Source organism: Solanum verrucosum, unplaced genomic scaffold, assembly GCF_900185275.1.
Source record: "Solanum verrucosum unplaced genomic scaffold, falcon-dt-bn FXZP01000220.1, whole genome shotgun sequence".
NCBI lineage: Eukaryota > Viridiplantae > Streptophyta > Magnoliopsida > Solanales > Solanaceae > Solanum > Solanum verrucosum.
This window is the reverse complement of record NW_026020308.1, coordinates 119049-188965: the sequence shown is the minus strand read 5'-3', so window position 1 is coordinate 188965 and position 69917 is coordinate 119049. Positions and strand designations below refer to the sequence as shown.

The 69917-nt window shown below is 33.4% G+C and overlaps 10 protein-coding genes across 10 annotated transcripts; 7 read left to right on the top strand and 3 right to left on the bottom strand.

Annotated features, from left to right (window-relative positions):
- Positions 1-12050: 12050 nt before the first annotated feature.
- Positions 12051-14498, top strand: LOC125835064 (LRR receptor-like serine/threonine-protein kinase FLS2). Its single transcript, XM_049514204.1, has 7 exons — positions 12051-12224; positions 12579-12723; positions 12785-12958; positions 13050-13070; positions 13123-13195; positions 13305-14183; positions 14294-14498. Exons 1-7 carry the CDS (start codon positions 12051-12053, stop codon positions 14496-14498), a joined length of 1671 nt encoding a protein of 556 aa, XP_049370161.1.
- An 8953-nt stretch (positions 14499-23451) lies between these two features.
- On the bottom strand, positions 23452-24200 carry LOC125835063 (uncharacterized). The gene is made up of 2 exons (XM_049514203.1): positions 23546-24200; positions 23452-23462 (listed from the first exon to the last, which is right to left on the bottom strand). The coding sequence occupies exons 1-2, from the start codon at positions 24198-24200 to the stop codon at positions 23452-23454; spliced, it is 666 nt and encodes a 221-aa protein (XP_049370160.1).
- A 4994-nt stretch (positions 24201-29194) lies between these two features.
- Positions 29195-31184, top strand: LOC125835062 (LRR receptor-like serine/threonine-protein kinase RGI5). Its single transcript, XM_049514202.1, has 3 exons — positions 29195-30101; positions 30197-30939; positions 31164-31184. The coding sequence occupies exons 1-3, from the start codon at positions 29195-29197 to the stop codon at positions 31182-31184; spliced, it is 1671 nt and encodes a 556-aa protein (XP_049370159.1).
- Positions 31185-31189: 5 nt separating this feature from the next.
- On the top strand, positions 31190-32653 carry LOC125835061 (probable LRR receptor-like serine/threonine-protein kinase At3g47570). The gene is made up of 2 exons (XM_049514201.1): positions 31190-32185; positions 32304-32653. Exons 1-2 carry the CDS (start codon positions 31339-31341, stop codon positions 32651-32653), a joined length of 1197 nt encoding a protein of 398 aa, XP_049370158.1. The 5' UTR covers positions 31190-31338.
- Positions 32654-34477: 1824 nt separating this feature from the next.
- Positions 34478-38516, bottom strand: LOC125835139 (uncharacterized). The gene is made up of 4 exons (XM_049514277.1): positions 38398-38516; positions 35918-36021; positions 35554-35630; positions 34478-34828 (listed from the first exon to the last, which is right to left on the bottom strand). The coding sequence occupies exons 2-4, from the start codon at positions 36016-36018 to the stop codon at positions 34689-34691; spliced, it is 318 nt and encodes a 105-aa protein (XP_049370234.1). The 5' UTR covers positions 36019-36021; positions 38398-38516; the 3' UTR covers positions 34478-34688.
- A 1032-nt stretch (positions 38517-39548) lies between these two features.
- Positions 39549-42838, top strand: LOC125835121 (exosome complex component RRP41-like). The gene is made up of 2 exons (XM_049514257.1): positions 39549-39603; positions 41835-42838. Exon 2 carries the CDS (start codon positions 41841-41843, stop codon positions 42606-42608), a length of 768 nt encoding a protein of 255 aa, XP_049370214.1. The 5' UTR covers positions 39549-39603; positions 41835-41840; the 3' UTR covers positions 42609-42838.
- A 310-nt stretch (positions 42839-43148) lies between these two features.
- LOC125835047 (uncharacterized) lies at positions 43149-45983 on the bottom strand. The gene is made up of 2 exons (XM_049514191.1): positions 45103-45983; positions 43149-43889 (listed from the first exon to the last, which is right to left on the bottom strand). The coding sequence occupies exons 1-2, from the start codon at positions 45600-45602 to the stop codon at positions 43667-43669; spliced, it is 723 nt and encodes a 240-aa protein (XP_049370148.1). The 5' UTR covers positions 45603-45983; the 3' UTR covers positions 43149-43666.
- Positions 45984-49245: 3262 nt separating this feature from the next.
- LOC125835050 (mitochondrial import inner membrane translocase subunit TIM10-like) lies at positions 49246-54583 on the top strand. The gene is made up of 4 exons (XM_049514194.1): positions 49246-49387; positions 49570-49622; positions 49846-49954; positions 54222-54583. Exons 1-4 carry the CDS (start codon positions 49343-49345, stop codon positions 54270-54272), a joined length of 258 nt encoding a protein of 85 aa, XP_049370151.1. The 5' UTR covers positions 49246-49342; the 3' UTR covers positions 54273-54583.
- A 9976-nt stretch (positions 54584-64559) lies between these two features.
- On the top strand, positions 64560-65654 carry LOC125835059 (copper transporter 6-like). Its single transcript, XM_049514200.1, has 2 exons — positions 64560-64951; positions 65534-65654. Exons 1-2 carry the CDS (start codon positions 64560-64562, stop codon positions 65652-65654), a joined length of 513 nt encoding a protein of 170 aa, XP_049370157.1.
- A 2363-nt stretch (positions 65655-68017) lies between these two features.
- LOC125835049 (copper transporter 6-like) lies at positions 68018-69011 on the top strand. Its single transcript, XM_049514193.1, has 2 exons — positions 68018-68154; positions 68459-69011. The coding sequence occupies exons 1-2, from the start codon at positions 68063-68065 to the stop codon at positions 68877-68879; spliced, it is 513 nt and encodes a 170-aa protein (XP_049370150.1). The 5' UTR covers positions 68018-68062; the 3' UTR covers positions 68880-69011.
- The last annotated feature ends 906 nt before the right edge of the window (positions 69012-69917 follow it).

Genomic DNA, 69917 nt, shown 5'->3' with positions numbered 1-69917 from the left:
ATAGTTTGGTGTGAGATATTTTGCTTATTATGTGGTTGTAATTCTCACACTTTATCTATAAATACACCATATGTAATGAAACATCTAGTGAAAAAATTGAACTCAAGAAAACTTAAGCCTTCTGCTTCAATTTCAGATTTTCTGTTGCAATTTACAGCTCCTATTTCCTATTGTTTACACCTTGTAGACCTGAAGTTCTTCTTCATTTTCATTGTAACATGGTATCAGAGCCTATTTCCTAAGGGATCTGAATCAAATTTTGTTTGTTTCGCTCATCTACTTTCTGTTCTTTCTTGAATTTGCTCGCTGAAAAAAATTTCATGGCACCTGAAAATCAACCAACGACAGGTCCTCCGACTTTTACCGGAGAGAATTATCACATATGGGCTATCAAAATGAAGGCTTATCTAAAGGCTCTCAACTTATGGGAAGTTGTTGAGCTTGGAGAACCTGCTGTCCAGCCATTGAGAGTTAATGCAACTCTCAATGAAATTAAGAAGTATGATGAGTTGGTGACTAGATCCCCACGAGCTCTCACCTGCATACATTCAAGTCTTACGGACGTGATGTTTACGAGGATTATGACTTGTGAAACAGCCAAAGAGGCTTGGGATAAGTTAAAGGAGGAGTTTGAAGGCAGCAGTAGAGTAAAGTCTGTTAGACTCTTAGCATTGAAGAGAGAGTTTGAGCTTTTGAAGATGAAAGACTCAGATAGTGTGAAAGAATACTCTTCAAAGCTGATGGAGATTGTGAACCAGATAAGAATACTTGGTGAAACCTTTCCAGATCAGAAAGTTGTAGAGAAGATCTTGGTCAGCCTTCCAGACAAGTTTGAATCAAAAATCTCAGCTATTGAAGAGTCTTGTGACTTGACTACTCTTACAATAGCCGAACTAATCTCCAAATTGCAAGTCCAAGAGCAACGGGTCAGTATGAGAAGTGAAGGGATAGTGGAAGATGCCTTTCAAGCAAGGCATAAATTCAAACATCAAAAGGAAAGCAGAAAAGTCTGGTTGGATAAATCTGGAGAGGTAAAATCTGGTGGAAACCAAGGTGATTTGTCGATAAATGGAAAATTTCCACCTTGTGGCATTTGTAAGAAGACAAACCACTTAGAGAAGAATTGTTGGCAGAATTCAAAGAGGTCTCCAATTCAATGTAGATATTGTAAGAAGTATGGTCACATTGAGAAGTATTGTAGGCAAAAGCAAAATCAAAGTGGCCAGTCTTCCCATCGAGTGAATTTCGCAGATGATCACCAAGTTGGAAAATCAGAGGAGGAGGTTTTCATGGCCTCGCACACATCACATATTGACCAATGTAAATGGTATATTGATAGCGCGTGCACAAGGCACATGGCAATTGATGAAAATCTGTTTGTTTCCTTGGACAGATCTGATAGAACCAAAGTGAAGCTTGGAAATGGCGCATTGGTGGAAGCTCACGGTAGAGGGTCAGTAAAATTTCCTATTGACGAAGGTACGAAAATTATTAATGATGTTCTTTATGTGCCAAATTTGACACAAAACTTGTTAAGTGTTGCTCAATTACTTCATAAAAATTATTCTCTTAATTTTAAGGATAAACAATGTGTCATTCATGATCCTAAAGGATGTGAAGTAGCTAAAATTAGCATGATTGACAATTCCTTTCCAATTTCATGCTATTCTATTGATACTTGCTCTTTTAATATTGAATTGAGTGATACTTGGCTTTGGCACAAAAGGTTCGGGCATTATAATCTTAGCTCACTGGTGTATATGCAATCAAAGGGTATGGTGCTTGAAGTACCCAAAATTGACATGTGTAGAGATGTTTGTGAGTCATGTCAATTTGGTAAAATGCGTAGACGATCCTTTCCTAAAGGAAGTCTTTGGAGAGCTAAGGAAAAGCTAGAGTTGGTTCATACAGATTTATGTGGACCAATGAGGACGGCTTCTTTGAGTGGAAACAAGTATTTTGTTCTCTTTGTAGATGATCTGACTCGAATGACATGGGTCTACTTTCTTAGTAGCAAATATCAAGTGTTTTCTGTTTTCAAAGAATTCAAAGCTATGGTAGAAAGGGAGAGTGGCTGTAAATTGAAGTATATTAGATCCGATAATGGAACTGAATATACTTCGTATCAGTTCAGCAAGTATTGTAAAGATTTGGGTATCCAACAACAATTCACTGTTAGCTACACTCCACAGCAGAACGGGGTTACTGAGAGGAAGAACAGAACTGTAATGGAGATGGCGAGATGCATGTTGGCAGAAAAGAAGATGCCTAAATACTTTTGGGCTGAAGCAGTCAATACCGCTGTCTATTTGCTAAATAGATTACCAACTAGAGCAGTCCAAGACATGACACCATTTGAAGCATGGAAGGGTATCAAGCCGTCTGCAAGACACTTGAAGGTATTTGGTTCGGTATGCTATGCACATGTTCCTGATGCTAAAAGAGGCAAATTAGATAGCAAGGCAGAACTGTGTGTTCTGTTGGGCTATAGTACAGTTGCAAAAGGATACAAAGTGTACAATGTTAGTAGTAAGAAGGTGTTTGTTAGTAGAGATCTTATAGTGGATGAGTCTAGCCACTATGATTGGGATCGAGATATTGTTGTGAAGAACCAAGGTGGGAATACTTCAGCTGCAACTCCACATCAGCAAAAAGGTGATACTCCCTCTAGTCCTATTTCTGGAACAAAAAACAATTCAGATGTTGAATTGACTACAGACTCTCCTGTTTTGAAGACCAAATCACTAGCAGAAGTTTATGAGCAATGCAATTTTGCTCTTGTTGAACCATCCTCATTTGAAGAAGCAGCAAACCACAAAGTGTGGATTTCAGCAATGAAGGAGGAACTTGCCATGATTAATAAAAATGATACTTGGGAGTTGGTTGATAGGCCAGAAAAGAAGAATGTTATCGGTGTCAAATGGGTCTATCGAACAAAGTTCAATCCAGATGGCTCCATCTTCAAGCATAAAGCTAGACTTGTAGTTAAAGGCTATTCTCAGCAGCCTGGAGTGGACTTTGGAGAAACGTTTGCTCCTGTTGCACGGCATGAGACAGTAAGATTTCTAGTCGCTCTCGCAGCACAATACAAGTGGAAAATCTTCCATTTGGATGTAAAATCTGCATTTCTCAACGGAGTGCTTGAGGAAGACATTTATGTTGAACAACCTGAAGGTTTTACAGTTGCAGGTGAAGAAGACAAGGTGTACAAGCTTAAAAGGGCTCTCTATGGTCTTAAACAAGCCCCAAGAGCTTGGTATAGTAGGCTGGATTCTCATTTGCTGTCACAAGGCTTCAACAGAAGCCTAAATGAGCCTACTTTGTACTTCAAAAGACAAGCGGATGGGATGTTGATTATGATATCAGTTTATGTCGATGATTTGATGATTACAGGTGAAAATCCTCTTGCAGTTCAAGAAGTTAAAAATGAAATGCTAAAAGTTTTTGAGATGTCCGATCTAGGAGAAATGAAGTTTTTCCTGGGAATGGAGATATCTCAATCTTGTGAAGGAATTTTCTTGTCCCAAAAGAGGTATGCCTTGAATCTGTTAAAAAGGTTCAAGCTTGACAAGTGCAAAGCTGTTGCAACTCCACTTGTTGTGAATGAAAAATTAATGAAGGATGATGGCGAAGAGAGGGCAGATCCAAAAGTTTATAGAAGTCTAATTGGAAGTCTATTGTATCTAACAGCTTCTAGGCCAGACATAATGTTCGCTGTCAGTTTGTTATCTCGATATATGCAAAGTCCCAGCACTAAGCATTTTGGAGCCGCTAAAAGGGTGTTAAGGTACATTAGAGGGACGATTAATTATGGAATCTGGTATAGAAATGTGGAGAATGGATCTCTTATTGGCTATTCAGATAGTGATTGGGGTGGATGTTTGGATGATTACAAAAGCACTTCTGGTTACTGTTTTTCGTTTGGTTCAGGCATTTTTTCTTGGAGCACAAAGAAGCAAGATATTGTAGCACAATCTTCAGCAGAAGCCGAGTATGTGGCTGCTGCATCTGCTACAAATCAAGCAATTTGGTTAAGAAAGATCTTGTTGGAATTGAATTTGTTGCCAAAAGAACCAACAGTGATCTATGTGGACAATAAATCAGCCATTGCGATGGCTGAAAATCCGGGGCAGCATGGAAGAACAAAGCATATCAACATAAGGTTTCATGCTTTAAGAGATGCGGAGAAGAATGGTGAAGTTAAGTTGGTACATTGCATCAGTGACGATCAACAGGCTGATATTCTGACCAAGGCTCTTTCCACTAAGAAGTTTGAGTTTCAAAGGTTGTTGCAAGGAGTTTCAATGAAAAATCTTAAGGAGGAGTGTTAGAAAATTAAGATTTGTCTAGAAACTTCTAGATTGGAGATATTTTGTATTAGATATGTTAGAAAAGTAAGAATTGTCTAGAAACTCCTAGGTTGGAGATATTTTTGTACTAGATATGTTAGAAAAGTAAGAATTATCTAGAAACTCCTAGGTTGGAGATATTTTGTAGTAGATATGTTGGTCTTGATTTAAAATGTGTGGTGGTTAGTGAGCCACATAGGTACATAGTTTGGTGTGAGATATTTTGCTTATTATGTGGTTGTAATTCTCACACTTTATCTATAAATACACCATATGTAATGAAACATCTAGTGAAAAAATTGAACTCAAGAAAACTTAAGCCTTCTGCTTCAATTTCAGATTTTCTATTGCAATTTACAGCTCCTATTTCCTATTGTTTACACCTTGTAGACCTGAAGTTCTTCTTCATTTTCATTGTAACAATTTTATTCTTTTTCTTGATAGGTTTTCTTAACGTAACATTTATTACGTTTTTTGATGGAGGTTTGATAGAGGAATGATTTTGGCCTCGGTTTAATTGCACTTAATGAAGATATGAATCTAGGTCTAAATTTGAATGGTTCACACCTTAGGCCATTAAGTGTATTTGTTTACGTTTAAGATTTAAGCACTTATTTGGTCCGAGTATGTCTTAATCATTAACATCATCAAAAAAGTCTTAATATCATTAGGAGGTATTTTTGTGTGGAACTTTTCACCATCACTCTCTCCACAACTACAAGCTACCATCATTAACCACCTTTGTTATTACACTACCACTACTGCCAGTAGCTATCATATCTATCACCTCCGTTATTATAATTATGTCTACTTTCAACACCACCACCACTACCGTAATCCTTGTCCCCAATGTCACTTGTGAACACTCAAAATTAGAAGGCATAGATGTCAGTTGAGACCAAGTTAAAAGACGTGTTTATGTATAGTGCCTTTATTTTTCTTGCGTAGAAAACAGATGTGCAAAGCATGTAATATTCAATAGGATGAACAAGTTTTTTCCAAGTTATAAATGCCAAAAGAAAGGACATCCAAATTGACATCTTATAAAGGCAATAGAATTCCAAGTTGTTGGTTTACTTTGACATTTTCTTCCTCTGTCTTCATTTTCTTGGACTCATCTGCAATTATCTTGACAAATTGACTACTAAAAACAGTAAAAGATTGTAATTTTGTGACATATTTAACTAATAATGTGTATATACATGAGTCGTGCCAAAGGCAGCGGTTGACCTGCATCCTATACTTGCATTTGCATTGGACTACTGGTGAGTATTCAATGAGTTGGAAAAAAAAATGATACATAAACCTATTACTAGTAAAATTTGGGGACCAAAACCATTGCTTTGCGGACTTCACCTTTGAGCCAGCTCTGTGTGGAATTTGAAGATTTCCGTAAATTAAGTCAGGGTATTGAGTCTGGCGTTTCCCCATAGGAAGGATCGAAGAAATGTTGAAGACGTTTTGAATTAAAACTTTCATCAAGATTAATGAATATGTGTTGAACATATCTTCTAAATTGATGTGTAACAAAGAATGCTAATTTGTACTATGTAAATATGTCAACATCTCTATCGACCCAAAATAAAAAGATGTCTTGTTGAAACAACCTCATACATTGAACTTAACTATATATGGCAAGACTAAACTGTTTCCAGTTTCTTTACATTAAGTGGTTTCATTTTCCATCCCCAAATAAGTCCCCCACAGAAGAGAAATAGACAAAGACCTGGTCACATTACAACTATTGGTACTCAAAATTGACTCATAACTCCAAAAACTAACAAAAAATGCAAATATATTGTCTCACTACTTATAAACTATGAACTTTCGAGAATCTTAATAGCTTAGTAGGTTAGCTGTCTGAAGTCCCACCTTGTTGGTAAGGGTTCGATTCCCCACATTGTAATATCCTCCCCCCACAAAAAAAAAACTATGGAAACTTTCTTAGTATAGATAATTAGAAATTGTTTGATTTAGTTAATAATTAATCATGAGATTTCTATAAGAAGGAAACTTAATTTCATCACTTCATTACATGTTGACTAAGTACTCTCCCAAGAAAGGAAACACACATTACACATTACACATTCAATATCTTCACCCTCAGTGATGCAAACAGGATTTTTATATATATCTAAATTTTTTATATGTTTTCACTTTTTTTTGTTTTTAATTTTATATTTTTTCTAATTTTAAAAAACTGAAAGTTTCACTTTCAAATTTTATTGAATATTAAAGGTGGCCACATTTAATTTCATTCATCATCAATCATACTAATTTATTTACTTCCTTACCTTTATTTACGCTCATTTATATCATTTCCTTAAGCAATTCTTTTACTCTTTTTTTTATTACTTTTTAAATTTATTTAATATAAGAAATTAGTTATTCTAACTTGGTAAGAATTGCATAAATATTTTTTATGAAATTTGCTTTATATTTTATAAAATTTAGATCATTTTTGTGCTAAAGATTCATATTTATACGTATTAAAAAAATATTAGAAATGGATGACACCCTTCTTAATTCAAATATTTATTTATTGTTTGCCAAATGTTTTTTTTTTACATTTTTGTAACATCCGACAATTTGAAATAACTTTGAAAAAGCTTGAAATTGGAAATAGTCATTTTTGGAAAAATGTGAAAATTTCAAAAATGGAAAATTTGTCTCAAGTATGGAAAATAATGAGTTTTTGGCCAACTTTGAACAGTTTTAACTCCTAGCTCAGGATGATCTAGGTGTTGTTCCAGTTATGTTTGCAAATTTCGTGGAATGATCTTTCCAACGCCATCGAGTTTGCTGGTTTCCGAGTTTGTATGAGCAAGTTATGCCCTTTGGAAGTTGGGCAGTTGGCAGGGAATCCGTCCGGAAATTTGTAAGGGTATTTTGGTCTTTTCCCTAGCCTTGTCTTTGGATATATATTAAGTTGTAAGACTGATTTGTGATCAGTTTTCCTTTTTTAAAAAGAGTAAGAGTTAGGGTTCTTGAGAGAAAAGGAGAGAAAGGAGAAGAAGAAGCAAGATTTCATCAAAAGATCGTCGGGGGTGATCCCTATTAGGTATGTGAGTTCATAGTGTTGGATTGGTTCTTTCCCCCGCACGCCAAGCTCGTTTAATTTCGAGAAAAGATTGAATATGTTTGTTGAAGTTGTTGGTTGTAATCGTTGAAGTTGTAGTTGTGTTGTGTTGAAGTTCTTGTTGGTTTGGTGTATGTTTCGGGTGATGTTTCTGAGTTGAATCTATAGTATGTTGAGAGGTTTATGGTTTTAAGTGTTTGGGGATGTAAACTTTGAGGTGTAGAAGGTTTAGAGTTGGAGAAAAATAAGGAGGAAAGTCAAATTTCGGGGAAAAAGGGTGGGGCGTCGCGCCTGTCAGCGCGCCCCAAGAGGGGATCTGAACTTTCCCCCTTGGGGCGGCACGCCCATCAGAGCGCCAGCAGGTCTTCTCTGAAGTTTCTGGTTTGGCGCTCCGCGCCTCTCAGAGCGCCATGTTTTCCCATTCATTCCCCACTTCCTCATACATGTTCCTAGGTATTGTACTTATGTTCCCAAGTTGTTTCCAACACTCCAAGGTATGTCTAAACATCAAGAACTCATCCATATCATGTGATCAAACACCTTGAATTCAAAATTCCAATTCAAGGAGAGTTAGTTCCAAGTCAAGGGAACTTAAGAGTTGAGTCTAGAAGTTCAAGAAGGGAGTCAAAGCAAGTCTTTAAAGCTTTCTAAGAGTCTTTGTTGAATGTTTTAACTTCATTTTAAGGATCAAGTTTCAAGTTAAGTCAAGTTTCAAGTTAAGTTAAGAGTTTCAAGTTGAGTTAAAAGTTTAAAGTTGAGTTCATTTCTCAAAAGTATTAGGGAACTATGTATTCCCAAAGAAGTTTCCAAGTGTTTTTACATTTGAGTAAGAAAGGAACTATGATTCCAAAAGAGCCTTTGGGCTAGTTTTCAAGAAAAAGGAACATTGTTTCCAAGTGAGCCTTCGGGCAAAGTTTTGAGTAATTATCTCAAATAAAGAAAGATGTGTTTAAAACACTTATGAGCTAAGTATTTTTGGGAGTAGTCTTGAGCACTGAATTGGGGGCACGAGTTCATATAAACTCAACTCTCCATAAGAACCATGCGCCAACATGGGAGTTAATGGGTCATACTTTTTAGATGATCACCTAAGATTAAGCTAGTGGATCCACTTAGTAAAGTTAGCTTCCTATATCACGGCAAGGTATAGGATGGTCCTTGGGCAACGTGAGGTAAAACGTTGTATCACCACTAGGGCTCATGGTGGTGATTGTCAGTTAAAGAATCTCCCACTAAAGTTATATTACTTTTATGCAAGTAAAGTTGAGTTGTTATTGTTTTATCTTTAACAAGCTAAGTTGTTTACATGGTTTTACAAGATTTATATATTGCATGTGTCGTATTGCTTTATATATTGAGTTCACTTATTCATGAGTTGAACAGAGCCAAGGTAAGAGTTCCTTTGTACTCCTTCCAAGCTTAATTTGTGGTTTAGCTCTCCAGCTCGCATACTCGTACATTCAATGTACTGATGCCAGTTGGCCTGCATCTTATTATGATGCAGACACAGGTACCCAGAGCCAACATCCGATTCGCCGTTGATCCAGTTGAGTACTTCAGAGTCAGTGGTGAGCCTCTTTGCATTCCGGAGGACTCGGTTATTTTGTTCTCTCAAGTTTTGTTTTGTTAGGATGTTGTGGGGTCTGTCCCAACATCCATCTCAGTATTTTAAAGGCTTCATAGACGGTCAGTCAGTTAGTTTGGAGTCTCTCATATATGTATATATGTAAATATTCTATTTTGAGACTTGAGTTGCCTTTTTGGCCAAATTTTATTTCAGTCAGGTTGTTTTAAAACCTTGCATTGCATTGAGTTTTCCGCTGAGTTAAGAAAGTCAGGCCAAGGGTTCGCTTGGGGGCCAGCATGGTCTTCGAGTGCCAGCCACGTCCAGGGTGTAGGCTCGGGGCGTGACAATTTTCTCTTATATTTTCTTAAAATAATTGCTAAAAATTAAATCTGGATTTTGTTTATTTATTTTTCTAATTTTTTTTTTTTGTGTTTTTCCTAGTTTTTAAAAGAGAAACCTTAAAATTGTATAGAATATCAAATATGATCATATTTAAATTCTTTAATCATTGATGGTATTAATTTTTTAAATTTTCTTTTCTTAATCTCATCATTAATGTTATTCATATCATTTCCTCAAATCACTTATTTCCTTTCTTTGTTCTTTGTACTTTTTATTTATTTATTTCATAATTTAATTATTATAACTTTATAAGGATTGCATTGTTTTACATAGATAAAATTTGATTTGCCATTTATTTCTAATTCCCTTTTTTCTCCCTTATCTATCTTTAATTAAAGTTTGTTTTATTTTCTTTTATATATCTTTACTTGAAGTTTGTTTTCTTTTCTTTAATATATATTTAATTAAAGTTTATATTCTTAGAATAAAAAGTTAATTGTTATAACTTTATAAGAATTGTAATTTTTTTTTATATAAATAGAATTTGATTTATCATTTATTTCTAATTCCATTTTTTTTGTTTTCTTTTTCTTAAAAATATTTTTTCCTTATCTATCTATAATTAAAATTTGTTTTATTTTCTTTTATATATCTTTAATTCTTTGATTGAAGTTTGTTTTATATAACTTAAATAATATATCTTCAATTAAAGTTTATGTTCTTAGAATAATATTATATATATATATATATATATATATATATATAGTTTTTTTTGTTTTTAAATTTTATATTTATTTTTTAAGACTGAAAATTTCGCAATCAAGTTTTAAAGCAGAAAAAATGACATAAATAGTCTTTTACCTATAGGAGTAGGTCTAAAATGGTCCCTTAATTATACACTTAATGGATTTAGTCGTTAACTATTCAAGAATTTATTAGCTTTGGTCCCTTAACTATACATTTACCGATTTTAGTCCCTTAACTATAGGAGTAGGTCTAAAATGGTCCCCTAACAATACACTTAATGGATTTAGTCCTTAACTATTCAAGAATTTATCAGCTTTGGTCCCTTAACTATACATTTACCGGTTTAAGTCCCTTAACTATAAACTTACTGATTTTAGTCCTTTAAGTATTCAAAAACTTATCAGGTTTAGTCTTTGTCCATTTTTTAAATACAAATAGCTTATATTTATATTAACGGAAATATTCATGAAATTAAACCTTTAACCCATTTTTTAAGTTTTTTCTCTATCCCCGCCCTTTTTTCTTCAAACTACTCTTATGAAAAGAATAATAACGTCAACGGTTCAAAATAAAATTAATGACGAAAGAAGATATAAGTCTTAATTTTATTCAATGGAGGATAAAATTAAGCATGTAATTGTTGTTAATAACTTGAATATGCTAATCAGTGCGGATTTAATTTACTCAAATTTCTTTACGTAAAATAAAATAAATAGAATAATAAATTTGATCTATTTAAATTTTTTTGCAAATCTACCATTTATAAAGGGAAAATGCATAAGTACCCCCCAACCTATGCTCAAAATCCCTGAGATACACCTAACCTTTACTAAGGTCCTATTACCCCTCAAACTTATTTTATATATAATTTTCTACCCCTTTTTTGGCCTACGTGGCACTATCTTGTGGGCCCAGCGCGTGTTGACAATTTTTTCAAGGATAGTGCCACGTAGGCCGAAAAGGGGTAGAAAATTAATTAAAAAATAAGTTCGGGAGGGGGGGGGGGGGTACTTATGCATTTTCCCATTTATAAATTCCAATTTCTGAAAAATTAAACAAATTATGTTCAATGAAGTCGTTGGAGTACAAACTTTGGATTTAACGGGTAGTAATCTTTTTCTTTTTATAATGAAGTTTAGCATATTCAAGTCATTAATACCAATAAATATGCTTCATTTTATCCTCGTGAATTTTATTTTAAATCGTTGAGGTTAAAGTTCTTCGCATAAGGTTAATTTGAAGAAAAAATAGCGGAGAGAGAGAAACAACATAAAAAATTACTAAAGGATTTAATTTCTAGAGACATGAATTCTATTAATATAAACCTAAGTTATTTGTATTAAAACAATGGACAAAGATCAAATTTGATAAGTTTTTGAATACTTAAAAGACTAAAATCGGTAAGTTTGTAGTTAAAGGACTAAAACCAGTAAGTATATAGTTAAGGGACCAAAGCTGATAAGTTTTTGAATAGTTAAAGGACTAAATCCGTTAAGTGTATAGTTAAGGGACCATTTTAGACCTACTCTTATAGTTAAGTGACTATTTATGTCATTTTCTCTTTTAAAGCATATGTCCAGAAAGTAGTTATAGAAAAGGAAGGATGAGTGATAAAATAAAATCATTAAATAATAAGTAAAGAAAAAATGAGAAAAAGAAAAAAAAAATGTGATTATAATCACACCAAATCGACCATTACATAAAATGAGACGTTTCGTCATTTTAATTATTTCTCAAGATGAATAGTAATGACACAGATTTACCGTACATTTCTAAGAATTTGGGAAAACATCAACAACTGCTAACTTATATTTGAGTGTGGTGGGGGGCAAGGTAGAGAAGACGTTGACTGTTGACACTCTTTTACGTCTAAACCCAAAAACACTCTTTTCCAATGAATTTGATGATTAAATAGGTCTTCTAACATCACTGCTTTGCATTATCCATTATTCTTCTTGTCATAGTTATGGACACAAGTTACATTCTCCTCTTTGCTCAGCTTTCACTTTTCATTCTGCTTCATAACCATACTTCACTTGCTAATATTAGCACCGATGAAGCTTCTCTTCTTGCATTTAAATCACATATTTCTTCTCATCCTAACAATATCTTAGCAAGCAACTGGTCTTCTTCCGGCCCGGTTTGCAGCTAGATTGGAGTCACTTGCAGCTCCCGCCACAATCGAGTCACTGCTTTAGACATTTCTAGCATGCAACTTCATGGAACCATTCCTCCACACCTTGGAAATCTCTCATTTCTTGTTTCCCTCAGCATCAGTAACAACGCTTTTCATGGAGATTTGCCACTAGAGTTGGCTCATTTGCAGAGGTTGAAATTGATTAGTGTCACCAGCAATAACTTCACTGGAGCCATTCCATCATTTTTAAGTTTGTTACCAAACCTACAGTTTGTGTACCTCTAAAGGAACCAATTATCGGGGGAAATTCCATCTTCGCTTTCCAATCTGACAAAACTGCAAGTGCTGTCAATACAGAGCAATTTTCTCCAAGGAGAGATCCCTCGGGAACTCGGTCATCTTCATTACCTGAGTATCCTAGACCTGCAATATAATGGACTTACAGGCTCTATACCATCATCAATCTTTAACATTACTACGATGGAAACCATTGCTCTTACTGGCAACAATCTTACTGGAAAGCTTCCAAAAACTATATGTGACCTTCTTCCAAACTTGAAAAGGCTTTACCTCTAAAAAGAACTCCTTAGATGGAGTTATTCCACCAAACCTTGAGAAATGCCGAAAACTTCAAATATTGTCATTGTCTTACAATGAGTTTATTGGAATTGTACCAAGAGAGCTGGCCAACTTAATAGCTCTTACAGAATTATATCTCGGAGATCTGTATTTGGAAGGTAGTATGATATTTCCTTACAAGAAAAATGAAAATATTCTTCCTTTCAGAGCTCTGCATATGGTAACTCATATAATCCTCAAAATTGACAGGAGAGATACCAATGGAGCTAGGTAATCTTAAGAAACTTTCAGCATTGGGATTAAATGAGAATTGACTTTACAGATTCTGTCCCTGAAAGCAATTTTCAACATGTCAGCACTGCAGATGATAGATTTTGCACTAAACAAGTTTTCAGGTACTCTACCTTCAAATTTAGGTTGTAGAATGCCCAACCTAGAAGTATTTATTTGTGTAGGAAATAATCTGAGTGGTTTTATCTCTGATTCAATCTCTAATTCTTCAAGACTACGAATATTTGAACTCTCATACAACAGTTTCACAGGTCCAATTCCTAAATCACTTGGTAACTTAGAATATCTTGAGAACTTAGAGATGAATAATTTTATCAGTGATTCATCATTGAGCTTCCTTACATCATTAACAAACTGTAGGAAACTAAGATCACTCTGGTTTAATGAGAATGCATTGGATGGGGATTTATCAGCGTCTGCTGGTAATTTCTCAAACTCTCTGCGAAATTTTCAAGGAAATGGATGTAAGCTCCAAGAATTTTATCTACATAGCAACGAGATTAAAGGTACCATACCAAATGTTATATGCAGTTTAAAGAATCTTGGTGCATTAGACTTGTCAGGAAATCATTTTTCTAGTTTAGTGTCCTCATGCATAGGGAATGTTACGAGTTTGAGGTATCTTAATCTAGCTTACAACAGGCTGAATTTAAGATTACCTACAAGCTTAGGGGACCTTCATGATCTCATAGAATTCAATGTTTCATCCAATTCATTAAGTGATCATATTCCTCTGGAGTTGGGAAATTTAAAGGCAGTAACACTAATTGATTTGTCAAAAAATGATTTTTCTGGTAAAATTCCTAGCACTTTAGGAGGTCTAGCTGAATTGATTAATCTTCCTCTAGCACATAATAGATTAGAGGGGCCTATTCCAGATTCATTTGGCAAATTGTTGGCATTGGAATTCTTGGATTTGTCCTATAACAATTTTAGTGGTGAAATTCCAAAGTCATTAGAAGCTCTTGTGTATCTCAAATACATTAATTTCTCATTCAATAAACTCAGTGGAGAAATTCCCATTGGCGGTCCTTTTGCAAATGTCACTAGTCAATCCTTCTTGTCCAATGATGCACTCTGTGGTGACTCCCGGTTTAACATAAAACCATGTCAAACCAAATCTACAAAGAAGTGAAGAAGAAAAAGAGCGCTTATAGGTTTATATATGCTGTTAGGGATTGGGTCGCTCTTTGTGTTGGTAGTTGGCTATGTGGTGTTAAGATTGAGAAAGACAAAGAGAATGCAAGTCAAGCAGATGTGTGTCTGGTAAAAGAACATGAAAGAATTTCCTATTATGAACTTGAACATGCAACAGAAGGATTCGACGAAAGCAACTTGCTTGGTACAGGGAGTTTTAGTATGGTCTACCAAGGGATACTTAAGGATGGTACTCTTTTGGCAGTATAGGTATTCAATGTGCAATTGGAGGGTGCATTCAAAAGTTTTGACACGGAATGTGAGATACTCCGGAACCTTCGCCACAGAAATCTGACCAAAGTTATTACAAGCCGTGCCAACCTTGATTTCAAGGCCCTGGTGTTGGAATACATGCCCAATGGGACACTTACTAAATGGTTATACTCCCCCAACTTGTTCTTGAACTTATTACAGAGATTGGATATAATGATAGATGTTGCATCTGCAATGGACTATCTCCACAACGGCTATACATCGCTTGTGGTTCATTGTGACTTGAAGCCAAGTAATGTCTTGCTAGATCAGGAAATGGTTGGTCATGTCAGTGATTTTGGCATTGCGAAACTGCTAGGTGAAGTGGAGGCTTCTGTTCAAACAAGGACTATTGCAACCATTGGATATATTGCTCCAGGTATATTAGATTAGAACATTTTATAGTAAAACAATTCTTTCCCCTAGAAATGGATTGATACTCTCAGTTTTGGCATATTCTATTTTAACTAGGAAGCTTTTATGATCATTTTTTACCATGATTGTAGAGTATGGACAAGATGGAATAGTATCCACGAGATGTGATGTTTATAGCTTTGGCATCCTGATGATGGAGACGTTCACAAGAAAAAGACCAAGTGATGACACATTTACCGGTGAATGGAGCATACAGCGTTGGGTTAGTGATTCCTTTCCGAGTGAAATTCATAAGGTGGTGGATTCTAATTTGGTACAGCCAGGAGATGAACAAATTGACGCAAAGATGCAATGTTTGTTATCTATCGTGAAATTAGCTTTGAATTGCACTTTAGTGACACCTGATGCAAGAATTAGCATGAAAGATGCTCTTTCAAATCTGAAAAAGATTAGGCTACAGCTTGTACTTTGCTGGAACAACAAAGAAAAACAACAGAATGCAGGACATTCAGTATTCACTTTTGCAAGAAACTAAAATGCAGGGAAGAGAGATTTATAAATTTCTAGTCTTTGATTCTTAATCGGAGGTTTATTTTATTCTTTTTCTTGATAGATTTTCTTAACGTAACATTTATTAAGTTTTTTCATGGAGGTTTGATAGAGGATGATTTTGGGCCTCGGTTTAATTGCACTTAATGAAGATATGAATCTAGGTCTAAATTTGAATGGTTCACACCTTAGGCCATTAAGTGTATTTGTTTACGTTTAAGATTTAAGCACTTGTTTGATCTGAGTAGGTCTTAATCACTAACATCATCAAAAAAGTCTTAATATCATTAGGAGGTATTTTTGTGTGGAAATTTTTACCATCACTCTGTCCACAACTACAAGCTACCATCATTAACCACCTTTGTTATTACAACTACCACTACTGTCAGTCGCTATCATATCTATCACCTCCGTTATTATAATTACGTCCACTTAATCCACCACCACCACTACCGTTGTCCCCAATGTCACTTGTAATTTTGTGAAATATTTAACTAATAATGTATATACACAGAAGTCAAGCCAAAGGCAGCGGTTGACCTGCATCCTATACCTGCATTTGCATTGGACTACTGGTGAGTATTCAAGGAGTTGGGGAAAAAATGATACATAAACCTATTACTAGTAAAATTTGGGGACCTAAACCATTGATTCACGGACTTCACCTATGAGCCGACTCTGTGTGGAATTTGAAGATTTCCGTATAAAGAAAGTCAGGGTATTGAGTCCGGAGTTTCCCCATAGGAAGGATCGAAGAAATATTGAAGAGGTTTTAAAATTAAAACTCTCATCAAGATTAATGAATTTGTGTTGAACATATCTTCTAAATTAATGTGTAACAAAGAATGCTAATTTGTACTATGTAAATACGTCAACATCTCTATCGACCCAGAAAAAAAAAGATGTCTTGTTGAAACAACCTCTTACATTGAACTTACATATATATGTCAAGACTAAACTGTTTCCAGCTTCTTTACATTAAACCCCCACAGAAGAAAAATAGGCAAAGACCTGGGCACATTACAACTATTGGTACTCAAAATTGACTCATAACTCCAAAAAATGCAAATATATTGTCTCACTACTTATAAACTATGAAACTTTCGAAAATCTTAATAGCTTAGTAGGTTGGCTGTCTGAAGTCTCACCTTATTGGTGAGGGTTCGATTCCCCACATTGTATTCTCCTCCCCCACAAAAAAAAAAAAAAACTATGGAAACTTTCTTCGTATAGATAATTAGAAATTGTTTGATTTAGTTAATAATTAATGATGAGATTTCTATAAGAAGGATACTTAATTTCATCACTTCATTACATGTTGACTGAGGACTCTCCCAAGAGAGCAAACACACATTACACATTCAATATCTTCACCCTCAGTGATGCAAACTGGATTGAAATCACTTGTGGCTCTTATAAAAAGAATGATAAGTGGTTCATAGACAAGAAGAATTGTTTGGAGAGAGAATCAATTTATTTATGGAAATCATATTAAATTAGGAGGAGAATATTAAGGAGAAATCTATATTCTAATTCCTTTTTTTTCTTCTTAAAAACGTATTTTTGTTCTCTTTTAGTTTTCCTTTTCTATCTTTAATTAAAGTTTGTTTTATTTTCTTTTATATATCTTTAACTAGTAAATTACCCGCGCTTTGTGCAGGAATTTAATATCACAGAATTTATAAAATAATACTTAAAACTCATCGGTCATTAAAACCAAAACACTATATTATCTTACATACAAGATTACATAGTAACAAACATTAATAATGTAAAGGAAAATGAAATTTATTACTTCTTATCATTGGATATATTGCTCCAAGTATATTAGATTAGAACATTTTATAGTTAAACAATTCTTTCCCATAGAAATGGATTGATACTCTCAGTTTTGGCATATTCTATTTTAACTAGGAAGCTTTTATGATCATTTTTTACCATGATTGTAGAGTATGGACAAGATGGAATAGTATCCACGAGATGTGATGTTTATAGCTTTGGCATCCTGATGATGGAGACGTTCACAAGAAAAAGACCAAGTGATGACACATTTACCGGTGAATGGAGCATACAGCGTTGGGTTAGTGATTCCTTTCCGAGTGAAATTCATAAGGTGGTGGATTCTAATTTGGTACAGCCAGGAGATGAACAAATTGACGCAAAGATGCAATGTTTGTTATCTATCGTGAAATTAGCTTTGAATTGCACTTTAGTGACACCTGATGCAAGAATTAGCATGAAAGATGCTCTTTCAAATCTGAAAAAGATTAGGCTACAGCTTGTACTTTGCTGGAACAACAAAGAAAAACAACAGAATGCAGGACATTCAGTATTCACTTTTGCAAGAAACTAAAATGCAGGGAAGAGAGATTTATAAATTTCTAGTCTTTGATTCTTAATCGGAGGTTTATTTTATTCTTTTTCTTGATAGATTTTCTTAACGTAACATTTATTAAGTTTTTTCATGGAGGTTTGATAGAGGATGATTTTGGGCCTCGGTTTAATTGCACTTAATGAAGATATGAATCTAGGTCTAAATTTGAATGGTTCACACCTTAGGCCATTAAGTGTATTTGTTTACGTTTAAGATTTAAGCACTTGTTTGATCTGAGTAGGTCTTAATCACTAACATCATCAAAAAAGTCTTAATATCATTAGGAGGTATTTTTGTGTGGAAATTTTTACCATCACTCTGTCCACAACTACAAGCTACCATCATTAACCACCTTTGTTATTACAACTACCACTACTGTCAGTCGCTATCATATCTATCACCTCCGTTATTATAATTACGTCCACTTAATCCACCACCACCACTACCGTTGTCCCCAATGTCACTTGTAATTTTGTGAAATATTTAACTAATAATGTATATACACAGAAGTCAAGCCAAAGGCAGCGGTTGACCTGCATCCTATACCTGCATTTGCATTGGACTACTGGTGAGTATTCAAGGAGTTGGGGAAAAAATGATACATAAACCTATTACTAGTAAAATTTGGGGACCTAAACCATTGATTCACGGACTTCACCTATGAGCCGACTCTGTGTGGAATTTGAAGATTTCCGTATAAAGAAAGTCAGGGTATTGAGTCCGGAGTTTCCCCATAGGAAGGATCGAAGAAATATTGAAGAGGTTTTAAAATTAAAACTCTCATCAAGATTAATGAATTTGTGTTGAACATATCTTCTAAATTAATGTGTAACAAAGAATGCTAATTTGTACTATGTAAATACGTCAACATCTCTATCGACCCAGAAAAAAAAAGATGTCTTGTTGAAACAACCTCTTACATTGAACTTACATATATATGTCAAGACTAAACTGTTTCCAGCTTCTTTACATTAAACCCCCACAGAAGAAAAATAGGCAAAGACCTGGGCACATTACAACTATTGGTACTCAAAATTGACTCATAACTCCAAAAAATGCAAATATATTGTCTCACTACTTATAAACTATGAAACTTTCGAAAATCTTAATAGCTTAGTAGGTTGGCTGTCTGAAGTCTCACCTTATTGGTGAGGGTTCGATTCCCCACATTGTATTCTCCTCCCCCACAAAAAAAAAAAAAAACTATGGAAACTTTCTTCGTATAGATAATTAGAAATTGTTTGATTTAGTTAATAATTAATGATGAGATTTCTATAAGAAGGATACTTAATTTCATCACTTCATTACATGTTGACTGAGGACTCTCCCAAGAGAGCAAACACACATTACACATTCAATATCTTCACCCTCAGTGATGCAAACTGGATTGAAATCACTTGTGGCTCTTATAAAAAGAATGATAAGTGGTTCATAGACAAGAAGAATTGTTTGGAGAGAGAATCAATTTATTTATGGAAATCATATTAAATTAGGAGGAGAATATTAAGGAGAAATCTATATTCTAATTCCTTTTTTTTCTTCTTAAAAACGTATTTTTGTTCTCTTTTAGTTTTCCTTTTCTATCTTTAATTAAAGTTTGTTTTATTTTCTTTTATATATCTTTAACTAGTAAATTACCCGCGCTTTGTGCAGGAATTTAATATCACAGAATTTATAAAATAATACTTAAAACTCATCGGTCATTAAAACCAAAACACTATATTATCTTACATACAAGATTACATAGTAACAAACATTAATAATGTAAAGGAAAATGAAATTTATTACTTCTTATCATTGGATATATTGCTCCAAGTATATTAGATTAGAACATTTTATAGTTAAACAATTCTTTCCCATAGAAATGGATTGATACTCTCAGTTTTGGCATATTCTATTTTAACTAGGAAGCTTTTATGATCATTTTTTACCATGATTGTAGAGTATGGACAAGATGGAATAGTATCCACGAGATGTGATGTTTATAGCTTTGGCATCCTGATGATGGAGACGTTCACAAGAAAAAGACCAAGTGATGACACATTTGTAAATTTTCAGCTGACTGCCTCTCAAAGTGAGAGAGTCTTTCCATTATATAGAGAAAATAAAGATTACACATCCCTAAAGATCCGCCATTCCTATCCCTAAAGATCAACTATTCTATCTATACAAATCTGTCATTGAATCCCTCTAAATATGCCTTGCTATCCCTCCAAATCAGCTATTCTATCACAATATTTATTCATATGATTCTACAGCAAATGTATATGATCATGCTAATTTATATCACTATATAATTACATTAATATATACAATCATTCAGTTGTCTATCATGCTAACATCCCCCCTCAAATTGATGATGATGGATCAAGAAGCATCAATTTGCCTACTAGAAACTAATGGTGTTGTCGTGCCATGGATTTTGTAAACGCATCAGCTATTTGAAGATCACTAGACACATGTGGAAGAGTAATGACTCATTTATCCACAGCTTCTCGTATATAATGACAATCCACTTTGATGTGTTTGGTCCTCTCATGAAAAACTGGATTAGTAGCAATCTGAATAGCACTTGTATTGTCAGCGTGGAGAGGAGTAGGATGAGATTGGGCAAATCCAATCTCAGTAAGTAATCCACGAAGCCATACAACCTCGGAGCAAGTAGTAGACATGGATCGATATTCAGCCTCTGTTGAAGATTTTGACACACGATCTTGCTTTTTACTCTTCCAAGATATCAATGACTCTCCAAGAAACATGCACCAACCAGAGACTGAACGACGAGTATCAGGACATCCCTCCCAATCAGGATCACTAAAAGCATTAAGACGAATAGGAGAACCACTTGGAAAGAATAATCCACGAGTAGATGTTCCTAGAAGGCACCGAATGATGCGACGAACAGCCACCAAGTGGAGATGACGAGGAGCTTGCATAAATTGACTAACTTGTTGAACTGCAAAAGAGATATCAGGCCGAGTAATAGTAAGGTAATTTAGAATCCCAACTAATTGTCAAAATATAGTTGGATCAGGAAGAAGATCGCCTTCCTCACGACGATACTTGACATTCATTTCCAGTGGAGTGTCTACGGAGGAGGAAACTTGAAGACCAGCCAAAGAAATCAGATCCTGAGTATATTTGTGTTGGTTTAGAAATACACCTGAAGCAACATTATGAACTTCCAAACCCAAATAATAAGTAACAATACCAAGATCTTTCATATGAAAAGAATCTTTAAGCTGCTGTTGGAGGCAAGTAATTAGTGAAGAATCAGTTCCTGTGATAATAATGTCATCTACATACACCAAAAGAAGAACACAACCTGTAGATGTTTTCCGAAGAAACAAAGATGAGTCATATTTGCTCTGCTCAAAAGAAAATTGTAGCAAAGTAGACCGGAACTTATCAAACCAAGCTCTTGGAGCTTGTTTTAATCCATACAAAGACCGCTTCAACTTGCATACATCTGATGTAGGCGATGAGAACAAACCAGGTGGAGGTTTCATATAAATATCTTCTTTAAGATCACCATGGAGAAAAGTATTTTTGACATCCATTTGATAAAGAGACCAGTTTTGTGAAGCAGCAATGGCAATAACGTTCGTATCGTAGTCATTTTGGCTACGGGTGCAAAAGTCTCCTCATAGTCCACCCCATACTCTTGTCTGTTACCAAGAACAACCAATCGAGCTTTGTACCGATCAAGAGTTCCATCAGAATGAAGTTTGATTGAATAAACCCACTTACATCCAATAGGGCGGACATTTGAAGGACATGAAACAATGTCCCAGTGTCATTTTCTTTAAGAGCCAAAAGTTCTTCCTCCATTGCTTTCTGCCAACATTCATGCTTGGAAGCTTGTGAGTAACAAGATGGAACAGATATGTTGGATAAAGTAGAGGAAAAACCATACCAATTGGGAGTACGAGATACTCTTGTAGATAGCCGAGTAGGCTCAAGAGGACCAGATCTTAAAGAATTCTCAGATTCTAGTTGTGGTGCAGTTTCAGGCAGCGGATCAGTGTCGGGATAGGGTAATGTTGGCCGACGTCGTTCATACACAAATCCAGGTTTGAAGCTCTTAAAACAAGATGATAAATCCTCAAAAGTAGGAAGAAGAGGAGAAACAGAAGATGAATCTACAATCGTAGGAAAGAAGTACTTATTATCAAAGAAAACAACATTTCTAGAAATACGAAATTTGTGAGAACATGGATCATAACAAATAAAACCTTTTTGTGAAGTACTATAACCCATAAAAGCACATTTAGTAGATTGTACAGAAAGTTTATTGCGTTGCGAAGGAGGCAAATGCACAAAACAAACACAATCAAATGTATGAAAATCACTATAGTTAGGATTTTGGTGATAAAGACGAAAATATGGAGACTCAAGATTTAGCACTTTAGATGGCAATCTATTAATTAAATAGACAGCAGTAGACAAAGCTTCCACCCAATATTTAGATGGTACAGATGACTCAATCAATAAAGTACGAGGGACATCTAAAAGATGCCAATTTTTTCGTTCAACAACTCCATTTTGTTGTGGTGTATATGGGCAAGAGTGTTGTGAGACAATCCCTTTGTCAAGCAAGAATTTTTTTGAATTCATAAGACATATATTCTCCACCAGAATCAGATCTTAATAATTTGATGCATGTAGAAAATTGAGTCTCAATGTAAGCCAAAAATGTCTTGAACATGGAAAATACCTCAGATTTGGATCGAAGAAAATACACCCATGTAAACCGACTATAATCATCTATGAATGTCACAAAGTATTTGAAATGAGCATGAGAAATAACTGGTGAAATGCCCCAAACATCACTATGAATGACATCAAAACACTTTGTAGCACGACTACCAAAATTAGGAAAAGGAAGAGTTTTACTTTTGCCTAATTTACAAGTAGAACAATCAACGGAAGCAACTGAAAAATTTATTTTTATTTCCCAATAAACCAGAATTTGATAAATGAGACAACACAACAGAATTTGGATGTCCTAGACGCTTATGCCAAACCTCGGTTTTACTAGCAGTAGAAGTACAAGCAAAAGATAGAACAGGAGGAATGGAAAAGTGTATAGGAAACAATCGTCCAACTTTAGGCCCCTTCGCGATTATCGTCCCCGACACCTGATCCTACACAAGACAACCATTACGAGAAAAATTCACATCACAATTGTTATCTACCAATTGTCTAACTGAAATAAGACTAGTTAAGAGCTTTGGTGAAACAAAAACATTCTTGAAAGTTGGAGTAATGTCCCCAACCTTGGTAATGGGTAAATTACTACCATTGGCAATCTGTATTTGTGATGGACCTTGATACTTACGAACATTTTTTAGGATGCTCGTTGAGTTGGTCATATGATTGGAAGCGCCTGAATCAACAATCCAAAAATTAGATGTAACATCATTACCTTGTAATCCCAATGCTGAAAAGGCTGACACGATCATTTGTTGTACCATTTCAGGAGTAAGAACTTGTCCTGAAGATGAGTTATCATCAGTGGAACCATTTATCCTAGCTTGAAAAGCATTGATCATACGATTTTGAGGGCGCGTGGGACACTCTTTGATAATGTGTCCTTGTTGTTTACAATAATTACAAAACTTCTTGCTATAATTGCTAGCAATATGACCATATTCCTTGCAACTGTAGCATTGAGTTCTACTCATATCCCTGCCCTTTCCTTTACCTTGAGCAGCAAATGCAACAATGACATCATTTTCTTTCTTAAAAGTATTTTGTGTGACAAGGCGTTGCTCTTCACGAAGTAATTCCCTAAAGCAAACATCCAAAGAGGGAGACGGATCACGATTCATCAAGTTAGAGCGAACACTCTCAAAGTCGGAGTGTAATTTCATCAAAAATTGGTCTCGCTTGCTTTGCTCATGAACTGCCTGAATCACTAATAGGGATTCAGTAGGTATTTTGGCATAGACAATATCTGTAAATTCAGCCCAAAAGTTTTGAAATCCAGAAAAATAATCCTGAACAGAAAGACCTCCTTGAGAGTAATTAGCAATTTCATACTCCAACTGAAAGCGTCTTGCGCTATTATCTTGGTTGTAAACCTTTTGTAAGTAATCCCACATGGCCTTAGCTGTCTTGTACGGCCTGAGATTAAGAACAATAAGAGGGTCAATTGACCCTAGAATCCATGTCATCACCCGAGCATCTTTAATCTTCCATTCACCTAGCTTTGTTGCATCAGTAGGAGCAGGATCGCTTCCATCTATATGGCCCCATAGTTCTTTGCCGGTGACAAACAACTGAAATTGAAACTCCCAAAAAGAATATTTTTTTCCAGTGAAACGAACACTGAAGGATTCAAAGTGATGTGAATTCATGCTTTTGAATAGCTATGAAACTACAAAGACTCAAGAAAGCAACAAGAATGACCAAGAACAAAATTCCCAGGAGGTAGCCAAAAACCAAGATTTTCAAAAAAAATAATAAAAGGAACCACAAATGACTCTATGAAACAAGACAGCCAAGAGAAGGCTCTAATACCATGTAAATTTCCAGCTGAATGCCTCTCAAAGTGAGAGAGTCTTTCCATTATATAGAGAAAATAAAGATTACACATCCCTAAAGATCCGCCATTCCTATCCCTAAAGATCAGCTATTCTATCTATACAAATCTGCCTTGCTATCCCTCCAAATCAGCTATTCTATCACAATATTTATTCATATGATTCTACAACAAATGTATATGATCATGCTAATTTATATCACTATATAATTACATTAATATATACAATCATTCAGTTGTCTATCATGCTAACAACATTTACCGGTGAATGGAGCATACAGCGTTGGGTTAGTGATTCCTTTCCGAGTGAAATTCATAAGGTGGTGGATTCTAATTTGGTACAGCCAGGAGATGAACAAATTGACGCAAAGATGCAATGTTTGTTATCTATCGTGAAATTAGCTTTGAATTGCACTTTAGTGACACCTGATGCAAGAATTAGCATGAAAGATGCTCTTTCAAATCTGATAAAGATTAGGCTACAGCTTGTCAATTGTCGGCACTAGGTAGAATCAGACCGTCTACTTTTTTGTGTTATTTGATTACTTAAGTGTGTTTAATCAAAGGTTGTAGGAAGCAACTAGTTTCTTGATGTATGTGTTGATGTATGGAAGTCGAAAATGAGAAATAAATGATGTTAATCTTTCTACCAAACTTTGAATGTGTTTCTTCAATTCTTTATTCTCCAAAATCATGTTGATCAAGTTTTATTACAGTTTTCAACTGAAAATTTTGTTTATTTTATTTTACTAGAGAGAGGTACTGGACAAAACAGTATTAAAACAAACTGGAACAACAAAGAAAAACAACAGAATGCAGGACATTCAGTATTCACTTTTGCAAGAAATTAAAATGCAGGAAAGAGAGATTTATAAATTTCTAGTCTTTGATTCTTAATCGGAGGTTTATTTTATTCTTTTTCTTGATAGGTTTTCTTAACGTAACATTTATTAAGGCTTTTCATGGAGGTTTGATTGAGGATGATTTTGGGCTTCGGTTTAATTGCACTTAATGAAGATATGAATCTAGGTCTAAATTTGAATGGTTCACACCTTAGGCCATTAAGTGTATTTGTTTACGTTTAAGATTTAAGCACTTATTTGGTCTGAGTAGGTTTAATCATTAACATCATCAAAAAAGTCTTAATATCATTAGGAGGTATTTTTGTGTGGAGATTTTTACCATCACTCTGTCCACAACTACAAGCTACCATCATTAACCAGCTTTGTTATTACAACTACCACTATTGTCGGTCGCTATCATATCTATCACCTCCATTATTATAATTATGTCCACTTTCAACACCACCACCACTACCGTTGTCCCCAATGTCACTTGTAATTTTGTGAAATATTTAACTAATAATGTATATATACAGAAGTCGAGCCAAAGGCAGCAGTTGACCTGCATCCTATACTTGCATTTGCATTGGACTACTGGTGAGTATTCAAGGAGTTAGGAAAAAAATGATACATAAACCTATTACTAGTAAAATTTGGGGACCAAAACCATTGCTTCGCGGACTTCACCTATGAGCCGGCTCTGTGTGGAATTTGAAGATTTCCGTATAAAGAAAGTCAGGGTATTGAGTCCGGAGTTTCCCCATAGGAAGGATCGAAGAAATGTTGAAGAGGTTTTAAAATTAAAATTTTCATCAAGATTAATGAATTTGTGTTGAACATATCTTCTAAATTAATGTGCAACAAAGAATGCTAATTTGTACTATGTAAATACGTCAACATCTCTATCGACCCAAAAAAAAAAAGACCTCTTACATTGAACTTAAATACATATGTCAAGACTAAACTGTTTCCAGTTTCTTTACATTAAGCCTCCACAGAAGAAAAATAGGCAAAGACCTGGTCACATTACAACTATTGGTACTCAAAATTGACTCATAACTCCAAAAAATGTAATATATTGTCTCACTACTTATAAACTATGAAACTTTCGAGAATCTTAATAGCTTAGTAGGTTGGTTGTCTGAAGTCCCACCTAATTGGTGAGGGTTCGATTCCCCACATTGTAATCTCCTCCCCCACAAAAAAAAAAACTATGGAAACTTTCTTCGTATAGATAATTAGAAATTGTTTGATTTAGTTAATAATTAATGATGAGATTTCTATAAGAAGGATACTTAATTTCATCACTTCATTACATGTTGACTGAGGACTCTCCCAAGAAAGCGAACACACATTACACATTACACATCACACATTCAATATCTTCACCCTCAGTGATGCAAACTGGATTGAAATCACTTGTGGCTCTTATAAAAAGAATGATAAGTGGTTCATAGACGAGAAGAATTGTTTGGAGAGAGAATCAATTTATTTATGGAAATCATATTAAATTAGGAGGAGAATATTAAGGTGAAATGTATATTCTAATTCCTTTTTTTTCTTCTTAAAAACGTATTTTTGTTCTCTTTTAGTTTTCCTTTTCTATCTTTAATTAAAGTTTGTTTTATTTTCTTTTATATATCTTTAACTAGTAAAATTACTCGCGCTTTGAGCAGGAATTTAATATCACAAAATTTATAAAATAATACTTAAAACTTATCAATCATTAAAACTAAAACACTATATTATCTTACATACAAGATTACATAGTAACAAACATTAATAATGTAAAGGAAAATGAAATTTATTACTTCTTATCATTTATCCTTAAGGGATAGGTCATAAGTATCCCCTAGACTATGACCGAAATTCTAGAGACACACCTAAACTTAACTACGATCCTATTACCCCCCCCCCCCCGAACTCATTTTTTTCGTATTTTTGTGCACCTTTTGTGCTGATGTGGCACCTTCAACCACCCAAGTTGGTTGTGTTTGCACACACTCTCCCCGCCACGTGTGTAAATATTATTATTTTTTAATTAAAAAAAATTCAAAATTTTTTTAAAAAATCTAAATTTTTTAAAAAAAAATATTCTTATTTTTTAACTTGTTTTTAAATTAAGTTAATACACATTTTTTTACATTGTAACAAAAAAAATTTTTACCTACATTCACTGTTTTTCTCTTTTATTTTTCTATTGATTTTATTTTCTTTGTCTTTCCTTTTTATTTGATTTCAAATGTCTTGTATTTAAAATAAGTTAATTTTGAATGGATATCAAAATAAGTGAAGAAAATCAAATAAAACATAATAAAAAAAAATGTTAAAATTAAAGGACACTTTTAAATTATTTTAAAAAAAAAATACACATAATTTTTTTTAAATAATTAAAAGTGAAAATATAATAAATTAAATAAAAAAGTTTAAAGTGAAATTAAATTAAAATAAATATTTTACAAAGAAAGAAATAAAAATAATTAAATATATATAAGTTTTATTATCAATAAATATGTGTACTAACTAATTATAAAGTTACCAATCAAAAAATGACATGTGTCCAATTTGTACACTCATCACGTGCCTTCAAGAAAGTGTGCACACTCTCTATGTCATGTCAGCGTTTGTGGTGTACTTATTCCATTTTAAATTAGCTTAGGGGGTAATAGGACCCTAGTTAAGTTTAGGTGTGTCACTGAGATTTCGGTCATAGTCTAGGGGATACTTATGCCTTGTCCCATTTATTTATTGTTTGTCAAATGTTTTTTTTCATTTTCTCTTATATTTTCTTAAAATAATTGCTAAAAATTAAATCTGGAAGTTTGTGTATTTATTTTTCTAATTTTTTTTTGTGTTTTTCCTATTTTTTAAAAGAGAAAATTTTACCTTAAAATTTTATAGAATATCAAATATGATCATATTTAAATTCTTTAATCATTGATGCTATTAATTTTTTAAATTTTCTTTTTTTAATCTCATCATTAATGCTATTCATATCATTTTCTCAAATCACTTATTTCCTTTCTTTGTTCTTTGTACTTTTTATTTATTTATTTCAAAATTTAATTATTATAACTTTATAAGGATTGCATTTTTTTACATAAATAAAATTTGATTTGCCGTTTATTTCTAATTCCCTTTTTTCTCCCTTATCTATCTTTAATTAAAGTTTGTTTTATTTTCTTTTATATATCTTTACTTGAAGATTGTTTTCTTTTCTTTAATATATCTTTAATTAAAATTTATATTCTTAGAATAAAAAGTTAATTGTTATAACTTTATAAGAATTGTATTTTTTTTTATATAAATAGAATTTGATTTGTCATTTATTTCTAATTCCATTTTTTTTGTTTTCTTTTTCTTAAAAATATATTTTCCTTATCTATCTTTAATTAAAATTTGTTTTATTTTCTTTTATATATCTTTAATTCTTTAATTGAACTTTGTTTTATATAATTTAAATAATATATCTTCAATTAAAGTTTATGTTCTTAGAATAATATATATAGTTTTTATTTGTTTTTAAATTTTATATTTATTTTTTAATTTTTTAAGACTGAAAATTTCGCATTCAAGTTTTAAAGTACGTGTCCAGAAAGTAGTTATAGAAAAGGAAGGATGAATGATAAAATAGAATTATTAAATATTAAGTAAAGACAAAATGAGAAAAGGAAAAAAAAAATGAGATTATACTCGCACTAAATCGGCCGAGACTTTTCGTCATTTTAATTATATTTCTCAGATGAAAAGTAATGATACAGATTTACTGTACATTTCTAAGAGATATTTGAAGAAAATTTAGGAAAACATCAACGACTGTTAGCTTATATTTTGAGTGTTTATGGATGGCAATGTAGAGAAGACTGTTGACTGTTGACCAAAAACACTCTTAACCAATGAATTTGATATGATTAAATAGGTCTTCTAACATCATTGCTTTGCATTATCAATTCTTCTTGCCATAGTTATGGACACAAGTTATATTCTCCTCTTTGCTCAACTTTCACTTTTCATTCTGCTTCTTAACCATACTTCACTTGCTAATATTAGCCCTGATGGAGTTGCTCTTCTTGCACTTAAATCACACATTTCTTCTCATACTAACAACATCTTAGCAAGCAACTGGTCTTCTTCAACCCCGGTTTGCAGCTGGATTGGAATCACTTGCAGCTCCCGCCACCATCGAGTCACTGCTTTAGACATTTCTAGCATGCAACTTCATGGTACCATTCCTCCACACCTTGGAAACCTCTCATTTCTTGTTTCCCTCAACATCAGTATTAACGCTTTTCATGGAGATTTGCCACAAGAGTTGGCTCGTTTGCAGAGGTTGAAAGTGATTGATGTCGCAAGCAATAACTTCACCGGAGCCATTCCATCATTTTTAAGTTTGTTACCGAATCTATGCTTTGTGTACCTATCGAGCAACCAATTTTCGGGGAGAATTCCAACTTCCCTTTCCAATCTAACAAAGCTGAAAGAGTTGAAATTGCGGAGAAATCTTTTAGAGGGAGAGATCCCTCAAGAAATCAGTAATCTTCGTAACTTGACTATCCTAGATCTGCAATATAATCACCTTAGTGGCTCTATACCATCATCAATCTTTAACATTACCACAATGCAAATCATTGTTCTTAACGATAACAATCTTACTGGAAAGCTTCCAATAACTCTATGCGACCATCTTCCATACTTGAATGGGCTTCACCTCTCAAAAAACTCCCTAGGTGGAGTTATTCCACCAAACCTGGAGAAATGCCAAAAACTTCAAATTTTGTCATTGTCTTTCAATGAGTTTATTGGAATTGTACCAAGAGAGCTGGCAAACTTAACAGCTCTTACACAATTATATCTCGGAGTTCTGCATTTGGAAGGTAATATGATATTTCATTACAAGAAAAATGAAAATTTTCTTCCTTTTTCTCTCTTCCGCTAAACTGGTAACTCATATATTTCCCCCAATTGACAGGAGAGATACCAATGGAGCTAGGTAATCTTAAGAAACTTCAGGTATTGGATTTATCACATAATGAGCTAACTGGCTCTATCCCTGACAGCATTTTCAACATGTCAGCACTGCAGACGATAAATTTTGGACTAAACAAGCTTTCAGGTACTCTACCTTCAGATTTAGGTCGTGGAATGCCCAACCTAGAAATATTTCTTTGTGCAGAAAATAATCTAAGTGGTTTTATCTCTGCTTCAATCTCAAATTCCTCAAGACTCACAAAGTTTGAACTCTCAGGAAACAGTTTCACAGGTCCAATTCCTAAATCACTTGGTAACTTAGAATACCTTGAGATTCTTAACTTGCAGGGGAATAATTTTATCAGCGATCCATCATTGAGCTTCCTTACATCATTAACAAACTGTAGGAAACTAAGACTACTCCGGTTTTATGAGAATGCATTGTATGGGGCTTTATCACCGTCTGTTGGTAATTTTTCACACTCGCTGAATAATTTTCAAGGAAATGACTGTAAGCTAAATGGCGTCATTCCTCGAGAAATTGGTAATCTTACTGGAGTGACAAGGATTGATCTGTATAACAATGAGTTGACCGGACATATTCCAAAAACTGTCCAAGGCATGTTGAACCTCCAAGAATTTTATCTACATAGTAACGAGATTAAAGGTACCATACCAAATGTTATATGCAGTTTAAAGAATCTTGGTGTATTAGACTTGTCAGGAAATCATTTTTCTGGTTTGGTACCCTCATGCTTAGGGAATGTAACTAGTTTGAGGTATCTTAATCTAGCTTACAACAGGCTGAATTCTAGATTACCTGCAAACTTGGGGAACCTTCAAGACCTTATAGAATTCAATGTTTCATCCAATTCATTAAGTGATCATATTCCTCTGGAGTTGGGAAATATAAAGGCAGTGACACTAATTGATTTGTCAAAAAATGATTTTTCTGGTAAAATTCCTAGCACTTTAGGAGGTCTAGCTGAATTGATTGATCTTTCTCTAGCACATAATAGATTAGAGGGGCCTATTCCAGAATCATTTGGCAAATTGTTGGCATTGGAATTCTTGGATTTGTCCTATAACAATCTTAGTGGTGAAATTCCAAAGTCATTAGAAGCTCTAGTGTATCTCAAATCCATGAATTTCTCATTCAATAAACTCAGTGGAGAAATTCCCATTAGCGGTCCTTTTGCAAATGTCCCTAGTCAATCTTTCTTGTCCAATTATGCACTCTGTGGTGACTCCCGGTTTAACGTAAAACCTTGTCAAACCAAATCTACAAAGAAGTCAAGAAGAAAAAGAGTGCTTATAGGTTTATATACGCTGTTAGGGATTGTGTCACTCCTTGTGTTGGTAGTTGGATATGTGGTGTTAAGATTGAGAAAGACAAAGAAGAATGCAAGTCAAGCAGATGTGTGTCTGGTAAAAGAACATGAAAGAATTTCCTATTATGAACTTGAACATGCAACAGAAGGATTCGACGAAAGCAACTTGCTTGGTACAGGGAGTTTTAGCATGGTCTACAAAGGGATACTTAAGGATGGTACTCTTTTGGCAGCAAAGGTATTCAATGTGCAATTGGAGGGTGCATTCAAAAGTTTTGACACTGAATGTGAGATACTCCGCAACCTTCGCCACAGAAATCTGACCAAAGTTATTACAAGCTGTGCAAACCTTGATTTCAAGGCCCTGGTGTTGGAATACATGCCCAATGGGACACTTGATAAATGGTTATACTCCCACAACTTGTTCTTGAACTTATTACAGAGATTGGATATAATGATAGATGTTGCATCTGCAATTGACTATCTCCACAATGGTCATACAACGCCTGTGGTTCATTGTGACTTGAAGCCAAGTAATGTCTTGCTAGATCAGGAAATGGTTGGTCATGTCAGTGATTTTGGCATTGCGAAATTGCTAGGTGAAGGGGAGGCTTTTGTCCAAACAAGGACAATTTCAACCATTGGATATATTGCTCCAGGTATATTAGAAACTTCAAAATCTTTCTGATATCGTTTAACTACTCCAAACAATTATTTCCTCTAGATATAGATTAATATTCTCAATTCTATTATGATCATTTTTTACCATGATTGTAGAGTATGGACAAGATGGAATAGTATCCACGAGCTGTGATGTTTATAGTTTTGGCACCCTGATAATGGAGACATTCACAAGAAAGAGACCAAGTGATGAAATATTTACCGGAGAATTGAGCATACAACGTTGGGTTAGTAATTCCTTCCCAACTGGAATTCATAAGGTGGTGGATTACTATTTGGTACAGTCAGGGGATGAACATATTGATGCAAAGCTGCAATGTTTGTTATCTATCATGGAATTAGCTTTGAGTTGCACTTTAGTGACACCTGATGCAAGAATTAGCATGAAATATGCTCTTTCAACACTGAAAATGATTAGGCTACAACTTGTTATTAGTCGGCACTAGATGGAATCAGACCGTATGCTCATGTTATCAAATTACCTATGCTAGTTACGCTAATCTTTCAATTTTGCTCAAGTACTTAAGTGTGTTTAATTTTCTTGATATATGTAGTTTTGATGATAAATGGACGTCAAAAGTGAGTGTTTGTGGTGTTTCCAATGACTACAAAGAATTCTACATAACTTTGAATATGGAATATGATATTTCAATCTTCAACAACATTTTACAATTTATAGTCACTAGAGGTTGAGTAGTATCCCACCAAATGTCTCACATTCGAACTCTGATAATAAAGTCTCCTTTTGTAAAGAGCGCTTTAACCCCATAGTGAAACTTCTCAGAGAATTCGAAATAATCGATCCCCACAAATGCTGGTCTTCTCACTATATATGACTTTTAGGAAAGCTGATGGTAAGCTACACTTTTGTAATTTGCTGCATCATCAAGATTCAATCATGAAACTTCTAATGTCGAGCTACATCTGGGCAGATTACAAGTTTATATAGGCTTGATAGAAGAATGATTTAGGCTTCATCTGTTTGCACTTGATGAAGGTCTGAATTTGAATGGTTCAGACCTTAGGACATTAAGATTTAAGCACTAATTTGGTCTGAATAGGTCTTAATCATTAACATCTTCAGCAAAGTTTTAATATCATTTAGAGGTATTTTTATGTAGTTAATTTTCACCATCACTTTGTCCACAACCACAACCTACCATCACCATTTTTGTCATCACAACCACCGTTAGTCACCACCACCTTTGTTATCACAACCACCACTGTTGTCATCTGTTGGTACTCGCTATCGTATCGATCACCCCATCATTATAATTATATCCACTTTCAACGCCACCACCAGTATTGCAATTGCCATCACCAATGTCACCACTATCAATATTGCCCCCACTGCAATCAATCCCTAATATCAACCATCTGCACCATCACAACTAGCTTCACCTCCAACTACCAACAACACCATTATCAACTACCACACGTTCCTTAGCAAGCAACACCCCCAACTACTAGCATCAACCAACTCTACCATGAAATCATCGTCACTAACCACCTCTATCATCACAATCATCTACAAAAAGTATTTCTCAGACACCAACTAATATGACCACTAGCCTTCAAGCACATTCTCTAAGGGCTCGTTTGGTATGAGGGATAATACCAAATAGTCCCGGGATTAAATTATAGTACTGCTTATTTTGTTGTTTGGTTGGCAAGTTCGGGATAACTTATCCCAGGATTAATAATTAGTACCGGGATAAGTTATCCCTCTCCTTGGGTGGTATAGTAATCCCGAGATAACTTATCCCGGGATAAAATAGGTAAATGATAAAAATGTCTCTTTCAACCCTTTTGTTATATCACTTTTTACATTAATGAAGGGCATTTTTGTAAACAAATAAATTGTTCTTAAAATTTATTATTTTGAATACAACAAACCAAACACTCAATAAAAAATAATTCCAACACAACTTATCCCATCATAACTAATCCCAACATAACTTATCCCAACATAACTTATCCCATCATAACTCATTTTCAAACCAAACGACCCCTAAGGGTGCTCTTAGTTCTTGGACCAAATGGAAAGATGGCTTACACGATTAAATTAACAGAAGATAAGGTCACTCTACGTAACAACTAAAGAATAGCAAATTAAAAACAAAGGGATATATACAAAGGCCAACCAAATTTGATAACTTGTAGGCCTCATTTACATACTAAGGTTTCTATGGATGGAGTTCATAATGCACAAACTGAGACAATACGCGCATGAATGCAAGCAGATAAGAGATCTATGATTCACTATCACATAAACTAGAACACAAAATTATTACTTACAACAACCAATGTGCAGATTAATATTTCCATACAACCCAAGGTGCATTCTTTAGCATGGTTTTGCAAAAAAAGAAACTTAATGCACCAAATAAATGGAACAATTACATTTAAAAGTTTCCTCAGTGTTTGCAAAACGGGAAAAAAATTCACATTTATAGAAGGCTATATAAACTATTAGTCAAATCATTTCTTGATATCCATAGCTCTCAGACCTTTTCCGGTTTTAAACTTTAAAACAGCCTGATCAAATGTGCCTCTAACGTGCTCGCAGATAAGCATTAGATCCTGACATGAATCATTAAATACCTCTCTTGCTGGATCCCCTGCAATAGAAGACCACTAAAAGTTGCATAAAATCTTGATGTACCAAAACACAAACAGAGATCCACAACATTTCTCAGAATAGAAGGGTATAAACATATGGAAGCATAAAAAGACTATTGCAAATTGTTCTAAAGGATTTCCAAGCGGTCCTATCATACGATGTACAATATACCCAAGGGTGTGGCTTAGTGTTCAATAAAGTATGTTGAGAACCATGAGGGTTCAAATCCCAGCAGAGACAAAAAACAGTAAACGATTTTTTCCCATATATCCTAGCCGAGGTGGACAGAGGTTGGTGTACTTGTTGCTGGTGGGAGGTGATAGCTGATAGGTATTCCGTGGACTTAGTCGAGGTGCGCTTAAACTAGCCCGGACACCACGGTTATCGAAAAAAATTATCATACTATGTACATAGGCATGTTGTAGAAATATCTAACACCACAATCTACTGCATGAGCCAGATCAAATAAGCTGAAAGAAAAAGGCGAATTTTTAATGGGAAGGGCATCACAATATATTCTCCACCAAAACCAACTGGCCAGAAAGTCCAACAGCTATTTAAAAAGTTCATGATGAAAGTTTTAGCTAGTATCAAGCATGTTATGTTAATGTGGAAGCAGGATGCATATTCCCGTGATAGATAAGATAAGTTTTTAAAAAATCAAAAAATATAAGGTTTTCTTTTTGTACAAGTTGTAGAAATATCTAGATATTTAAGCTTTACCAGTAGTCTGAACTCTTATATTCACTCGAGCATCAGAGGGATGTGGAATGCTGTAACCACAAAATGTTACTCTAGGACTGCAAGAAAATAGACATAAGTTAATCATTGCCCTAAGTTTGTTTCATAAACCACTCTTAAGAAAAAAGAGAGAGGGGGAGGGGGGCCAGAGAGTGGCAGACAGACCATGCAACAACATAAACATAAGATCAGTGGAATGTAACAAAATGAGATAAGGAGGCTATCTACATGACGAGTTGAGTAATATATCTTCAAGCAAAATTCTAGAAGATGGTTTATATTAGTACTTGCAGTGATCACTGCATAATGAAAGAAGAAAGGAAAGAGGACGAGATGAATTACTAACTCTTGATTTAGAGTGAATCTAACAGCATTTGCCAGTGTATGGTCCTCATCTGTCAGCGAGAATGTTGCTTTTGACTGATCTTCGAATGAACCGTGCTCCATTGACTGTTTCCAGAAATGAGGATAATTTGAAAATAATTAGCAAATTTTTGAAATTTCGAATGTAATGTAATCTATGGATTGAAAAAGAAGAAAAGAACCATATAAGAAGTGAGATAAGAGTTGTCAAATGGTAAGAAAGCAATTTCACCTAACACATGTTTCTCCTGATTAGTGCTTTCAGTGAACTATTACCTAAAGAGCAAACCATATTGTACTACAATAAGAAACAGTCCAAACCCTAAGGACCTTAATTATGTGATCCAATGTTTTACAATACCAAAGCATAATCAACTATGAATGTTTAACCAGTGTTGTCAGAGGTGCAAAACATGTTGAGTGTTTCGCCTCGCTTAACGTGTGGTGTCGTCATGAAGCTTCTAAGACATACTTTTCAATTTCTTTGTTTATATACTTTCGGTTCATGCTTATAAGTATTAGACTTCATGCCTAGTCAAACACCTTCACATAAATTGAGACTGTATGCCTAGTCAAACACCTTCACACAAATTGAGACAGAGGGAGTACTACTTTTCAAACAATGACTAAGATCTGATAGCAGGCCCAAAAGCTGGTCGTCTCACCTAATTTTCCAGAATTAATGCATTATCCCTAACATGTTTTCATGCTTTCAGATCTTAAGTATATCTCTTAGCCAATATCTAATTTTTCTATTTCATGAAATTAACCGGACTACACATACATATTTGTATGTTTTCTCCATTTGTGCATTTCTTCATTAAAGGTCACGCTTTATTTGCGCTTTGCACTTAAAGCCCCAATAGACCTTAGAGGCGTTTTGCGGTTGTCTCCTTTGAGTCAACTAGTCAGAGGTACTGTTTTCTAGCTTTGCTTCATATCTAAAAACATTCAACAGAGGTCCAAATGGATGAAAAAAACATGAAAAAGTGCCCAAAGAAAGGTAACTTTAGGAAACAAGTAACCACAGATAAAATAGCAGTAGAAGCAAATGTATGTCTCAGAGTTCCTTGGCCAGTGACACACTATTTTGGAGGCAATGGGTGCATATTGCTTCTTGCAATATGCAAAATACTATCCGGTTAACTCACATGGGAAGCAAATAAGAAAAATACTATCCGGTTAAATTCAGAAGACATAATATCAATGGGGTGTCATATATAGAAGGATCTATCATATCAAAGTTGAGGTCTTGAAGATTAGGATAGAAGGCTAGCAGGTAGTTGGATGTTGTCACATTCTGTGTGGGAGAGAGAGTGGGCTAACCTCCCCCTCTCCTTTTGTCCTTTTAGTAGTATTATTTAGTTATCACATAGCTTCTTGTTCTTCAATGTGTATTACTATTTCCTGTTGCATTTGTTTTGTATTTTGCTACTTCGCTAGCTCTTTTCTTATAATCCTACGTCGGATACTTTCCTTTTGAGCCAAGGTTCTATTGAGAATAGTTTCTCTACCACACAAAGGTAGGGTAACGTTTGCATACATCATACCCTCTCAAAACCCCACTTGTGGGATTACACAAGGTATGTCGTTGTTGGAAAGAGGGGGAGCAAGTTAGCTGCAGAGGAGGAGCATTCACACAATTTTGAGGCTTAAAAGCAATTGAAATTTAAGGTTTGATTTGTTCAAATTTCGGCCAAACCACTAGAATTTATTTCAATCTGGCCAAGGTCCTTCCATTTAAATGAGCACCAAGGACATTTTTCGATTGGTAAAAGTGTAAAACATATCACATCTAATATAAGTACAAATTTCAAAAGAGACTATATGGGGTAGAGTTTGGTAGTTGGTTAGAGTTATGCAAATATTTTTAATCCAAGGATTATTAGGACGGAATCTATGTATTATCTTATGCAGGAATTAATTATTCATGTATTAGCTTATATATGTATAACTTGTATATATATTAGTTCTATGGTTTTCTAAATTGAAAATCAAACACCGTATTAATTTAATACAAGAATAACTTACCAACTAATCAGCTACCAAACGTGATATTACCTATATAGGAATGGGTAACTCACCTCCAAACAAACTACCAAAGGACCCCTAATTATTCTATGTAAATATATTTAACCATAGTCTATGGTGTCATCAACAGTCCCATTACATTGTAGAACGCAAACCGCAAAGTTTAGCTTTTTCAACAATGATAATTCCGTGTCAAGCCTACTTACCCTTGTGTTTTCAGATTCAAAAATCAACGAAACCAACTATGATTCTCTCAATTACCAATTATGTAGTCTCCAAAAATGTAAATTTTACTCTAAAACAACTTAAAGAATCTATGCCCCAATAGACACAAAGTATAAGATGCTTTGACTCATTCACCTAAATTTGGACAAAAGAAGTAGTAGCACATAATTTCACCCACTTAACTAAACACTTAGAACAAATGGGTACCTTAATTCAAGGCCAAAGATGTAAACTTTACTGCTCCACCACAAACAAAAGCTTGAAATTTTGTTGAAAAAGAAGAAAATCTAACAGAGAAGTGATGGCAAAAGGGCCCAAGAGGAGAAGCGAGCGAGCGAGAGAGAGAGGAGAAATAGTTGAGGGTTAAGCTGTTTGGGCAAAGGACCTAGGTTTAATTTGATTTAAGTTATTTTATTTTATTTTATTGATTTTGTTAAAGTGGATAGTTTAATTCAATCGAAATAGATTTTTTGTTTAGTCTCTCCTCAAATCACATTGTTTAAAAAAGTGTTTTTATAATGTCTGATCAATAAATTTAATATTTTTGAGCACCAAGTAGTGTTTGACAATATTTTGAAAAAGGCTGCAATTTGTTTTAGCTTATGATAAAATTATTTTTTCTTTCGTCAAACACCTTATTCTTTTTAAAATAAGTACTTTAAAAAAGAAAATAGGTCTCATAAAAACTTTGCCAAACAACTACATATTAAATGATAATTATTATTTCATATATCCTAATTTATGTGATGAAATTTGATTAGACATAGAATTTCAAAAATATGAGAGACTTTGTAATATCTCAAAATTACTCTTTAATTAAATAAATTTTTAAAATAAAAAAGTTAATCTTTATAAAAAAAAATTGACAATTAAATGAGACGCAATACGATGAAAATGTTGATTTATGTCATTAAATATTTGTTAAATAAAGAAATGCATCACTTTTTTATGGACTAAATGAAATAGAAAAAATACTTATTAAACTCGGTTAAAATACTATAATAATTGATACAGACTTTCACATTAACTTTTAGCATAAATTTATCTTCTCTTTCAATATTTTAATCCAAAAGAAATTATTAAACAAACATTCATATTTGAATCAAGATATATTTGAAAAATAATATTTGAAGTTAAATTTGAAAAATGATATGTAAAAATAAAATTTTATCTGAACATGCATTTAGCTCTTGAATTATATTTTTCCAAATTTAATGTAAAAAAAATTGAGAAAAAAAGAAGTATATTCTTGTCCCAAGAACCATAGCACTCGGGTCGGGTCGGTTTGTACCCTCCAAAACTTCCCTCTTCACATGGAAGAAAAACCCTAGCTAAACCCTAATAAACCAAACATCCTTCCTTCTCCTCCCTCTCTCTCTGAAATACGAAAAAGAGCAGAAGATAATTTTATCGGTAAATTTCTTCACTTGTTTGTCTTCATGCTTGTTGTTGTTGAATCTTGTGGGATTACGCTGGGTATGTTGTTGTTGTTTATATTAATTGTTGAATCCCATTGATGTCGTTAAGTGTATTCGCTCATTATGGAAGTTTGGATTTTTTTGAATCCTCCTAATAGAATTTTCTTGGCTCTGCCATTGTTAAATGTATGCTTAGACACCTGGAGTTCAAGGCAGTGTGCATTTAAAGTTTAAACTTGCTACTCATGTAGCAGATTCACTGCCAAGGGAATAATGGTATGACGATTGGAAGTCATCCTTCTGTACAAGCACACTCAAACAGCATTGAGTTGAAGCCTGGAAGGCAGTGGGTGCAGTAGCAATTGGTACACACAATAGAGTAGATCCGTTGTACAGATTTTAACATCATCCTCACATTCCTCAGCTTTACTAGGATAAAGTTCTTTTAGCATATTTTCCCCCAGGTCTGCCTAGTGGTAAGACTGTAGCTTGTGATATGTGAGTTAGGTGCATGTCACGCGTTTGAACCTTGCTGAAGAAAGCCTGGTATTTAAGTGGAGAAGAGCAGAGGGGTGAGCCCATTATCCATCGAGTTTCAAACTAAATATCACTAGCCCTCAGACATTTCTCGGTTTTCAAAAAAACAAAGTATTTTATTTTTATTTTGCATTGAGATCAGACCTGTAACTAGACTTTTTGATCCAAGTGTTGTTTTTTGTCTCATAGCTCCATAGAGATGGCTGCTAATAACCTACCAGCGTAAATTGAGAAGGAGAATGCTGTTTACTTTTGTGATGTGCTTATCATTCTAGTCTTTGATTATCTGTAAGGAATAGCTCTTTTTGTATGTATGGTCATCACACATTTGTTAGTAATTCTTGCCTTCTAAGTTTCTAGATATTTGCATTCTATGTGAGACGTTGAATCTGAGTCTTTTCAAACTGAACTTTTCTGGGTTATCTTACACCCCCTCCTCCTATTTCTATATGTATGCATTGTCCAATAAATGTGACATTTGGTGAATTTATCCCTCTTCCAAAAAAGAGGTGAATCTTTCTCATCAGCCTAGCCTTGGTAGGTAGGATTATGTGGTACCTATGCTAGTTGCACTTATCCAGCAGGTTAGTTGAGATACTAGCAAGATGTGTCTGGATATTACTGCAATAAAGGAACAAAAATTAAGATAGAACTCTCATACGATAGGGTAACTGGAGATATGGTGAACAGGTAGGCTTATATGGTGAATGTTTATCCTGTCAGTAATGTGTTTTTTTGTATTTTTTCCTTTTTATCTTTTGTGTTTGCAGTTTTGGAATGTCATAGTGCTTAAATTTTACTTCTAAACATATGTGTTTGAAGTATTTCACTTTGTAAATTGCGAACATATTGTTTGGGATTAAGGAGTTAATGATTGATTGTTTTCTTATTTACAAACATCTTTTTGCATGTCTAATAGTAACACGTACAAGAGAACAATCTAATCCCCCCTTAGCATTGAGATATGTGCTCATTGATTATGTGTATTGCCTCTCTACCTCCATGAGGTAATGGTAAGGTCTGCATACATTCTACCCTCCCCAGACCTCACTTGTGGGATTTCACTAGGTATGTTGTTGTTGTTGATTATGTGTATTGCTCAAAGTGAACTTTTTTACAAATATGGGCCAAAATATACCTTATTTTAGGAGAGAATAACCAACTCTTCCCCTCCATCATTTTTGTCAAAATTTGGAAGACAAATTCAAAGTGATCTAATTGGTGAGTTTGCTTTAGCCTATACAGAGTCGAATGATACCTATATTACTTTCTCCAGTTATGTTATTACATTTTACTATAGTTTATTTTTAAGGTTCATACTTTTTTAAAAGCTTTCAATAAGCTTATGTTTTATCAAATTGTACTACACCTTGCCTGAAATTATTGAGAGGGCTGATTTGAATCGATTCGAGGTCAACTTACAATTTACTGTGATATAGGCCAAATTTTTTGGCTAGGTCAGCTGTCTTGTTGGTTTTGGCCTTTTGGGTTTAAAAGAGCCTTTGGAGTCTGTAATACCATCATAATACTTCCAACTTGATATAGCTCAATTTTAGTGGAGAGTTTTAATCTTATTTAATGATGTGTTACAATGACTAAAATCCTCGGTGTTCTACTGTTTTTCTGTATTATCATTAAACCAAGACTTCTCTTGGACTCACCTACAGGGGAATTTTATTTTATTTTCAGAAGCTGATGGCTGGAAAATCGGGGTCGACACCAACGACATACTCACCGTCTCCAGCAACGCGCAAGAAGAAGAGAATCCCCATTGCCGATGCTGATTGGGTTCGTCCTGATAATCGTGGCTTCTATCAGTGCCGTCCTGCTTATCTGAGGACTGGTGCTGTGAGTACAGCTGCAGGATCAGCATATGCAGAGTTTGGAAACACCAAGGTGATCGTATCTGTGTTTGGGCCAAGGGAAAGTAAAAAGGCAATGATGTACAGTGATACAGGACGCTTAAATTGTAATGTTAGTTACACAAGTTTTGCCACCCCTAATCGTGGGCAGGGATCAGACAACAAGGAACTTTCCTCAATGTTACACAGAGCTTTAGAAGGTGTTATAATTCTGGAATCCTTCCCAAAGACGTGTGTGGATGTTTTTGCTTTGGTATTGGAATCTGGTGGAAGTGATCTCCCCGTGGTCATATCATGTGCCAGTCTAGCTTTAGCAGATGCAGGAATTTTGCTGTACGACTTGGTTGCCTCAGTTTCTGTATCTTGTATTGGAAAGAACTTTGTCATTGATCCCATTTCCGAGGAAGAAAGCTACCAAGATGGAAGCTTAATGATAACTTGTATGCCTTCGCGTAATGAGGTCACTCAACTGATTGTATCTGGAGGATGGTCAACACCAAAGATCAACGAGGCAATGGAGCTATGTCTTGGTGCTTGCTCCAAACTTGGAGAGGTTATGAGATCATGTTTAAAAGATGTTGTCACTGATTTAAAAGAATAGAGCATTCTACTTTGTGCCTTCGCGTAATGAAGTCTGTGCGCTTGTTTTTGTCATCTCAAAAAGTGGAAGTTCTTTAGGTGTCATACATCCTTGTAGAAAAAAAGTTGGCATGATCTATCTACCCATCACTAGCTGCAACAGTCAGCCCAATCAAGTTGCGAACTGCTTGTAGTATATATGTGCTTGATTGTGAAACTTGCAAGTTGTGTGACATGAAACATGCAAATGTTTGGATTAAAACTTATATGTGAACCAAAACAAGTAACCTTTTTTGAACATCTAAATTCCAGTTATTATACAAGAAGTTGGTTCATTCATTCTATTTGAAGCACCAGATCTCCACATAGATTACTACTTTTGTAATGAAAAAACATACAAAGGGATATGAGCTGAACATATAAGAAGCAGTGTCATATTGAAAATTCAGTAGCTAACACAGTTGATTGCAACAGCCATAGATAGTAGCATAATTGCCCGATACGTATGATGATGGGAAGTAACATATACTCGGTGGAATAGTCGAGATGAGCTTAAGAACACGCTGTTATCAAAGAAAACATTTAGATGCTAACACAATTGCAACAGCCATGAGAGATTTGTACAGAGTTTTCAAGGATGATATACAACAGAATGCTACTGCTTCATCGACTTACGTCTATACATACTTACATATGTACACTAAATGGGAAGAATTTTAAAATTCATCAAGCTGTTTGATCAACAAAACTATCTTCTATTCTAGGCAACAATCATCATCGCAAACAAGATCGAGAAGTTAATGGCTGACACCCTACATATCATCGACTCGTTTACAGCATGGCCTATACCAGATACCAGATCACCTTTCATAAACCTTTTAGCTGCCTAGATGTAGCTCGATAGTACAAATTTCAGGGATTGGAGCTGTTAATGTTGCGAGTTAGTAAAACATTTCTGCAAGTCCTGAGCCCGGATAGAGGAGGAGAGTTGCAGTAGATTGACAACCAGCGTAAAATCTAGTTAATTTATGTTGAATCCTCACAATACAAACCACGTTGCAGGACGATCCTCAGAAGCATCTAGGGCAATATATTGAAGTGAAAAAGCCATGAGATGACAAAGGCAAAAACCATGGATGCAAGTAGAAAATTCATAACACGACGTCCATGCCAAAAGCCTCGGGTTTCAGAAAAGGCTATAGGTGCTGCGGATGCTGCAAGAGGGGCTACTGAAGCATTATTGGCTTCATTTGTCTGCACTCCAGCAATGTTCAGTGCATTGGTACCACAGATTTCACAAATTCTGAATCATAGAATACAGTAAATTAGCATAAGTGCATAACCGAAGACACATATTGAGGAATTAATGCGCACACACAAAGGTCATAGGGTAGGGAGAGAAGTCTTTTCACTTCTTCAGCTAATATATTAGTACAACTTTGCACTTCGATCGTCACAGGGGAGGATCTAGTGCGATAAACGTGAACCTAGTAACTTGTATCTAAACTATGTAATTTGTATTAAGAAATTTCTTAAATGTATAAGAATATTTATATTGGTCCGGTTATTGTTGTATATCAACTTGAATCCAAGAAATGAAGTAGATGACAGAAGTATAGTTGCAGTTATAAACGAAACAATATACTATGTGAAAAAGAACATGCGACAAATTTAAAATTACGACGATGATTGCCTTCGATACCTGGTATGGTATGCAGAAGAATTCCAAACATACTATATTTTGGCAAGACCCAGTTCAATAACCTATATTGAAGAACTTCAATATAATGCTTCTATCATTATCAATAGATTTTTTCTGGACATCCTATCACTATAGAAGATAACAAGAAGAAAATGGAATCCTAGGTTGCCCCAAAATATGGATATACCAATTCACGATGAAAAAAAATTAAATGATCACTCCAAACTTAACCAGAACAGGAACAAACCACACCACCGAGCACCTAACGACTTCAGGTTCATAAATTATAATGTCATTGGAGATTAACATACATTCTCACCTTATTAAATCACGTAACCAATAACCATAGTAAATTTTGATGGTTTATTGTAAGCACCAGGTGCATGCGGGTAAGTATTTACCGCCTTTGCACACAAATCTCCAAAAAATCGAAATAACTACTTAACAAACACAAGATCAATGAAGTGGCCCGAGAATGCTGAGATCTCAAGTTCAGTCGCAACGGTGGCAAAAACTCTATTCTTCCAACAATAGAGTCACCTGCAACTTGTGCTGGATGGAGGTAGCAGGCCCCTCGTGAATTAAAATTAGCTAGGTGCACACAAGTTAATCCAGACATCATCAACAACAAACGTAGTGTAATCCCACGGGTCTAGGGAGGGTGATGTGTACGCAGATCTTATTATCCCTAAAGGTAGATAGATTGTTTCCTATAGAACGCTCGGCTCAAGTAAGATATTTTAAAGCAAATTTGAAAAGTAAATACAGTAAGTTGATTCGGACACCACGAAACAAAGTGGGGGGTTGTACTCACGTGTTTCCCTTGGTTTTGAACCAAGTTTCAGCACATTGTTTGTGAGCAGCACCTAAGTCACCTTTGCAAGAACATCCCAATTCAATAGCCATCCCTCCGGAAGTCTCTTGCACTTGATCTCCACCACTACTAATCCCTCCACTTTTCAACAAACTCAAATGACAAATCCTACAATCCTTCTCTTCTTTACTATGCAACTTCATCTCCAATTCACCACACTCCAAATCAATCTCATCATCTGACAAAGAATTATACCCTCTTTGCTTGTTGTCCCTCCTCAGTGGCTGCTGATCACAATATACTGAAATATCATCCATAGAGCCTAAAGGTGAGTGCCAAGATTGGTCAGAATCAGAATCAGTGAAGTGGAAACTCCCATCAGTTGTGGTTGTCTCACTGCTCGCCGCCATGGATGGCCTCCCGCGGCGTCTACGGCGGCGATGACGGCCGGAACCAACATTTCCCTCTGTGTCAGCTTTATTAGCTCCAAGATTAGGCATTTTTCAACCAAAAAACTGTCTTTCAGTTCACAGATTGAGAAAAAAGATGAAGCAATTGAAGAATTTAAGAAAAATCATCAAAATTCAAGATGAGAAGTGTTAAAAGTTGAAACTTTCCAGTACCCATTACCCAAAAAACTGTCTTTCAGTTCACAGATTGAGTAAACAGGGACAAATTGTAGCATTCTTGAGGTTCTGCATTAAAAGTTTGACAATTTTTCAGAACCCCTTATCAAAAATAAATTGTCTTTCAGCACAAAATGAGAAAAAGATGAACTTTTGAAGCATTTCAAGAAACTCTTTTGAGCTTAAAGCTTGAACTTTTGAAGCATTCAAAGGAAATGGCTTCAAGTAACTGCTTCTTAGCTCATAAATTGAGGGAAAAAGAGAAGCTGATTATCAGATCAGAGGCTGAGGAAAAGAGGGAAAAATTGAAGGATTTTAAAGGAGTTGGTAAAAAGTTGATGATGAGAAGCATGGCTGAAATGGTGGAAAGGTTGTGTTTTGAGTATGTTGGAGTAATTTCTTGTCTTTGTTTGTTATCTTTGCTTTTTTCTTAAAGTAGAGAGTAATTGTGACTTGCAATGACAATGGAGTAGAGTTTTTTTTTTTTCTTGTGGAGCACAAAGGACACAATGACAAGGGAGAGGACCCCATTTTCATCTTCTTAGTGAAAAGAATTGCCAAAAGTGTCTTCTCAAACTTAAGTACATGTTTGGATGAAATAATTGTTTCAATATACTCCGTCCGTCCAAATTTATGTGATATAGTTTTGACTTGACAAGTAGTTTAAGAAAGAAAGTAAACTTTTGAAACTTATGATCTAAATTAAGTTATAAATATTTGTGTGAGTATAATTCATTCCACTAAGGGTAAAATTGGTATTTTGAAGTTAAATTGATACTAAATATAAAAATATGTCAAAAAATTTAGACTGACTAAGAAAAAATGAGTCATATAAACTAGGGCAGAGAGAATAATTTTTTCTTGATTTCGATTGTTGAAAATTGGATAACCCTAAGGTACATTCTGTCAAACTGTTGGTACTTCTTTAATTTCAGTTTACGTGAAATCTTTTTTTATATATTTTGTCATACTATTGGGGCCTTTTTTATTTCGGTTTTTGTGGCATTTTTCTTGTTAGATTTTTCTAAAAGAAAAAATGCATTTATATACTTATAATTATAGAAGCGAAATCACAATTTTAATTTTATAATTTTTGATTAAAAAAAAAAGGTAAGTCATATAAATTGAGATAAAGGGAGTATGATAACTACTGAACCCATGAAAAAAAATACTTAGAGCCCATTTGTATTGACTTAAAAAAAAGTAGTTTTTAAATCAAAAATAAAAAGTCAAATTAAAATGACTTTTAAGTCAAACAAATCAAAAGTAGGGGAGACCTACTTTTGGTTTTTGACTTATTTTAAGTCATTTTTACCTTGTCAAATGCTCATAACTTATTTTAAGTCATTTTTTACTTACTTTAAGTTATTTTTTATATTTGTCAAACACTTTAAGAAGTCAAAAACTGATTTAAAAGTAGTAACTTTTAAGCCAATTCAAACACCCTATTAGACATGGGAGACCAACCTGAAGTCGATCAAGGTTAGGCAAAGAATAAAGGTCACTTTAAGAAGGGTTTCCAACCTAGACCATAAAGAATTGAAAATTTTTAAAGGAGCATTGAGATTATGAAGGATGCGATTTACATATATTCTTTTTTCATTGACTAGCTTTTGTTTCAATCGATTTTTCTGATAAGATTCTTAATAAGATAGTAATAAGCGCACTATGGATCTAATAAACATCTAATTGTCATTCAAAGAGTGAAGATATTACCGGTGTTTGAGTCTTCACTAATAGATTAAACAAGCTATTAGGCAAACATCTCAACTCTTTAAACTAAATATATATTATTATTATTTTTTTTAAAAAACATTTTGGCTTTCTAAAAATGACTTCATTTGGTAGCTTTTTTTTATTTTGTTAAAGTTATTAGTGAATAGTTTAACTTCAATCAAAATAAATGTGATTTAGATAATTACTAAACTCGTATAAATCATTAAATTGCTATAGGCACTTCTATCAGTTTAAGCATTTTTTGTATTGATATAATTTATATCACAATATTTATCTAAATGATACAAATAATTTTAAATAATATATCTTATCTACATATGAACACAATAAAAATAAAATAAATGACTTACTTATTTTTGATGAAAAACATTTTTCTCCCTAATAAACAAACCCAATGTTTCAATATTTTTCTCAGCAAATTCTCCCTAATTATTGGGCAAAAACGTAAACGGGTCAAGTACAATATCATTCGGGTCGGGTCGATTTGTACCCTTCAAAACTCCCCCTTCATTCGAAGAAAAACCCTAGTTAAACCCTAATAAACCAAGTATCCTTCCTTCTCCCCCTCTCTCAAATACGAAAAAGAGCAGAAGATAATTTTATCGGTAAATTTCGTCACTTTTTTTATTCATGCTTCTATCAACATGAACATATAGATTCGTAATTCTGCAAATTTAGAATTTTTAAATTTGTAAAATGTCACCATATGCAATGTGTTGTGTAGCAATAGGTTCCACTTAGCATTAATTTGGATGTATACGCACTAGCTACAAATTCAGTAGATTGAATTTGTAGTGATGGGGGTGGTAAGTGTTGTCCCCTTTGTTGGAGAGTTATTTGGTATAATAATTAGCTTAAAAAACTAAACTTTTGTGTATATGTATAAATTGTTGAATCCCATTTGGTGTAGCTAATTGTATTCACTCATTATGGAAGTTTGGATTTTCTTGAATCCCCTTATTAGAATAGTTGGCTCCGTTGGACGAGTTGTTGGTGGGGAGGTGGTAGGTATCTCGTGAAATTAGTTGAGGTGCATCCATGCTGGCTTGAACACTACGGTTATAAAAAAAAGAAGATTTGGTTCTTTCCCCAAGATAGAAGGTCATGATGACTTGGTGTTGTCCTTGCTACGGTTATATAAAAAAGAAAAGAATATTTGGTTCTGCCCCTGTTCTTTCGCCAGGACAGAAGGTCATGATGACTTGACATTGTCCTTACTGTATATATATGGTCAAATAGAAATGCTTATAGATGAGGTATGCAAGGGTAGTTTGTCGGGAAAAATGCATGTGTATTACACATATGAAGTTCAAGGTAGTGTGGGCACTTAAACTTGCTACTTATATAGCAGATTCGCTGTTCAGGGCATAAGGGTATGATGATTGGGCATCATCCTTAGGCTAATGTTTTCTTAGCATATTTTCTGTATGTTTTTCTTTGCATTGGAGAACACTTGTACTTTGACTTTTGTACACACATGCAAACAACATTGAGTTGAAGGCAGTGGTGCGGTAGCAATTGGTACATAAGGGATATTATGATTGAACATCATCCTCACGTTTGTCGGTTTTGTTAGGATAAAGTTCTTTTATCATATTTGTGCTAAGGGCTTTGGTCTAGTGGTAAGACCATAGTTTGTAATTTGTGGGTTAGGCACATGTTCGAATCTTGCTACAGAGAAGCCTGGTTTTTAAGTGGATAGAGAGGAGGGCCCATTATCCACTGAGTTGGAATCGCGCATCACTGGCCCTCGGGATTTCTTGGTTATCAAAAATAAACAAATTTCCTTTAGCATATTTGCCCTTTTCTTTCATTGAGATCAGACCTGCAACTACACTATTTGATCCAAATGCTGTTTTTTGTCTTACAGCTCTGTAATGATGGCTGCTAATAACTTACCAAGAGAAGTGGACGCGGAGCAGGTTCTTTACTTTTGTGATGTGTTTATCATTTTGTCTATGTTTATCTGTAAGGAATAATTCTTTTTGTGTGGTTATCACACATTTGTTAGTAGTTCCACCTTCTAAGTTGAATGCGGGACTTTTCAAGCTAAAAATTTCTAGGTGTTCTTACACTCCCTCTCCCTTTTGCCTTATGTATGCAGATTTTTGGCATGGCTGAGAAGGAGATGGAGTACAGGGTTGAATTTTTTAACAAGTAAGGTGTTCCAAATCATGACTGTTTCAGTCACAAGTCTCTTTAGTAGTAACCTAACAGCACCAAAGAAATCTTCTTGGAGCTCGTAAATAAAATTTTAAGACTTGGTAATTATCCATACAATTCAGTTTTCCTTCTAATTCAGCCCCAGTATTGTTGCATAGTTCCTTCCATCGAAGACATATGTACAAGATTTCTGAATTTGTTTCTTGTTGTGATCTAGACTCACCCATACGTGCTTCAACAAGTGTGTCGAGAAAAAGTACAAGGAGGGTGAGCTATATATGGGTGAAAATACCTGCATTGATCGTTGTGTCTCGAAATATCAGCAGGTAAATCATTCGTAATTTCATTTCAATAATATTTTGTTTCCTTTTGGTGGGAGGATAAGTGTTCTGTTTGCAGTTAAATGAATTTTAATTCAGTAATTTTGAAATTACAGTTGCCTTTGCACTCAAAAGCAGCCGGAAACAATGATCTTCTTCTTCCTTAAATTTTTTGTGTCATGCACTTCTGCAGGACCTCTATCAATTTCTAGGTTTAGATAACAGTTCATATACTTCCAGTTTCTTTCTCGGGGCTGTTAGGTCATTGTGGACTAAAGCAAACAAGTATTATGTTTTCTTTCTAGGCTGTTTGGTCATTGTGGACTAAAGCAAAAAAGTATTAAGTTTTCGAATCAAATAAAATATTCTTACTGAATGATATTTTAGCTTGGGGGCTAGGGTAGAGCCGTAAAGGTCACTAGATGTGGTCACCAAAGGTTTGGGTCGGCTATATGAATTCTCATTTCTTCATCGAAGCTCATATCAGGTCATAATAATAATATAAAGTTGCAAAGAGTACTTCAGTTAATATACAACAGATTTATGAAAAAATCCATTTTATAAAGTTTGAGGGGGTTTGTAATACTCATGCTAGTGTAAGATAGATATTTAGCAGATTTAGTTTAGTCCATAAAAGCTGATTAAAACCTAGAGAGTAATATAGTAAAAATATTTGGACCCTAGTTTGTGGACAAAAGATTTCCCTAATTCTTTTGTTTTTAGGTGATGGTAGAAGAAATTTAAAAAGTAGGCAATTGAATAGTTTAATTTAAAAAGTAGGCAATTGAATAGCGTAGTAGAGTTAGGACCTAGGTAATTAAAACTGGAGTGGAAAATGGGTGGTTAGGTTAATTAAGGCGGTATAAGTATTTCATGATCAACATGCCCAAGTTAATTTGGGTCTTAACAATGAGTCATAACCCAACGCGTACAACTTGATCACACTATCAAATAAGAAAATAAAAATTGAATGGAACAACAAATATTAAGTTTTGTCACTAAATATACTAATAAGTGCAGATTCACTACACGCCGACCGTATCCATAATCTATACTATATGAAAAACATTAAGGCCTTATTGAACTTTTTGTCATTTATTAAAAGACTTTGCAATAGACAAAATTATTATTCACTATTTTCTCAAGTAATTGTTATTTAATTATTATCCTAATATTTAAGACTTGGGAATTATTTTAAGTTATAACTACTCCCTTTGTCTCATTTTATGTGGCACCATTTGACTTGACACAGTGTTAAAGAAAAAAAAGGAAGACTTTTGAAACTTGTGGTCTAAAACAATCCTCAAATATTTGTGTGGTTATAAATTATCTCATTAAGGGTAAAAAGGGAATTTTAAAGTTAAATTATTTCGGTGATATTTTTTTGGGATGGACTAAAAAGGAAAGGGTGCCACATAAATGGGATGGAGGGAGTATTAAATTTTTACTTATTTGTCAGAGGTAAGAACTCCAAATATTTAGTACTTTAAAATTGACTAAAATTTTGTTTCTCAAATTATTTCTTATTTGAACTATATTAAAAGTCCTAAATTTTATGAGTTTTTACATCCTACAAATAAGTAAAGATTTAATAGTTATAACTTTAATTAATTTCTTAGTTCTAAATATTAAAATAATAATTAAATGATAATTATTTGAAGAAAATAGTAAATGATAATTTTGTCTATTGTAGAGTCTTTTAGTGAATTGCAAAAAGTTCAATCAACATTTCTAAGGACCTACATGCCTTAGCATAGATTAGAGCATGTTTGGATTGACTTTTTTTTTTGATAATCGAGAAATCTGTCTGTGACCCGCCCTTATGTTTGGATTGACTTATTTTAAGTATTTTAAAGCCAAAGTAGCTTTTAGAGCCTGTTTGGATTGACTTTTGACTTATAAGTCACAAGCCATTCTTACTTATGTCTTGACTTATTTTTACCATTTTAGCTTAAAACTAAGTGCTTATAAGCACTTGTTAAGGTATCCGAAAGTGTTTAAAGCTGTTTTAGCGTAAAAACACTTAAAATAAGTCAATCCAAACGAGCTCTTAAGCACTTTCTAAGTGTTTGGATAAACTAAAAAAGTGCTTATAAGCACTTAATTTAAAGCTAAAATGATAAAAATAAGCCAAAAACCAATCCAAACAGGCTCTTAATCTTAGCTCATAACTGAAGAAATATTATGAAATACTAGTTTCACTAGCAACTATTATGGCTTCATATTTTTTCTTTAAATTGTAAAAATGTTACAAAAATACTAAATTAGCATTTATTTGTACTACCAGCACTTAATATTTAGGATGTGGTTTGATAGTATCAAAGACAATCTTTGATAAAGTCACTTTCATGAATAATATGTGGGACACACTGATCCTCCAAGAAAGACAACTGAAAGCAATTTTTCATATTTGTAAAGCACTTGAAAATGATAGAGAACAAAAAGTATAAAAAAAAAATTAGAATTCAACTTTTGGAACTAATTGAATTGGCAACTGAGCTTTGATAAAGCATATACAGGTAAACAATAACATCATACCATACCAGTGTAATTCCACAAGAGGTCTTGGGAGAGTAGTGTGTAGATTAGGAATAGAAACTATCAGATTAGGCATGTGTGTGGGGGACTATTACCTACTAATGGCTAGCTCACAAGTGAGGTTGGGGAATTCACACGGGTTAGTGTTGGACATTTCCACAAGTTAATTTTGGATAATGTCTTTGATGGGTTACCTGAGCATAGCCCAAAGTAGTCCACCAATAAAATACATTTGGTTCATGATTAAATCTTAGGCAGGTTGGGTGGGTTATATATTATTGGGTCAATTTTGCCACTCTTGAATTGTGATGACTGATGATGATGCTTGTGCTGATAGAGGGGTTTGAGGATGGTTTTTCATGAGTTTTGAAGTCTTTTTGGGTTTCACAATTGACCCAAAAGTTTACCCGCCAAGGGGAAAATGTATTTTGTTGATGGACTGATTTGGGCAGTCCAAAGTAACCCATAAAAAATGTAGATTCCAAAGAAACTTAGTTGTTACAATATAAGGTTAAAATTGGAAGTTCAACACAAAGAATAATAGAAGCAAGTAGCAATTTCTTTCTAAATAATGCAGGGAAAAAGGAGGGGAATCAGGGTATTGGTGTTGTGAATAGTATTTTGGGGATTATAAATGAATATAAACTATTTGGTCAAACTCAAAGAGCTTTACAATAAGTTTGGACCATCCAACTTGTGGCATTTGGCTTGAAAACGCTTTTGGTGGTTGTCAAACACTAAAATAAACCAAAATACTTAAAAGTTGGTTTGACCTGCACTTTTAAACTACTCACACACCTTCCCTTTTATCTCTTCTGATATGGTAATTTCCCGAAATTTATTGGCACCTTACCCCATTTATTGTTTAATTTATGTGTTTCATTTTTTTGGCCTTTTCCCCCAATCTCTTCTCTTTATTCCTTCCTATTATCCATTAGTTCCTCCATCCCTTTTCATACGGATTTCTTATTTATCCTTTGTCAATCATCACAAAAGTTTCTTTTTATTATAGAATTTTCTAGTTTCTTCTTAAAAATTTCCACAAATTTGCTTATTTAAAAGAAGAATTCTTAACATCTCAAAATGACTCATTTTTCATAGAAGGTTCTAAGTTAGTTACACGAACAATGTAATTTTCTTACTTCATCAATGAATTGTAACCTATAATAGCATGACATTAAATTGCATTGCCTATTAATATTATCCGAAAATTGCCATGTGACTTTTTATTAGCTTGCTACGTGGCTAATATTCAGTATCACTACGTTTAATATAGACAGAAATGCCTGGTAAACACCTCTACTTGTTGCTGCTTGAATAATGTTGTGTAATTGGGCGTGGAGTAATTGTCAAGCGATCTTATTAGTGTTGCTACTATGAATTTTTGGTTTTCTTTCGCTTAAGCTGTGAAGATTATATGTATATATACTTCATAGTATTTTTCTCTCAACCTGTTTTCAACTTGCCCAATTTGACTCAAGTCTCAACCCGTCCATTTGCCATGCCTGCACACTTGGTTGCTTCTCAAACATTATGCTACATTAACGGGGCTCGTGAGTTAGAATACAACTGCAGTATACCTTGTTATCAGTTTCTTTCTTTGAACTATCATACTGGTTTAGTTCTTCCAACTATGTTTCAGATGTCTTGTGGTAATTTTATACTGAAAATGTAGATAGCTTTGGTACACCTATAGTTATCAACGGTTCGAGTCACTTTTTTACTTTCTTTTCAGGTGACAAACATCATTGGTCAGATGCTCTCTAATGGAGGACGACCCATGTGAAATTCTACACCTGATCATATAATTTTTGTTCAAAGAACAACAGTATATCATATTTACTGCTAGTCAGACCTCTTGCATTATATGAGAATCAACATTCTGTTTCCCATTTTTTAAATTCTATTACATTAGACGGTTGGGTTAAGGGGGAAGGAGTACTATGAGAATTATATCGAAACTTGTCTAAAACTTCCCGCTGATACCACTAGACGGTTTGGCCTGGTGAAGAAGGGAGTTGTGTAAAACTTTGATTTTTCTTTTAAAATTTTTGGTAGTGTATTATTTCTTGGTTGATATAGAATAACAGATGGATTAATTTTGCCTCTTTTTGGAACACATTTCATTACTTTTTGCCTTTATATGCAAGTAAATTTGCAAGCTTTATCTCAAGTTCAAAAAAATAAATAAAAAAATTGCAAGCTTTGTCATATGATCCTTCTGATTTCCTCCTTCCACATTTGTCATAATTATGAAAACTTTCTATATACAACGATGACATACTCAATGTAATCCTAAAAGGGTCTAGGGAGGATTATGTATGCAAAGTTTCTATCTAAATTATGAAATTACATTGAGCTTTGTTGTAAGCCCTGTTTTTATGATGTTAATGAGAAATGTTATTCTATCAGGTCATCCCTTAATACAAATAATAATGGTAAAACCTTACTCATGTTGGGTATTTATACCATACTAAAGTTAATCTTAATAACTGAAAATTAAAGGAATAATATATATAACTTCTTAACTATGATTAAGTGGTAAACTTGTATGTGAAAAAATTATTCAGGCCCTTGTGGGGGACTGAACAACTATACATAAATTGACGTAAAATATTATCAAGGGATGTAAATTAACAATAGATACAACTATATATTTAATATTAGAGAAAATATATAAAGTCACCACTGAAGTTGTCTCAAATTTTCAAAAAGACACCTTAATTATGCGAGTGTTCTATTACCCCACAAAAGTATTAAATATCGTTGTAAAGAGACCATTTTCTCACCAACCCAAGAATTCTAATAGGAGAGTGATGCACACACCCTCTAAATGAATTAATTTAAATATCAATAAAGTGCAGACCCAAAACTGAAATATTCGCACATCTTTGCCGGTAAAGGACACCCTCGCTTCTTTCAATTTATGGATTTCTTCAGAACCTTTTGAATCGATGATTTCAGTTTCTTGGGAGCTGATTCACCTCTGGATGTTGAAGCAAGCTTTCGCTTTTTGGAATCGTCCATTTTTGCCGTCATTGTTGTGAAGTAGAATTGAACTTCTTTAAGTTCTGCGGGTTGGGGTTTTGGTAGGATTTAATTTGTGGCGCTTTTCCATAATGAAATAATTCTTCAAATTCACCATCTTATGGAACTAAATTTTAATAAGTACTAGAAGCTTTTAAAAATGAGAAAAAACATAAGAATTTTTTGCTTTGACCATTAAATTTGCATTGAAAGTAAGTCTTCATGTTTGCATGACATCACACACAACATCAAATTATTCTTGTCATTACAAATATGATTCAATATTTATATTTGACATTATAAGAATGTTTTTCCTCAAAATTTAATTACAAAAGATAACTTGATTTCTCAATTTTTAAAGAAATTAAGAAGAAATTAAACCTTGACGACTAGAAATTAACAAGAAGTTAGAAAGTTCTTATCTTTTTGGGCTGATTTCATTCAAGAAAGAAGATGATTTATTTTTTTGAGTTTAAACCTTCAACCATGGGATCTTTTTGAAAGAATTGGGGAAGATGAAGTATTTAAAGATTAAATAATAGAAAAGGAAATGACATGTGGCACTTTTTAATTCGTTTTTTGAAAGAAAAAAATCACATACACGCGCATCATCTGCGTGAATGCAAACATAGGGAGAAAATGGTTCAAAATTGTCTCTTTACAACGATATTAAATAATTTTGTAGGGTAATAGGACGCCCGCATAGTTAGTTATGGTGTTTTTTTGAAAATTTGAGACAACTTCAGGTGTCACTTTATGTCTTTTTTCTTAATATTATTAAGAAGAGATCTAAAAGAAACGAATGACATACATGTAGAATATGAAAAAAGAAATATAAATACTTTTTTATTTTTTAGAGATGTTTGGCAAAGACATAACTTTAAGCTTAAAAAGTACAAAAAAAGAAGAAGTTGAAAGTCAGAAGTAGGTAGCTACCTATTTTTGGCTTTTGACTTTTAAGTCACTTAAAAAAAAGTTTATCCAAACACCCTCTTAGATCAGGTTTATGAGAAACTTTGATTTTCTACTAGATTGTCAAATGCTCGTGAACTCCAACATTCAATCGTTTTTCTTCTTTGTTGTTGGATACGCTTAGTGCTCGAAACTTAAATCTCATCGGTGGCGAGAGTATTAGGTGAACATTTTAATTTTGAATATTGGGCTATAAAATAAAAGTTGAGTAACTTTTTAAGTGAATCATCCTAATTAGTATAGTAACTTTTGGGTTATAAAACAAAATTAAGTGACTTTTTAAGTAAACTATCCGAAGTTGAGTGATCATGTAAGATATTATCTTGCATCTAGCTCTGATACCGAGATGGGGGAAAGATATTGGACAATTCTTTTTTTATTTTCTATCCAGCGTTCGGTATCCATATTATAGCCCGACTATTCTGGATTCGCGCCGCCTAGGGCCCCATTCGGGAGGAAGCGCTCCCTACCAATAATTTTTTCATACCAGGGCTCAAACCCAAGACCTCTAATTAAGGGAGAAACAACTCCATCCGCTGCACTACATCCTTTGGTGATAAGCTATTGAGCAATTGATATTGACTGAGTCATGGAAGCGCCACACCAAAGATGCAGTCTATGGGATAGATAACAAGGATGCTAACTAGGACATGTTGGACAATCATCCTCTTTTGTTAAGAATAAACTTTCAAATGCTAGACACACTATTCATGTGAAATACTAAAAAAAGTTCTTGTGAAATCATGATTTTAATAACATGGTGTTAATATTTCAATTTAAGTGTCGAAATAATATTTTTTTTTGGATATTTAAGTAATTGCATATGTATTCATCCCTTTTGCATTGACGGTCTATCATGCTTCCTCTTCTTATTTGACTCAAATTGAACATTTATCTCATACATGATTAAGAATAGAATGTTGATTTGAAAACATACTTTAGATACAACAATTTTGATTGAAAAAAGAATGTCTATTCGACTTTCTCACGGGTAATGGGTGAGTGTATAAACTATATTAAATTATTAAATTATAATCATTGATTGAGTGAACTATAATTTTAAAAAATTATTCAATAGTTTTAAATGATAGTCTGTTAAAGAAGTGGTCAAAATTGGATCCAAAGGTGGATGAGAAAGCTATTTGGGAGCCAATAGGTAGATGAAGGGGTGAATTTATGTATTAAATTTGGGTCACTGAAATTCGTGGTCGTCTGACTAAACTCGATATCTTACTTGTATAATCACTAAAGGATATATTAAATACTAGCTGGAGGAACCCATTCTAAAAATGGGTAGATGGTTCACTGGTCTGAGGGGTTGTTTTCAACACTAAGGTCTCTAGTTTGATCCCAGCCAACACCATTTTGCTTCAAAAAAAATTTACTAATTAAAAACACTTTTTCAAAAAAAAAGAAGCTAAATTCGTAAAGACTCAAAAGGTTTTCTTCCTACGCATTTTCTAAGTTCCAACAATATTTTTTCTCTCTTTAAATTTTGCCTTTTATTTTCCACACAAAGAAGCTTCAAGTCTCCAACTTCAAGTCATTAAGAATCTAGGAAATCATCATTGTCAGGATTTAAGGTAAAATTCTTTTTAGTTCATGAATTCTCTTTTTAATAAACAAACTAACAAAAATAAATAAATTAAATAATGATTTTAATTTTAGGGTTCCTAAAAAAAAATCTTTGTCATTACTTATAATAAGAAATCATCAAGAGCTAATGAATTGGTTATCTCAAACTTACATATTTTGCAGATATAACTTGTAAGAAATGCGTTTTTTTAACTATTATTATTAATTTTGAAGGGAGTGATTCCTTCTTTTTTTTTTAATGTGAAAGGGGTGTGGTTCCTCTTCTTTATTATGAATATGTGTTTGCAAATGCAAAAGAGGTGTGAGTCCTCTTTTTTATTATGAATGTGTGATTTTCTTGTTTTTTTAAATGTGAAAGGGGTGTGATTCCTCTATTTTATTTAGATTTGCAAGGGTTATGACTCCTCTATTTTGTTTGAATTTTCAATTTTGTAATTCCCCTGTTTTTTTATTGTGAAAGGTCTGTGATTCTCTTCTTTTATTTTAAATTTGCAAGTTAAATTTGTGACTAAGTTGAATAGTAATTTAAATTTGTAGGAACATTTATCCTTGAATAGCTAAATGGATAACTTCTTGATTAAGCAAGCACATTCTAGTAGCGATCCATCTGTTAGTTCACATGTAGCTCCAGAAGCTAAAAGAGAGACAATTACACATTCTCCTTCAAATGTTCATTGTATTATTGGTGTTGGATCTCTTAAACGGGATCCCGAAGAAAGGAAACCCATCTTTGAATATGATTTCAATATACAAGATGTTGTGAGGAGACATTATTATATTTTGATGGGGCATTATCAACCAAAACTTCGTGTATATCATAAAACAACATTTGGGACTCGGAATCGCCAATTTGATCCTGAGTGGTTTAATGCTCCAAATTCTGCTTGGCTGAAATATAGCATAAATAATGATGCTATATTTTGTTTGTGTTGTTATCTCTTCAAGAATGAATTTAAAAGTCGTGGCAATGCAGGTAAATCATTTACACAAGATGGTTTTAGAAATTGAAATCATGGTACGAAAAGAATTCGATTGCATGTTGGTGAGGTAAATAGTATTCATAACAAATGTTTGAATAGGAAGCTTGATTTTGCGAATCAACGTCAATAGATTCAATCTTCTCTTCACAAGCAAAGTGAAAAAACAAAAAGTGATTATCGAATTCGCTTAAATGCTTCAATCTATGTGGTAAGGTTTCTCCTAAGAATCAGATTACCATTTCGTGGTCATGATGAGAGTGAAGATTCTGATTACAAAGGTCTTTCTCTTGAACTTTTGAAATTTCATGGAGTTAATCGTTTGGATGTGTAAAAGGTAATAGTACAACATGCTCCAAAAATGATATGATAATTTATTCAACAATTCAAAAGGAAATTGTGGATGCTTGTACTAAAGAAACAATTAAAGTTATCATCAAAGACTTGGATGGTGATTATTTTGGAATACTAATTGATGAGTCAAAGGACATTTCACATAAAGAGCAAATGACATTAGTTTATGTTAACAAAAATAGAGAATTGATCTGATAGAAAACTTTTTGAGTAGTGTTCCAGAAAATTATTGCAAAAAGTAATTTACGCGTTTCTTTCGGATCACTCGCTAAGCCTATCAAGATTCTGTGGACAAGGTTATGATGGAGCTAATAATATGTAAGGAGGAAAAAATGACCTAAAGTCTTTGATTTTGTAAGATACTCTGTCTGCACATTATATTCATCGTTTTGCTCACCAATTGCAATTGATGCTTGTGACTCTTTCTAAAAAGCATCCGGATGTAAACAATTTCTTTTATGTTGTCACTAATGTTTTGAATACTATTAAAACATCTTTTAAATACAAGGACTTACTTCGAGAACACCAAGTTGAGAAGTTGGATACTTAAATTTGGAGAAATTCTTATTGGGCAAGGATTAAATAAAAAACGTGGCCTCCAACGACTAGGTGATACTTGTTGGGGATCCCATTTCAAGACCTTGGAAAATTTCATAATTATATTTTCTTCAATTGCTAATGTGTTTAAAGATACGAAAGAAGATTCTCCACATGATCTTGATAAACTTGCATCAAGAAACCTTTTAGATAAAATTTAAGAATTTGAATTTATCTTTGTGTTGCATTTGATGTTCAAGATGTTGCTTCTTACAAATGAATTGAACAAAGCTTAAAAAAAGGTCAAGATATCGTCAATGTTATGGGATTACTTAATCTTTCAAAGAGAAGATCACAAACAATGAGAGAGAGTGATTTGGAGCCTTTGATGGATGAGGTTTATTCATTTTGGGGTAAACATGATATTTTGATTCCTGAAATGGCTGAAGACTATCCAAGATCGAAGCGTAAGAAATCTGAAGTTTCATATTTACATCACTCTCGTGTGGAAGTGTTTGATGCAGTTATTGATTTGCAACTCCAGGAGCTCAATAATCGTTTTGATGTTCTGACTACAGACTTACTCCTTGGTATGGATAATTTGAATCCGGTTGATTCATTTGTTAATTTTAGTAAGAGCAGAATCATGAAGTTGGCCAAATATTACAAAAGTGAGCTTGGTGATAGTCAACGTCGAGATCATAATTATCAGTTTAATAGTTTCATTGTCTATGCTCGAGAGTGTGATAGCAAGTTTCTCAACTTGAAGGGGATTAAAGAACTTGCTATGATGATGGTACAAACAAAATTGGATCAAATTTGGTCCCTTGTTTATTTACTTGTAAGCCGACTTTGATTTTGCATGTTGCTACCACAAGTGTGGAAAGAGCATTTCTCCTCAATGAAGCTTGTTGACACCCAATTTTGACCCTCCTTTCTTTCAATTTATTATTTCTGAGCTTCTAAATTGATAACGCATCAAAATAACCTTTTTCACAACTACTTTTCACTGCTACGACTTTTATGGCTATGTTATTATCATTGTCATTTAAACTATATCAATGTCCGAAGGGCAGTCAAAGATTTCCCATTTGAAGTATAGTCTATCTTGTTTTCTCTGATTCAAATCACGTGAGGAACTGTGATTTGCAAGGTTTGAATTTGAACTTTTGTTTTGACCAAGTTCAAATAAATGTATTTCCCGCTCAAGATTTCAACCCTAGAAAGTCTGCCTATAAATATCAATGTTTGGAATAGGTTTAGGAAGGGTTTTTTTTTCCAGCCGCCTTTGATCTCCTAAAAGAACTCAACCCGTTTGTGTCTCTCCATTTCCGCCTTTGGTGTTAAGTTGTTGTCTGTTTATTTACTCCCACCATTGAAGGTCTTTCGAGATAGCGAGTGGATCCGAGGTTCAAAGTTCACTGCCCCGAAATAGGTCAGTGAGCTTTTTCCTTTCTTTTTTCTACGAGATATGGATGAATTTATGTTTTAACATGTTGTGAGCTCGCTGTTTGTTTTGTATTTTTGGCATTGTAAATAGCTTGACCTCAGTCAATCATAATGTTCAAACTTTGTATATAGGAACAAGTGTTAAAATCTGTTTGTGCATGTGATTTAAGAATAGTATCGTGTTGTTTGTTTAAACTATTTGATTTTAAAATCTGTTTCATTCGGCAAAATTATGCATTCTGTCCAAATAAATTTAAGCAAAAAAAAACATACATAGACCGAGTACAATTAAACTTTTATATTTTGGCATATTAAGTATTGTTTCAATCTAGTTTTGCATTATATGTTGTTCATCTTTGCATTTTAAAACCTAGTAACTAAGTAGTCATAAACCCTTTTCTTAAAGGTTGAATATTCAGCTATGTTTCAAGTGTTCTTTCTGTTAACCTAGATATTATATTCATATCTAAGATCAAATGTGTAATATGTTCAGCCTGTTCCAAATATATGTTCTATCTAAATGGAAGGTCCATCATTTGTATCCATGTGAATATATTGTTTGTCTAAGCTAAAATCATGGCATATACCTTTAAACATTACTTTAGAGACTATGAGTTTAGTTTAGATCAAATTCCTAAAGAAAGAGTTGTACAGTGATTCCTTTAACCCTCTCTAAGTTTTAATTTTTTAATTGTATCAAGTTTTCATGTATGTTTTCTCTTTGCAGCTAGTTACATCTCTAATATGTTATGCTGAGGAATTTATTTTTGTCTTTCCTATATTTCTACTTGCTAAATCTGTTCTTCTAATTCCCTATATATATTTGTTTTTCATGACAATAGAGCACAAAGAGTCTCGTTTTGAGACTCAACCTCATCATCGCTATACCCGAAGATGGCATCTTTCTCTTCGTTGTCACTCATCTACTGCTCTTGCTCCTTTATATTACTTCTGAACAGAAATGGAAGTGATAACAAAAGAGCTTCTGGAGTCTTATCCATTTCTTCCACTCTCTCCCATCTAAAAAAAAAATAAAGCGAGAGTGGAGGAGATGCTTCTTTAGCTTACTTCTATCTCTTATTCCTTTATTTTATTTGTCATTAATTATGTTATGAAGTTTGTTATACTTATCTTTTTTTATTATATTCTTATTTTAATTTCTTTTGATTTTATCGATAAAGAATTAGGCCTAGAACACTTGAACCTTAAAAAGGGTAGTTTGTGATATGTAGTTTCCTATCTTGAGTAGATATGCACATATGACTACTAACCAATCGTTTTTATCTTTGTTTCTTTTATTTAATCTACTCTATTAAGAGTAAAGTTAAAATACGGATTTGTCTAGCATAAAAATGTAATTCAGTAAGTTCAAAAGTGCAGATTTTATGTGCAAAGAAAGGCAGCTTTTTCAATGGCAAAAAATGCAGATTTTAGTGAAAATATATAGCTTTCCAAAAAGTGTAAAAAATCAGATTCGAAGTACAAAATGTACATATTTTGAACCCTTAAAAATGCAGATTTTGGAGAACTAAAATACAGCTTTAATAGTTTTATGTGCAGATTTTTTTTAGGGCTCTAATGCACCCCCCCCTTTTATCAGTTTTTTATGGTTTAAATTTATTTGGAAAATGCAGCATCTTTTGAGACTTAAACATAGTCTTTTGTGAACTTTAGAGTACAGATTTTCATGGTAAAAATACAACTTTTCAAGAACTTGAGAGTGCATTTCCACCCCCTTAATAACCTTTTTCTTTCTTAAGTAAAATAAGGTGTTTATTTATTTTAACCCAAACATGCTTTCTTTATTTTTTACTAGTCCTTTATTTTTATATGCAACATTCTTGTGCATTCTCATACCGCATTTTCATCATATTACTTCATCTCATAAGCATATACCTCTTCTTTATATATACAACGCACATATGCATTTCTCACGCATTATACTATTTTAAAATGCTTTTCTTTTATTTTTCTAATCATTTTTCTCAAAAATAGTCCTTTTCTACGCGCCTAAAAAAATTGAATAAATTTGAAATAGATAATCTCTTGTTATTAACCTAAGTTTGACCAGTAATCGTTTTTAGCGAATCTTAAAGGATGCCTTACCCCTTCCCTTTAGGATACTTAGAACTCTGAATCACTTAAGTTAAGTAGACCTTATTTGGAGTCAATTTTAGTATTACTAAGTTAATAATTTAGGTATCTTAATTTACCTTAAAAATAATTAGGTGGCGACTTCTTAAGTTAATTAATTTGGAAATCACCAATATGTTGTACACTATTTTGACCCGGTTAAAATGGGATATAACAAAGCTCATCAAAAAATATCTACGTAATAGCTCGCTGGGTACAATTGTAAACTTTGGTAATGTAATTTTTTTATCTTTTTCTCGATGAGTTATTGTTATTATAAATTTTTAGATCTTATCTTTAAAGCTATGGTCCACCCATTTTTTTGAAATCCTGGATTCGCCTCATGGTGGATGGGGGTAGTTTTGTACCTTCTTTTTTTTTTTAATACTTCGAGGGTATTTTAGGTCATTTTTTGATTTGAAAATTAAAGAAAATATTCAAAACACACCTGAAGTATCACTTTTGCGAATTTCTAATTTGAATTATCATATATTTGCAATTCTTACATGAACTGTCACCAACTATTTATCAAAACTCACCTCGAAATTAATGAGTCAGTTACCATGTGGACGAAATTTTATGGGCAAAGTAAGTTGTCAAGTGCCTTTTGGCGATTGTATTAAATACTTGATCTAGTCATATTCGAGATGTGTTTTGATAAATGATTTGTAATAATTCAGATAAAAACACAAATATCTAGTAGTTTAGATATAAAACTCACAAAAACATGATACTTTAAATGTATTTTTTTTTACAATTATCTAAAGAACAATGAAACAAATGAGACAATTATTCTAACTAAATTAAACGAGAAGGAAAGTTTCTGAGGAAACAAATTTGAAGAATCTAATTTTACAACTCTACCATTTAAGTATGCCTCATCCTTTAATTTTGTACTAGAAAAAAAAGTACATTTACTACAATGTACTATTAATCATTTTGTTGCTAACTTAAATACCTCATAACTCTCACTCTCCTCTCCTAATAATTCATCAGACAAAAATCAAGAATTAGGAGAGAAAAGAAAAATGAACAACGGCGGCCACATGCATGGAATGGCTATACGGCCGCCGAGCAATGGCACAGGAGGTGGCAAGGTGACGATGAACCATCGTCACATGATGATGCACACGGCGTTTTTCTGGGGAAAGAATACTGAGATTCTCTTCTCAAGTTGGCCTGGATACAATAATTTGGGCATGTACATTTTGGGACTTGTTTTTATCTTTTTCATGGCAATTTTCTTCGAATTTCTCTCTCATAGCAATTTTATTAAAGGGGATAATAATGTTGATCATGTGAGAGTTGGACTTCTTCAGATAACTTTGTATGGTTTGAGAGTTGGCTTAGGTTATGTTGTTATGTTGGCTGTTATGTCTTTTAATGTTGGTATTTTCTTGGTTGCTATTGTTGGACGCTTGTTAGGGTTCTTGATTTTTGGAAGTAGGGTTTTAAGGAAATCCTCATATGAATTGTTGCTTCTGATAAATTTTATTAATGGAATACATGTATTCACATTAGTTTACTTTATCTTGTTCATTAAGTTATATACTTCTACAAATTTTCTATTTCAATTTGTTTGTCTTATTTTGATTTGACACGAAATTTAAGATCATAAGCTAAAGATATGTCAAATATACAAAAATATCTTTAATTAATCTTATGACCTTAAATAAATCATGTAAAAAGTTGGAATCAAATAGTTAGCAAAAATAAGAAGCATGTGTTCTCTTTTGAAACAGATCGACTAAAAAGTAAAGTAGGACAATTCCAAAATAAAACAAGCATCTTGGTTTGTCAAAAAGATTTTCAAAGCTAAGGAATAGGTGGAAGTTGTTGGTTACACCGAATATCAACTCCATAGATTACACTATTTCTCAGTAAAAAAGATGTACCAATTGATGCAAAGGGTATTTCCAAAAGTAAGATGGAAGAAGTTAATTTACAATACTCCTTCTGCCCCGAATTGGTTGTTCATTGTGATGTTGGTTGGTTATGGAAGGTTGTACACGAAGGATATGCCTTTTTGTGAATCGGAGAATGAATCAATCTCACACCCTTTCTTTCAGTACTCTGTCTTAGCATCAGGGTGGAACAAGCTACTACAATGGCAGGACATATAAGACAAGCAAAAGTATGGGAAGAAGAACTTGCATTAGTGGGGGTGCATCATTATAATTATGAAAATAGTGATGCAGCAACCATGTATAAAATGGTCTTAACATGTGGCATCTATTATAAGGAGTAAGAGAGGAACCAAATTATTTAGAGTACAATTTTCATCTCAAAATATTTATCGTATTTTTTACTTATATGTTTTTTTAAAAAAATATTAATTAGGATGGATGTTTGAATATTTTACCTAATTTATATATGTCATAAGATATAAGCTTTTTCCGTTTAATATTATTCTATTTATGTATCGTATATAATTAGGTATCGATAGTTTTCAAGAATTATTACTATTAAAAAATTTTAAAAAAAATCTAAAATAATAAGTATTTTAAGACAAATATTTTTAAAAATGAACGATATGTATTTATTTAAAATGAATGGAGTACATGTAAAGAAATTTTCTGTCATATACTTGGTTTTGGAGAACTTTTCCAATCAAAATGTTGTTTTTTCAACATTCCACATGAATTAATGTTGAGGACTCCTTTTTCAATTATTAGAAAGTTCAACTCGATAGTAAATGTACTTCTTTTTCAAGTACAAAATTAGCATAAATGGTGGAATTTTCAAAAGGAGATTGGTTTTCCCTTAATTAATAATGAAGGACAATTTAAAAAATAATAAGAAAAAAAATCCAAGTTTCCGTTTGTAACGTTAAGTCCTATTTAGTTTGTATTACTACATTTATTAATTCCTTTTTTTATTTTCCTTTGTAAAAATACCTTTAAAACTGTTTGATAATAATACAAAATAATTGCAATTTGACAATGTGCTATTTTAAAATTGAGTTAATATTCCAAAAGATTACTTAACTATAAGAATTTATCTAGTGAATTTTTTAACTTTGTTTGATATTAATAAAATTAATTAACTTAGACATTTGTATCAATTAAATCCTTCTTAATGAGCTTTCTTTAATTTTACTTATTTATGGGATCCATGTTACATAACCAAAAAAAAGATTAATTAGTTATGTTAGTTTCTTTTAATGATAAATTTAGTTGGGTGATTTTATTAATATAAAGGTCTAAGTTCCATAGCACACTATGTTTATGAGATAACTTTATACCAATATGGGTTGTGGTGCATTGATGGGAGTGTTTCACCCTTAACCAGAGGTCTCAGATCCGAGCTCTGGGTATGGAGAAAATCTTGTTGGGAGCGTCACCCCCAAATGGGCTCTACTGCAGGCTGCAGTGCGCGATCCGAATTTAGTCGGAGCTCTAATGGGCTCTGGACACCGGGTGGGAAACCAAAAAAAGAAGAAGATAACTTTAGTCATTTTTTTCATTACTTTACATTGTTTATCCTTCTTCTTCTTCTTTAAAATATAAACAATAATCAGTGCAAATATTATTGAGGGTGAGAAGGACTAGTAAATACAAAAATGGATGATGATTTTCATTTCAAAGATTATTTTGTCTATTGTCATTTTATGTGTTGTTAATTGTTACCTTTCTCAAATAGTAATTATAATATTTTTTTCTATATTATTGGTTATTAATACATTTCTCAAATAATAATTATAATATATTTTCTATATTATTGGTTATTTATTTGTAAAATCATTGAAAGTTTTACTTTGGCTTATTTTCTTAGTAATAAAATAATAAAATTGAATATACATGAGATGTATGCCTTGTAGATTCATGAGAGTTACACCCCGTATCTCGGGGCTTATGCCTCACCCGTACTACATAAAACGTATGAACTCACGTCCCCGCCTTTTAAAACACTGATTATAGCTTTGAAATTAATGACTCATAATTTAGTGGGAATCCTAGTTGGAAATGCTTAGGTAGAAGGATTAGTTCCACATGGCTTGCTAAATGAGTTGTTACCTCTTAAGGGTATATGTGGTATGTTGGAATAACGATGGGGGCATTTTTTGTCCCAAAATGTAACAGAGGGTATAAGTGGTCTATTTCTCATAGTTCTAGAGCAAATTTGATTCTTTATAGTTTTATTAATACAAAATAAAATTTTATGACTCTATTAGATAAATTATGACTCTTTAGTTTTAAAGTTATTTTTACGAAGGAAAAAATGGAAATAAGTGTAGTATTACAAAACTAAATAGGACTTTAACGTTACAAACTTAAACTTGGATTATTTTTTTTAAAAAAAAAAACTTAAAATTGTCCTTCATTATTAATTAAGGGAAAATCAATCTCCTTTTTTAAATTTCTTATCATTTATGTTAATTTTGTACTTTAAAAAGAAGTACGCTTACTATAATGTACTATCAATAATTACAAGTTCCCATAAATATCACTCTCTTTTTCTAATATAAATCTCCTAATTCCACATACAAAAATCAAGAATTAGGGAAGAAAAAAAGAAAAAGAAAAGAGAGATGAACAACGACGGCCACATGCATGGAATGGCTATGGGGCCGCCTCCACTATCATCGTCAACCATCATGAACAACGCCACTGGAGGAGGCGGGTATTAAATTTTACTTTTCTTTTACTTTATGATTTGTATTAAAATAGAATATATTTTTTTATAATGCGAGAATATTTACTTTCCTTTCAAATCTAGGATCTATAGTAATTGCAAAAATGTATTTTTAGTTTTTTTTTATAAAAAAAAATAGAATCTATTATAAGTAAAAATAACATTTAAAAAAAAAGAATTATTCCATATAAATCTCTATAAATAATGATGTAATCTTTTAGTTCGATTCAATCTAATGAATATTATCATAATGTCCTTTAATATTGAGGTTTTAAACATTTCATGATAACAGTGGGATGATGATGAAGAACCACCATCACATGATGATGCATATGACATTTTTTTGGGGAAAGAATACTGAGATTCTCTTCTCAGGTTGGCCTGGATATGATAATTTGGGCATGTACATCTTGGCCCTTGTTGTTGTCTTTTTCATGGCGGTTTTCGTTGAATTTCTCTCTCAGAGCAACTATATTAACAAGAGTAATGTTGATGATCATGTGACTTTTGGACTTCTTCAGACAATCTTGTATGGTTTGAGAATTGGTTTGGCTTATGTTGTTATGTTGGCTGTTATGTCTTTTAATGGTGGTGTTTTCTTGGTTGCTATTGTTGGACACTCTTTAGGGTTTATGGTTTTTGGAAGTAGGGTTTTTAAGAAATCGTCTAGTGAGAAGAACTTGGATCTTCCTCCTATGAGTTGTAGTTGTTGATTAATTGTGTTTGTAATAGCATGTACTTGCAAATATTTATTTATAAACGAAAAATACAGATATGTGATTTATCATTGCAGCGCATTTGAATATTCTTACATACATATCATGAACTATTGTTTGCTCATTTAATTTGGTGAAATTATATAAAAGTTAGTTTTCACAAATTGTGATATATATTCATCATGTTTATAAGAAGAAGAAAAAAGTACCTACTTTCAAAATCAAAATAGTATATTCAAACAAAATTTCAACGTCAAATCAACCTTTACTTAAATTTATTGTTTCAAAACTATGATTTAAAGTTCATATCCAATGCCTACTAGTATATATGTGTAAACAATTTTTTTGTCACAATTCTTCTCTCTTTGAGGTAGTTTTTGAGGTGTAAGTTAGATTCAAGACTTAATTTAATATGATATTAGAGTCGGATTCAATGTTTCTATCAAGACAAACTTATTAGATAAGAATGAAAAAGTACTTATCACAGTTCATCATATTCTTCAGCGATTTTGCATTTTCATTTATATGTGTCTCTAATGCTTTCTATTATGTGGCCGGTCCCTTTTTTTTTAATCCTTCCCTAGAAGTTTACTATATTTTTGCTTTTTTGGTAATTTAAATTCATAACATTTTGATTGAATGAAAGAATGTTTATTATCCGAACAACTCTTTCACGTTATGTGGTTCATATTTTTTTCCGTTCAAACTAAATACATTTCTTAACTAAATCAAAGAAAGTTGGCACGAAACTTAAAAGTCAGTTATGGACAACAATATTACGTCCAAGATTTGAGTTTCTTTCTATTGGCTATCATGTCATGATCAATGTGTCATTACAGAATTCTCTATGGGACAGAGGCCGAGTCAAAATATTTAGTTTATCAGATTCAAATCACAATTATTTTTCTTTATTAGATTCTAAATAAAGTATTTATATATATTTACAAATATAGGAATTGAGCTAAAAATATTGAGTTCTATCAAATTCGTAACTCAGCCTGAATTCGTCCCAGCTCTGGGACACCTAAATGTTGA

What these genes read in the sequence shown, in the direction of transcription:
- LOC125835064 (XM_049514204.1), top strand. Translation starts at nt 12,051, where the DNA reads ATGGACACAAGTTACATTCTCCTCTTTGCTCAGCTTTCACTTTTCATT. An exon ending in CGGAGATCTGTATTTGGAAG is followed by an intron (nt 12,959 to 13,049) that starts GTAGTATGATAT and finishes CAAAATTGACAG; the next exon opens with GAGAGATACCAATGGAGCTA. An exon ending in AGAGATACCAATGGAGCTAG is followed by an intron (nt 13,071 to 13,122) that starts GTAATCTTAAGA and finishes TTGACTTTACAG; the next exon opens with ATTCTGTCCCTGAAAGCAAT.
- LOC125835063 (XM_049514203.1), bottom strand. Translation starts at nt 24,200, where the DNA reads ATGAATTCACATCACTTTGAATCCTTCAGTGTTCGTTTCACTGGAAAA.
- LOC125835062 (XM_049514202.1), top strand. Translation starts at nt 29,195, where the DNA reads ATGGACACAAGTTATATTCTCCTCTTTGCTCAACTTTCACTTTTCATT. An exon ending in CGGAGTTCTGCATTTGGAAG is followed by an intron (nt 30,102 to 30,196) that starts GTAATATGATAT and finishes CCCAATTGACAG; the next exon opens with GAGAGATACCAATGGAGCTA. An exon ending in GAAATCATTTTTCTGGTTTG is followed by an intron (nt 30,940 to 31,163) that starts GTACCCTCATGC and finishes TAAAATTCCTAG; the next exon opens with CACTTTAGGAGGTCTAGCTG.
- LOC125835061 (XM_049514201.1), top strand. Translation starts at nt 31,339, where the DNA reads ATGAATTTCTCATTCAATAAACTCAGTGGAGAAATTCCCATTAGCGGT. An exon ending in CATTGGATATATTGCTCCAG is followed by an intron (nt 32,186 to 32,303) that starts GTATATTAGAAA and finishes CCATGATTGTAG; the next exon opens with AGTATGGACAAGATGGAATA.
- LOC125835139 (XM_049514277.1), bottom strand. Translation starts at nt 36,018, where the DNA reads ATGGAGCACGGTTCATTCGAAGATCAGTCAAAAGCAACATTCTCGCTG. An exon ending in AGATTCACTCTAAATCAAGA is followed by an intron (nt 35,631 to 35,917) that starts GTTAGTAATTCA and finishes ATTTTCTTGCAG; the next exon opens with TCCTAGAGTAACATTTTGTG. An exon ending in TATAAGAGTTCAGACTACTG is followed by an intron (nt 34,829 to 35,553) that starts GTAAAGCTTAAA and finishes CTTCTATTGCAG; the next exon opens with GGGATCCAGCAAGAGAGGTA.
- LOC125835121 (XM_049514257.1), top strand. Translation starts at nt 41,841, where the DNA reads ATGGCTGGAAAATCGGGGTCGACACCAACGACATACTCACCGTCTCCA.
- LOC125835047 (XM_049514191.1), bottom strand. Translation starts at nt 45,602, where the DNA reads ATGCCTAATCTTGGAGCTAATAAAGCTGACACAGAGGGAAATGTTGGT. An exon ending in TTCAAAACCAAGGGAAACAC is followed by an intron (nt 43,890 to 45,102) that starts GTGAGTACAACC and finishes TCTATGATTCAG; the next exon opens with AATTTGTGAAATCTGTGGTA.
- LOC125835050 (XM_049514194.1), top strand. Translation starts at nt 49,343, where the DNA reads ATGATGGCTGCTAATAACTTACCAAGAGAAGTGGACGCGGAGCAG. An exon ending in GAGAAGTGGACGCGGAGCAG is followed by an intron (nt 49,388 to 49,569) that starts GTTCTTTACTTT and finishes TTATGTATGCAG; the next exon opens with ATTTTTGGCATGGCTGAGAA. An exon ending in GTGTCTCGAAATATCAGCAG is followed by an intron (nt 49,955 to 54,221) that starts GTAAATCATTCG and finishes CTTTCTTTTCAG; the next exon opens with GTGACAAACATCATTGGTCA.
- LOC125835059 (XM_049514200.1), top strand. Translation starts at nt 64,560, where the DNA reads ATGAACAACGGCGGCCACATGCATGGAATGGCTATACGGCCGCCGAGC. An exon ending in GTTGCTATTGTTGGACGCTT is followed by an intron (nt 64,952 to 65,533) that starts GTTAGGGTTCTT and finishes TGGTTATGGAAG; the next exon opens with GTTGTACACGAAGGATATGC.
- LOC125835049 (XM_049514193.1), top strand. Translation starts at nt 68,063, where the DNA reads ATGAACAACGACGGCCACATGCATGGAATGGCTATGGGGCCGCCTCCA. An exon ending in AACGCCACTGGAGGAGGCGG is followed by an intron (nt 68,155 to 68,458) that starts GTATTAAATTTT and finishes TCATGATAACAG; the next exon opens with TGGGATGATGATGAAGAACC.